Consider the following 72,089-nt stretch of genomic DNA (forward strand, 5'->3'; position numbering starts at 1 on the left):
CCCAAAAAGAGAAAGCAAACGTCTGTGAAAGACTTTTTCAGGTAAGCCTACACTGGCTACAGTACATTACTGTGCAATTGTATTTTGACAGGCGAATGCGAATGCAAAATGAGGTGCGTAACGGTATTATGAAGTGCGTATTCGCTCGTGCAAGGTGAAGTGAAAGCATTTCGCACCTGCGTGTTGGGTAAAATACAATAGCACAGTAGCCTAGGCTACTGCAGGGCTGCCAACATTGGAAACTAGTTGAGAGTGAGATTCCCATAGGCCAATGATATAATACAGGGATCAAAATGAGTGAGATCAACAGAAATGCATGCAAATGAAATACATGTTAGAGTGAGAAACTGGTCCAAAATGAGTGAGTCTCCTTCTTAGTGAGTGAGATTTGGCAGCCCTGTAGTTCTAACGTTACTCTACAAAACTATATATCCCAACCACTGACCTAAAAGTAAAAGCATGGACGGGAGGTGGCGTATGCGAAAGATGATGCCAATCACAGCAGCTTTTCAGCCACCGTAGGACCATGAACGCCGACAATGGGCGCATGCGTGCTGCGAAACGCATATTGTCATGGTCCTAACATGGCGGTGGCATCACTTTTGTTCGCAAATCAGCACGCACGCCCCCCGTCCATGGTTTTAGGTCAGTGAAGGCAGGGAATCGGGGCTGCCACTCAAAATTTTCATTTCCCCTACGCCACATGCGTATTTTCCCCTACGGACACCATTTTCCCCCTACGCCCTTGCCTAAAACCCCATTTTTCACCTACGAAACACAGTTTTCCCCTACAAAAAAGACTTTTCCCCTACGGAGCTAAGTTTTCCCCTACAAATAACCTTAAAGTAGTAAATGATAGTTGCCCCCGGGTAGTTGCCGAGGAATTTTCAATGTGTGTTCGCACTGGAGAATGCGAAAATTCTTTGAAACCCTTTGAGAATTGAGGGGTATTTTTTAAACTTGCCCACAAAATTGAAGAAAAGTTTCAGAAACATCAAATCCCCCTACTCTCCCCTACGGAAGATCATTTTCCCCGTAGGTATCCCCTACTACCTACGGAGGTCCATTTTCCCCTATGGTAAGGGAATTCCCTTACGAGTGGCTGCCTTGAACGAAGTAGTCGAAACTAAGCGATTCCCCGGCCGTTTTAAATTTTCCATTCACTTTGTATACAGTGGCGTAGATTTGTCTGGAGGAGTGGGGGGGATGACTGCGAGAGAGCGAAGTGACCAAGCGGGGGAGGAGGTAGGAGGGAGTGTCCCCCCTCCACGGTAGGAACTTTTGGCAAAAATTAGTCACTCATACACCATTTTAATCAGGTTTTACAGCTAAATCCCCCCCAAAAAAAATCAGCGTTTTATCATGAAAAGTGTGTGGGGGGGGGGGGTGATTGTACAGGCCATCCCCCTCTCTTCCAAATGTGGGGGATATTATATCCCACATCCCCCCCCCCCCCCGGATCTACGCCCGTGGTATACAAAAATGACAGAAATGTCATTTTCAGCTATGATAAAGTGAGACTTCCCTAAATCTTCTCTGAATAGATGTACTGTAGAATTATGTTAACTCCAATAGTCTGTTAAAAATTTGCACACGTAGAGTCCGATGTAAACTGTAAGAAGAGTAAAATATTTAAAAAATTTTTAATTTTTAATTCATTTTGCAAATTTATTCATAAAATCAAATTTTTGCTTGTAATATTTCTGATACAAAGTTATGGAAAGCTATTTTATGGTCAAAATATACTTTGTAACATTTCTATCAATTATCTCAGTTACAATAAAGTTGCCGCACTGAAATTATTTTTTAATGTTTTTTGTTTTGTGAATTTCGTACGTATTTCTTTGTTTTTTACCTTTTGTTTTTGTTGTTTTTTAGCAAAATTTATCACAAATAATTTTGAAGCATACATTATGCTAAAAAATTAATTACAGCCATTAAAACTGAAATATGAATTTTTATGAATTGTAAAAACAATTTACATTGAGTTTGTACTCAAAATCACATTTTTGAGCGATTTTCGGGTTAATGGATTTGTTTTGTGGTTTATGAACAGTATACGCGGGTGCGACAAATTTAGTTTCTAAAGATGCGAGATACTTTAACGAAAGAGTCATGAAACGTCCCGGCTGTGTCATGTCGCTTTGCGAACTACCACTACTACCTAGGGTTAAACCTGTTCTGGAGTTCCCCTTTAATAATATTCTTAAAATTTCTTAAATGCCTGATCTGTCTTCTGTTTATTTGTACTTTGCAGATGTGCGCCGACTGTAACTGAACTTAACCTGCACTCGGACATTCCTGGTGATGGGACCACCCCCACTGTTACTGATCACAGTAATACGCTTCAAGACAGTGGTTCAGTACCCCCGAGTGACCCAACCCAGGCTAGCAGCACTACAAGAACAGAGGTACCATACCACTGGGACATTGGGTTATTGGTGTCGGGGCAGTCGTCTGTTGTCACTGACAGTGATCGCTATCACTACTTAACACATAGCTACCAAGGACGAGAGTTTGCAACATATGAGGTCACAAAGAAGGGCAAGCGAGTCCCGCTCACCTTTCAAGAGTCATGGCTCAAAGACTATGAGTGGCTTTCATACTCCCATTCACAAGGTGGAGGCTACTGCAAGTACTGTGTCTTGTTCCAAGCCAAGTTGGCCAAAGGGGTGCTTGGAACCCTGGTGAAGACCCCATTCAAGAATTTCAGCAAGGCCAAAGGCAAAGATGGCATTCTCACACTACATGATGCATACAAATACCACCATGAGGCAATGGTGATGGGAAAGGCATTTCTGGCAACATACACCAACCCTGAAGCCAGAATTGACACCATTCTCGACAAAAAGGGCCAGGCGCTCTCCGATAAGAACATGCACATCCTCTCAGTGATTGTAAATACCGTCAAGCTGTGTGGCATGGAGGCCCTACCGTTACGTGGTCACAGAGATGACAGAACAGCAGACCCGCTCACCAACCGAGGAGTCTTCACTGCAATTCTAGAGCACGCTGCCAAATGTGATCCGATCCTCCGGGAACATTTGGAGGAGGGAAAGAAGAACCAACAGTACACATCAAAAACGATACAGAACGAGATCATTACTGTCATTGCGGACTGCCTGCGTGACAACATCTTGGCACCTCTGAAACACGTAAAATACTTCAGCGTCATTGCTGATGAGGTGACCGATCCACACGGAAATCAAGAAGTACTGTCACTATGCTTGAGGTTTGTGGATGTCACTGATACGAAGCCTCACGTCAGGGAGGTCTTCCTGGACTTTCTTCATCTACAGAGGGCGACTGGTAAGAGGATTGCAGAATCCATCTTAAGCCTCCTCGACAAGCATGGCCTTGATGTACAGGATATGCGTGGGCAGTCATATGATGGAGCGTCTGCAATGGCTAGTGACAAAAGAGGAGCTCAGGCCGTGATCAAAGAGAAGAACCCACTGGCGCTGTACACGCATTGCCGCTCACATGTTCTGAGCTTGGCCATTGGCAAAGCATGCAAAGTAGAAGTACTACGCAACATGATCGACGTGATTAATGAGATCCATCTCTTCTTCCATCTGTCTCCGAAATGACAACGCTTCCTGGAAACGATACTCGGCACCTATGCACCAGAAAGCCGCGTTCAAAAACTCAAAGGGCTCTGCAAAACGAGATGGACAGAGAGGCACGACTGTCTGGAAATATTCCGTTCTCTTTATGAGTACGTATTCACATGCGTACACGCCATGGTGCAACCAGGTGAATATGCAGAGATCGAGTCATCGTGGGATTGGGATGCTGAAACCCGTACCAGGGCTCAGGGATTCATGGCCTCTCTCAGGAATGGCCGCAACATCATAGCCCTGGTCATTCTGGTCAATGGTCTGGATACGGTGAAAGGCCTGAGCACCAAACTCCAGAAGAGAGATACTGATGTGGTTGCCGCCTACAACCTCATCGACACAGCTATTGAAGAGGTGAGAAGAATGAGAGCGGACTTCGACTCGATCTGGAGGAACTGGTGTACAGAGGCCGAGAGGATTGCTGCTGATGTTGGGGGAGAGATCGCGGTCCCTAGAAGAGCCAAGCACCAGACACACCGTGCAAATACTCCAGCTGACACAGCCAGGTTTGTATTACTTTATTGTATCTCCCGAACAGAGTTCGGAATCGGAGGGATACTATGGATTTGGCCTCGTCACACCGCCGAGTCCGCGGTAGATATATTTTATTGTGAGTGCTGTACTGGCCACATTTCTTCTCGGATTAACTTCAAATTTGGCATGGAGGTGCATTATGGTATGCTTTAGTTATAAAAAAAATACATTTAGTTAGTACATTAATGCTCGTTTAAAAGTCATATCATGGCATGAATGGGACGGGGCTATTTATGTAGCGTACAGTTTCCACACAGCTACCATTATACCTTTCTTGTAATGCGCCTTAAACAGAGACAATATTCTGATGGTGTCACCAGTGTCTCAAACCTTTGCAATGTTCGTATTTTGCAGTGAAGTACTACAAGAGAACTGTTGGGATTCCTTTCATGGACAGCTTTCTACAGGAGCTGGGCGACAGGTTCTCGGCTGACAACCGTGCACTGAAGTCAATCATGTCACTCGTCCCTCTGGTGATGGTAGGGCTCGCGGATGCCGAGTCACTGGCTGAGGATCAGCTCTTCTGGGAGAAGGATCTCTCTTTCCCCCTGGCCCTGAAGGTACGATATGACACTTTACATTTAACAGTGAAAAGGTGGTGGAGATTGTGCAGATATTGTATAAAATGAATCTTAAAGGCACTGTATAACAGTGTTTCCAGTTAAAAAATCTGAACTTCATGATTCCCCATGCTACCAGTGTCTTAGATGAGGTCTAAGAATGAAGCCCTGAAAAAATTGCAGTTCAAAATGATCATTAAGTGCATTTGAACAGTGAAAACCACTGAGAGACCATTCCAGTTTTCCCCATAGACTGCTGTGTGGTAGATTTTGAGTCCACCCCGGACGGGTAAATCATGTGCTCTCAATCGGTACACAATTTGTTAGTGACAGCTGAACTGTCTAAATTTATGTGTTCTAGGGTGATTCTTGGTCCAATTTAACACTAACATATGTGTCAGATAGCAAAGTTTGATACTTTTTTAAATGGGGATTCCACAATGTTATACAGTGGCTTTAATATACGTTTATTTCTGTTTTTTTTTAATTTTGTGCTTTCAGAGAGAGCTGGTACGCTGGAAGAGTTTCTGTACGGCACTCTGTCAGAAAGGTGACGTCCCTGACAATCTGGTCGACACCCTGCCACTAGCTGATGGTGACGTCTTCCCCAACATCACGGAACTGATCTTAGTTGGCTGCACGTCACCAATCGGATCCTGCGAAGCTGAGCGTTCATTCAGTGCCCTCAGACGTGTGAAGACATACCTCCGTTCCACCATGACAGAGGAGAGACTGGCGGGCCTCACCTTAATGGCAGTACACTTCAGACATGCAGCACAGCTAGACAGAGGTGGTCAAGCAGTTCGTCAGGGTTAACCCAAGGCGACTCCTGTGCAACTCCATCCTATTTGACTAGACCACATATTGTCGATGGGCTTATAAAACCTCGTATCTCAACATTTTGTGAAAATGACTTTTTTGCAGAAATATGAAGTTTAAAGGTAAATGATATGATTGGGAGAAATAAAAAATGCCTTGAGAACCAAACTTGCTGAAAGACGTACCAAAGATACACCAGCTGTAGTGTACCTCATGGCTGGAAGGATTAACATTTGTCTTGAAATTGTTTACATTAGGAGAATCGAGCATTAACATACACTGTTGGTCATAAAGGTGGAATATTTTTGTTAGTTTCAATCCTTCCACTTAAATCATTGTAATTTGAATACTTTCAGAGCATTAAAGATGATATTTGGACACAATGTTATTTAATAGTTTTTGCTGAGTTTAGATGAAACACCAATGGTGTAGATCATTTCATGCTTCACTGAGCACTGGTTTTATCCAGTCACAACAATGTGGATGATGGTGCAAAAGTTTTGTGCGCCCCGTTCTGCACACTTGCGAAAAATTTATAATTTTCAATGTTCCAATTTTTTTCTTTCTCTTTCCTTAACGTAAATCATAACTTGAATGATTTTTTTCATGCTTCGCTGAGCACGCAAAAATGGCTTATTGGAGATAGGACATTTACAAATCTGCCATTAATTTGTGATCAGTCACACGTAACAACTTGTGAAAGCCTTGTTTGACTCCAATATTTTTGCAAAATCTCCCGTTCTCCCGTTTGAGATTTAATTTCTCCCGCCCTGGCTCTGTGTCTCCCGTTTTTTTTTTTAGTTGACGGTCATTTACGCATGACTGAGCACAGCATAAAACGAAGTTGGTAAAATTCGGGTTTTGCCAAAAACACACCTTTTTTCGCGATGTGCTCAGTGAAGCGTGGTAAAATGCGTGATAGTCACGGATTACCTTATGGGATGAAGAACAAATTTTTTAAACTCATTACCCTGGTGAAAATTCTGCTTTTGTAGAATGGGGGGCGGGTTTTTTTTTCATTCACAATTATTCTGAATTTTTGACTGGATAAAACCATTGCTCAGTGAAGCATGAAATGATCTACACCATTGGTGTTTGATCTAAACTCAGCAAAAACTATTAAATAACATTGTGTCCAAATATCATCTTTAATGCTCTGAAAGTATTCAAATTACAATGATTTAAGTGGAAGGATTGAAACTAACAAAAATATTCAACCTTTATGACCAACAGTGTACCAACAACATTGAGAAAGTGTCATTCAATGACACAAAGAGATCCCATAAAAACGTACACAACTGTCGCAAGTATACTGATGATAATTCTTACCTAATGAGTTCACATCTGACCACAATTTTTTCACAGTAGAATCCTTGCATATAGTTTACTTGATTTTATGTGAAGATCGAAGATCGAAATAAATTGTATGATTGTAGCATAACAAGTGGCACCTGTGAAAAGTTTGTTTATTTGAGTCTCAAATTTTATGCACAACCTTCAATTGGCTGAATAAGCAACATTTAGTTCTACTTAATTTTCATTTCTACTTCATTGGCCTGAACTCCAGTATAATCAACATCGCAGAGTTTACTTTAATTTAAGAGTTGTGGTACTATACAATTCAACATACGTTACACTGTCTTAAATCTACCTTTTTATCACGTATCTTTCCCAGTTACTTTTCATTTGTATCTCATGTTGTTAGAGTTAGACCAAAAAGAAAGAACGCACACTAGAGGGAAAACAATTCAAGGGCAAATACTGTGTGAAGATATAATGATATTCAACTCATCTGGTAATTGATAACCAAACACATGATAACTCTGGATATAACTGTGTTCTAAACTGTTATTTGATCTTATTCTAATAAGACGTAATATCATGGACTGCTTTTTATGTTCTCCATTACGTTAGTAGATGCCAGGAAAACATCACTTACGGGGTTCAAATAGCTAAAAAAAAAAAAAAATTGGCGCGACGCCACGCAGCTCACAGACATCGCCTTGTGGACGATGCTCTGCATCGCCATTGGGACATCACAAACCCAGGGACCGCGGAGCCAGGGTCGGCAAAAAAGATAAAAAATAGAGCATGCAAGTATGCTTAAAATCGCAAGCTGGAACCCTAAAAATGAAAAATCTCCCTACTGTGGGAGGGGGGATACCCCCCTCCCACACCCTCCCCCCCCCCCTCGCTCGCTTCACTCGCTTGGGCTTGGTCGCTACGCTCCCTCGCAATACCCAGCTCAGCCCCTCAAACCCCCCCCCCCCCCTTGGAAAAAAGCTAGATCCGCCCCTGCAGCACAACGTGTATTATGGGAATTTGTGCATGTCTTGTACACAGTATAATACTGTAATACGTACTGTAGCATAGACGTTTGTTTGTTTGTTTGTAAGTTTATTTTCTGTATTGATTGCTTTTCTCTAACCAGGTATTTATAGTTTTGACTGCAGATATGGCTACTGAAGGTGCCAATTGGGCACCAGAGGACATGAGGTGACTGCTGCTTTTGTAGGCAGAACCCAAGGTTCAACATAAACTGAAATCGAAGGTCCGAAACAACTCGGAGCTTGCCCATGCTGGGTATACACCCAGGGATGGCCATTCTTGTAGAGACAAAATAAACAGAATACAAAGGGAATATAGGGCCATTCACGACGACTAGCCAAAAAAGCGCGCACCGTATATGACCCCTTCTCCTCGCGTCAAATGGCGCAATGCAGCTGCGCAGTGACAAGGCCAGTTTTCGAGTTGGCAATGAGTTTAGAAATGCAACTTCTTTTGAGGAAGGCGTTTGTAAAGGGTTTTGGAAACGACTTTTAAAAGAGGGTATAGAAAGCCGTTTCAAACTGGAGAAAGATGATAAATGCGGCCAGAGCCACAGGCAAATCAACATCCTAGGAAACTCAGAAGTATTTAACCGGAAGCCTTGTTGCTGGCCACAAATTTCATATGAAGTTTCAGGATAAATGCACTACTCAGATATTGGTACCTCGTTCATCTAATCAAAACCCTCTGGGCTGCTGGGCTACAACATATGACAGGATGAATTTTAACTACACTCAGTATCACACAGAATGTAACAAATTAGTCAACTGAAATGAAATTTTCAAAAGCCAGTACTGTTTTTTCTTTTAAGTACGACATGTGTATTTTCAACTGAATGTGAGCATGAATAACACAAATTTACTTTTCCACTGCCACGTAGTGCTTTATACCACACTCATGAATGTTTGACAAACTGGAGATGTTACCCAACTCACAGCAATAACACCCTGTAGATATAACGTAAAACAAAGTGCGTTTATCAAGTCGGTCAGGTCTCCATACAGTTCTGGATCTGTTGAATAATTACCCTCAATACACTAATCCCTGGCACAATTACTATAACTATATTATTCTCTTCCAGGGTATCGCATGTCTCGTCACTCCCACGTATGTCTGAAATAAAGCAAGTTACCGTTGTACACCCTGTTTTCCATTGAACTTATATTTTCACTCATTTAGACAGTGTGTCTGTCATCTTAAAAAATCTCAGCTCTTTGATGTATTAGCAAATCTAAATTGATTCGGTAATTTCATTCTTCTACTAGTGATTATAGACTTGATGTTTTCCTGTCATAAAATGAGCACACAATTCATGTCTTTAGAGCTGGTGCCCTGAATTGACATGATCCTCTGAATGAATTTACCTGATTTGGATACTGACTTGAAATGATAAAAAAAAAACCCACCAAAAACTCTGATAATTAGACTCACTATAGGTACTAGTATATGGTGTGTCCTTCTGTTATGTCCTTTAACTATTTACTGGTCGAACCCTCATCTGACAAAATAAAGGCCAAAAGAGTTTTTTAAAATAATGTGACTGGTCCATGAGTACTTCAAACCACAAAACTGTTTGGAAATATGGTTGCTCTGGATTTGCAGTGCCGAATATAATCCATGCACATCCTTCATCACTGCAGAAGAGCACATTTTCTCTTATTTTGAGAAGTTGCTCTGGACATACTGTTCGAGCTCTGCTGTATTTGCTATTACACCATGACAAATGCTAGTTGTAGCAAACTCTTGGCCACTTGTACTGATAACATTCTCACTGAGGCATGGACTGTCACTTAAGACAGGTCACATGACCTGTCAATCTATCGCACAAAACTCTACCAATTTGGCCATCTGTCTTCTTCATTTGGTGTAAAGTCACATAACCTTCCCTGGTGTCCTCATTGAATGTCCATCATTCGGTCCTTGTATTTTTGTACACTGTCCTGCAAATGCAAAGGTGAATTTGAGAAAGGGAGAGGCATTACTACTTGTGGACTAAACAACTGCTGGGTAGAATTGAAAAAGAAAAGAGAAAGAAAAAGACAGATGTAGTATGAAGAGACAATTCTGTCAAAGATGTATCAGATTTCGTGACATTGCTAAATGGTGCATGTCAACACAAATGGGTTTCTGTAATAACAATTACGACTTTTAATTTGCTGACATTAAACTCACTTGACAGCAGCATCAAATTAAAACCCGTTGAGAACAGACTGATTTTGCTACAACATACATTTACCACAGACACTTGCCCCAGTATACTTGGGACTCGTCCTCAATGGGTTAACCAAACCATCTATTAAATGGAGGATTCAAACCATTCTTCACAATCACCTGAAGTCTGCATAGACCTAGAATAGCACCCATCAGGTTTTCCAATATATTACCGAGTATAATCTCTTTGATTTACTAGGATAGTGAGTAAAGACATAACAAGTAGAACACACATTACACTCACACACACACACACACACACACTATACATTATTGCAGCGGACAAATTTCCAATTGTTTTACTTGTCTAAAAGTTGGATTTAATTTTCACTAGGTGGGCAATCATGCAAGTGCAAATGTATGTAGTACTTTGCTACAGCATTTAAAATCACCGTACCTTGAAAGTTTCCTGAATGTGATCACAGACATCTGACAGATTTGAGAGTCCTCTGGTGAAGGCAGCAGCAGCAGGTGAACCTAATATCAAGAAACAAAATGAATTGATAAGAAAGTATCACTAACTATAGTGGTTCATACAGGCCTGGAATAAAAAATAATGATGCTGAGGAATGAAGATGAACAAAAATCCCAATCTGCAAGAAATAGAGAGGTGAATGTTCAATCACTTTTAAAAACTACAACTGTTATGATGAGGAATGCTCTTTTTGTGTTGTTGATAACCCTGAAACGTGAAAATTTACTTAAACAATCAAGCTTGGCTAAGTCAAATTTATTTTGGACTGAATATACAGTAGATTCAACTCGGAGAAAATTCGACTTATGAGGGATTAACATCAATATATTAAAAAAACAGGAGGGCTTGAAAAGACCATCAGCTTTGGCAATTATTTGACTTATGCACAGTCGACTTAAGCAAGGTCGACTGTACGTGTATTTAGACAATGACTGGCTAGACAGAAGTATGTTCATAGACAGGCAGTTTGGGGGATTAAATGAATGGCTTTTGAAGTGCAAAATAATTGTAATACTTACTCCATTGTGTAGGAAATATTTCTAGGGATTTACACATGGCATATTATTAGTGTTGCAAAACTTGGTAGTTACAATGTAAACATGCTCAACAATGAAAGCAGTCACGATATAAAATAATTCTTTACATGGATTCTTCTTTGGCTTGGCTGATGGCGGGGGAAAATGGGAAGAGATGAGAATTTGAATATGCTGTGTGGCAAAATGAACAAACAAACACCAAATGCTAACTTTATATGCAGAAAACCTAATGAATTTATTTAGCACAAATTTCGTAAATTGTATGGAGCATTCTGAATGAATAGGTACAGCTGTATATGAACACACACACACACACACACACACACACACACAAACCCATTCGTGCTAGAGCAGACATTGACAGAAGATATCCTGTTGAGCCCGATGAGAGTTGCAACTCACCTTTTGTCTGTATTCTCAGGTTTATCCTGTTTTCTGTTGGGTGAGGCACACTGTAACCACAGAAGTCCACATCGGGGCTGACAGTGACAAAGGGAAACACACATAATCTGATAAAAAGGGACTTCAGCCACTGGAATGAGTAAAGTCATTATTCAAGGACCTTCCATTAGTCAAATTCCACAGAGGGCTCCATTAAAACCTTGCTAATCAAATTATCACTGAGTTCATGCCTGCTTTAATGTATTTAACTGGCTTAGATGCCTGATGAATGGGCTTCACTATCACATCATTACAGAATGGAGCGAAAGTAAGGAACTAAAATAAGCAATATCCCAATAAGACTTGGATACTAAACCAAAATAATCAAGATTCAGACACCTTGAAATGGTCCATATCACTAAGGGAACTTAATTTCTCTTAATGTTTAAGATAACATTCTGCAATCTAACACAAAAGGGTGACAAAGAAAATGCGTACCTGTAAAAGTACTTAGTTACCATGTAACATGTCAAATATAAATATCTTGATTGAATTTAATGCAAATGTAGCCCATAGCTAGCAGAAAAGAGAAATTATCATCTTAGACATTATTCACATACACTGTACTCTATTCTGACTCATTTCTAGAGTTGTAGATGCAAAAATAAGGGAAGGCAGCTTTGAATGCAACAAAGAAAGATATGAATGAAAGGAATATTTGTTGTGTACTGGTTTACTTACTCTTTCATGATAATATATCTCAGTGCATTTCCAAGTGTGTGGTCTTCACCGTGCATAACAAATGTCACAGATGTGGTCTTATCCAGGTTCTCTGTCATCTGTGCTGTTTGCACCTGTGATTCACGAATAATTGGATCAAAAGGACAATAGCAAAGAACTTTACATGTCTCTTAGAAACACACTAGGACATCTGTTACTACAATTCTTTCACAAGGGAGTGAAAGGATGGACTGAGAAAAAGGATAAGAGTGCACAAAGGATCATGAGTTTGCCATTAAAATGCTATCACTGTTAGCACTGAAAGATGGTTTCTCAAAGAAAGCTCCAACCACTGGGCTCAGCTGCATTATTTATGACACCACGCACAACCAAACAGACTATTAGCTAGCAAAATTGTAAAGCATGACAGCTCGAAGCACGTGCTGAAAGAGTTGATCTCGAACAGTTGGCCAGATGACACAAGCTTGGTGCTAAAGGTACAAGAAGGTACAATGTACACTGTAGTTTACTACATACGCATACGGTATACATTAGTCAACATGTAATAATTTACTTGTTGGGACATTGATTGAAGCATAATTCTGTAACAGTTCGACAGCATCACTGCAGCCATGCCATGGTTGTGGGTGTGATGCGAGTGCATCACTGTATAGTTTCATATCTTTATTTCTTTCCATTATATTGATCATTGACCAATGATACAATGTATTGGCCCATCTCATTGGCATCGGGCTCATCACAATTTTCTTGCAAATCGTTCTTCTACAGAGTTCTAGGCTACGTTATCTCAAGTGAAATACTTTGCTTGCATGTCCAGCCAGTAACTAGCGGTAAATGGAGATATAAACAACCCTCAGCAGGCTTCTCCTATTATCACTGGCCACTTAATTCAATCCAGTTTGGTGTCAACCCTCACTTGGATTGAAAAAAAGGCAGTGCTGGACTCAGATTCTCTGCTTAAGAGTTTGAACATGAGACACAATTTCATGGTCGTAAGCGACACAAAGCAGGATATAATTTATCAATTGGAAACGTCTACGTCTAGACATGATGTGATACTTATCAATATCATCAGACATTAAATCTAAAGTTTACAGCATCACTACATGGCAGAATGTTCTATCAATCTTCTGCTTTAAATATATAAAACTAAGACGTCAGATGTCTTAGATTTACGTGACACCGTGGTCATTGATCAACTGATCAATGGAGTACACTGGTGCAGTAATTATACACATGTCTAGATCAGATACAATGTACATATGAAGCTGTGCTAAAACACACACACACATTTAGCAGTACACGGGACTAACATGGGCTATCGACAATCATTTTATCGAGCTTCATCGGGAGTTACAGGTATGTCTGGACTTCAACAGTAATAAATAAAGTAAAGTTTACTTACAAATCCTAGTCTCCCACTCCCTTTGACCTCTGTACTCGCCATCTCTTGTAGTTAGTCCCGTAACCCCAGTGAAAATCGCTTGGCAGTCGAAGTGCAGGCGTCCTACCACACAACACGTGCAGCGCTATGCTCTAGCTGCTATACGCGATATACTGTAGCTCATCAACAATGAAGTGATCGCCCCCCCCCCCCCCTCCCCAGCCCCTGCGCACACTGATCTCTAGGAAAAAAGACAATGAAGGTTAGCCTAAAAACAACAACAACAACAACAAAAACAAACAAACAAACAAACAAACAAACAAACAAATACATACACACAACACCACCCCCACACACACATACACACACACAAAAGCAAAGCCAGAATTTTCATGGAGATGAGTGGTGCATGCATTTTTGTCACATCCGACTTGGAGGCTGTGTAGCTAGGAATAAAGAATCTGTTTTTCAAGATCGCCATATAAATCCCCAAAAACAATTAGGTCCTACAGTAAAATATTGCAAATAACAAATTGCAACATTACAAATTACCAATGGCAATAGCCTCTTGCAAACTGTTGTTCTCCACCACCTATACGCTCTTATTTCGGATTCTTCTGTACACGGATTCGAAATATAGTATAGAAACTAGATTACGAAAATTGGGATTCAACCATGTCTCTGTCAGACCCAGCGGCGGATCCAAAGGGGGGGGGGGGGGGGGGCGCAACCGGCGCACGTCCCCCTTTATTTTTTGTTAAAAACAATAGAAATAAAAAGAAAAAAATGAAATGAAACCCGGAAGTGGCACTAGAAATATTAGTTGCGCCCCCCCCCCCCCCTTTACAGAATTCCTGGATCCGCCCCTGCAGACCTATGACGGAACATATACATTTTTGATTTAGATCAGAGTTTTCTAAACATAAACGCAACCAATCAAAATTTCTACTTATATACCACGTATGTTCAAGTGAGCTAAAATCAACAAACAAACAAACAAACAAAAATGATATTATCAGCAGTATTCATGATAATTATCATAATTATCATTTTTATTTTTATTATTATTATTGTTATTATCATTATTATTATTATCATTATTATTATTTATGGTAATAAAACGTATGTATATTTCAATCAATGTTTTCTAGGAGTACTTTCATTAAGTATACTCGGGAGGTTATCTTCTGTTTCATTCATTATTCTAATGGTATATAATGTACACTGTAAACACTTTATACATAAACCTGTGCTTTGTAACATATACATGACTTGTTGTATATCCATAGTACGGTTCATGTGCCCTTGTAAATAGTGTATATATGGTGTTTTTGTTATTTCACTCAGCCTTATCCTTGATAATATTTTGTCTACAATCTGTAAGGGGACTACATCTAACAAGCAGTGCTTCTAAGTAGTCCCCTCCACATTTGTACATAGTGTTATTTTTATCTCAGAATATCACGATATTTTGTATAAACATGTAATATACTCTGTATAGTTTTGATATAATGTCCACTATGTGTTATACCCTGTATATTTTATCATATAATGTCCACTATGTGGAATATGAATAAATTTCATTTCATTTCATATCATATAGGCCTATTGTTTATATGGGCTTACAGTAAAAGCATGGTTGGCTCTGCGCAGGATCATTCGAATAAAAATTGTACTAGTATCAAACTTCTTGTGCAGAAGTAAGCCTAATAGGCCTATATTTATTCGATATGCTTCATAAGAACTGAGAATTTTGTTTACCTGATCGGATGCAACAAATGCCAGACTGTGTCATACAATTCATCATTATTCAATGAATTAAATACAAATGTTGGATTAGCCATATAGGTTTAAAAGAAAACACACTGGTGTTGGCGGACTTTCCACCTGGACCTGGAGACACCCGTTACCGTGGCCAGCAGCCCCATCTGAGTCATGACCATGACAATTGCTATTCCAGCCAGAGTTACTATCATATCAACTTTTTATGAAACGGGGCCAGGCCTAATTTCATAAAAGAAGTTAGGATAGCAACCACAGGACCGAGGTGGTTTCATGTAATGAGTCACTCCATGTTCGGGTTGACTTTCATCAGATAAAATAGAATAAAATCAAATGGAGTGGTAGACATACGGGAGACAATAAGTAGCAGATGAATAATCAGGTATATAAAAAGACAATTAGTTGGAAGCTTTACCTGTTGCACAGAATAGTTTATATGTGGTGTATACGTTGGTCGCATCACAAAAATGTGAATGATGTGATTATGGTCACCTCACAACTCTACTATTTGCTTCGCACAGAAACACACACTCAAACACACAGATACAGACATTTTTTTTCTTTCAAAATCTTTATTTTATTTCCTCCAAAATAATTCAGTAACAAATCAATCATTATATAACCAATTATAAGAATTGCCTTTTCGACGATATGAATTTACAACAGAACTAGTAACAATATTATGTCATAACAATAAAAAACAACAACACGTGAAACATGTCTCGCGTGGGATTAAAAAAAAGCAACCCACCTAATACTTGACCTATGATTCAATAACAAATCCATCATTTAAAGCCAATGCTCACAATATGATATTGCATTTTCTACAATGAAGATTCATAACAGAAATAATAACAATATTTGCACTCACACACACCCACACCCACACTCTTTTCTTTCGAAATCGAAATTTCTTTCGAAGTACCCAGTAACAAATTAATCATAAAACCAGTTTTTACATTTTCATTTTCTACGATACGAATTCATAACAGGATTAGTAATAATATATCATAACAGTGAAAAAAGCACATAAAAACCTGCCTCACTTGCATGGATTTACAAAAACAAACAAACCACAAAACAAAATAATGGAAACCATCTATTACTAACTTGACCTATGATTCAATAGCAAATCAGTCATGTTAAAAGCAATTCTTACAATAAAATAATGCAGTTTCTACAATAAAGATTCATAACAGAACTATAGTTAGAATATTTGACACACATACACACACACGCACACACACACACCACACCCACAACTATTCTAACAATAATGCTCTTGGTCAATGATAGCAACAACTTTCTCCAAAAAGTCATCAGTATTGTAGGTCATTACAATGAAACAGTAACTTGATACCAAAGATGCATTTTTTTTGCTTTGCTTTTTGTTTTTGTTTTCGTTCTTTCATTAAGAATACATTTAATGAATTTGTAGGTCAACGACAATGGGATTCATTAAGAATACATTTAATGAATTTGTAGGTCAACGACAATGGGATACCTGTGACATGGTGACATAAATGCTTCATTATGTTGTTCTGCCTATGTCGCGAATAATACTTTTTCAAAAAAAAATGTCAGTAAAACATTAAAATTCCGTAACAATTTCATCTGACTTGTTAGAGTCTGAGGAAACGTCTACCATACTACTTATCTGATGAATTTTGACGTTACCCTTTCCACCCAAGCCAACTTGAAAGATAGATTAAGCATTTATTCTAAGTTCTCATAAAAGGAGTAAGAATTGAGGAATAAAGCGCATTGCCCATACATTGAGCACTCCTGCTGCTTCCGGTATGAGAATCGAACCGTTGACCTCCAGACTAGCGTTGATGGTCTTATGACAGACTTACAAACAACTTGATCACAAAAATTTCGAGATATCATGCAACACATCAAGCTTTTTAAGGCCATAAACAGTGTGTCTGATCGGTATTTAAAAGAGCTGTTTACACACGCCATACAATCTTCGTGCCATCGGTACTCTCGTTTTCCCCAAACCCCAAACTTCAACATGGCGCAAATCTTTAGATCATTGTCTATATCAACAATAGCAAATTACCATTATATGTATTTCTTTGAAACGTAGATATTTGCTGAATATATTGAATTGTTATAATGGATGTCATTTTGATTCTGTATATCTTTTGATGTGATTTTGTATATTTTTATGTTACTGTTATGAATATGTATGTTAAAATCGAGTACACAGAGTTTGTTTTCTTCTTGTTTTCTCCATTGGTAGAACAGCTCCGAACTCCTGGCGCAGCTGAGTGGGACCATCCAGCCGCAGTTTAATGTACTTTCATGATAACTTCTTTGTATTATTCAATGTTAAGTAATGTGCATATTTTCATCTTGCGGGAGTAAAATCAATCAATCAATCAATCAATATAAATCAATCAATCAATAGTAATCAATCAATCAATCGATCAATCAATCAATCAAAGCGACCACGATCCATGTAGTCTTTCTCTTCAGAACTTCTCAATACTGCTCAATGTTCCTATAAAGTCCAGTACAGCATCAGGTGATTTTCGTTATTTCGAAGGTTTGTTAATCCGAAAATGAAACAAAGTTCGTGATTCCGAAGGTTCGGCAATCCGAAAATGAAATAAAGAAAGAAAGAAGACTTACGAACCGTATTTCATTTTCGAATTAGAGAACCTTCGGAATAACGAACCTTCGGAGCAATGAACGAACTATCGGAATATCGAACATTATTTAATTTTCGGGTCAACGAATTACCTTCGGAATGACGAATTAAATTCGGGATAACGAATTATTGTTATACCTTCTGAATAACGAATTAAGTGTAACCAACATTATCACTGCTAATGAGAACTATGCAACTCGTACTCTGTATTATTTCTTTCAGTTCAATCTAAATTTCCAGGGATTTGTTGTAATTTGTCTTGGTTTAGTCACAAATTCCATACTAGATCGACGAGAAAGGAACAAAGTGATTCTCACCTTTGTGATATAGATAAGGGGTAACAGTTAGCATTTGAAAGAAAGAGGCATTATGAAATAAAGGCAATTATTTCGAATTTTTCCTTTTTATTTTCGCGTGACTGAGGTCACAGTTTGGCAACATTGGGATGCCATTTATACTTATATATACAATTCATACTCCCAAGGTCTCTGGAGGTAAGGGCTAGGGGCTGGGGGAAGGATTTACATTTAGACATCTGTCTCTTTCTCTCTCTGTATTCCTGTCTATCTCTCTCACGCGCGTCTCGGCCGAGGCATGCATAGCTTCTCAGTAACACTATGGAAGAAGATGTTGAAGTAGCATGCGGGCCATGATTAACGGCATATGTCGCCCCTTACGGGCCTCCTCGCGGCAACAAGAGTTCGATAGGAACACAGCTTCATTATTATTGCGTCAAAATGTAACTCTTTCGTCATTATCCCGCAGGCAGTGCAGCAAACAGACGCCTATCTCACATGGTCCCCTTTCTCAGTTTCTTCCCCCTTCTCCCTCTCCTTTTCCTTTTCCATTTCTTTATTTCTTTCTCGTCTTTCTTTCAATTTTTCTATTTATTATTGTCATTATTTATTTTTCCTTTCACTTGTTGTCTCGTCTTATACTTTTGTCTCACGAATCCACTCTATTCTTTGCCGAAAATTGATTACAAAAACAACAGTTGTGACGTCAGTGTCAGGTTCAAAAAGGCACAAATTTAATTTCTGCTGACAATGACAATGGCTGTATGAAATTGCATGCAGCCAAAGAGATGAAGAAAGAGAGAGAGAGAATGATGAGAGGGAGAAGTATAGTAAGAAAGAAAGAAAAACAGAGAGGAGGATAGATAGATAGATAGATAGATAGATAGAAAAAGAAAATCTTACGGAAATTTACCGCAAGGCAAACCTATCGTAAACGACAAGTATAAAACTGGAAACAACAGACCAATGCAGCTTCTTCTTTCTTTTCTTCTCTTTTTTTTTCGCACATGACAGGTCTGTAACAACAAAACATATTCTAGAACAACGACAGCAACAAGAAAACAGTCCAAGGGTTTGCTCAAATTGAAGAACATTGTGCCTTTTCGTATTCTCTCTCTCTCTCTCTCTAGAGAGAGAGGATTTTGGTCCATTCTGTAAATCTTTCATAATGAATAATCAATCTCTGCCTCTTTGAAGTACGAGAGTGCGATGCAAGTGACGTCACAGCCATGTGAACAAGTTACGTACTCTTGGCCTAGGGTGTCTCCAAGGTACATTTTGGTTGAAGTTCAAATGGTTAACGTTTATCAATAACAGCTTACTTTCGCTTGCACTAGCTTTCATTCCTCATGTTTGCCCGTATACCAGTGAAAAAATAATATCAATTTTTCTCTTTCAAACTCTGTCCACGCTTGTCATAACACGGTGCATGTGCTTGATGCGATTACATGGGCGAACTGCCTCTATGTGTCACCTACAATCGCAATTCAATATTGCGATGACCCGTTGCTTTGCTGGCCTCTCAAGCCTCCCCGCAAAGCCGCAACTGATGCGCCCACTCTCCAGTGAGAACGTAACAGCTTTTGTGAGTATATCACCCTTTCCTGTGCCCCCTATCTAAATATCGCGGGAGAATTGGTATAGAGAAGTGTCCTTCTTGTGAGTGCGGGCTACAGTATTTTGAATCTCAATGGTACTCGGGGAAGGAGGCGCCAAAAGCTTTAAAAAAATCAGAACGTCTTAATGTCCGTCTGCGACTATTTTAGTAATCAGCGGCATTCGATTCATTGACATAGCAGTATTGCTTCTCGAGGGCAAGTCGAAAGGAAGATTCATTTTGGCAGTGCGGATCGCCATTGCGTTGAGATATTATACTTTCAGTGGGGAGGAGAATAATGATGATATAGAGGTCGACCTCCAGCGCTGAACTCTGGGCGTCTAGAGATTTGCCAGAGTAGCTCGATGGTGAGCGTGCAGAATTGTCGATGCTGCCATATTGTGGCGACCAGTTGTGAGCAGACCTGTAGGCACTGGTGACGGATATAGTACTCATGTCAGGTGTTTCTGGATGATTGACGGGTGCAACACTTCAGACAACGGTGAGTTGCGAAACAATTAAAACCAAAGAAATCAATCATCAGTATACAATATCAACAGCCAGAAGGAAAAATATAATCGTTTGTCTATTGATATTTGAAATATTCCCCTTATTTGCAATGATTTGAGCTCCTAGTATACATTATCATATTTTGCTGATTCGATTCGATTAAATTTCGTTTCATACTTATAGCCAAGGGACTTTAACGAAAATATCTAACAATGCGGGCAAACACAGATTACGTGATAAAAATAATTTGGCCAAAACTTTGTCTTAACTACCATCTTATTATCAGTGACAGCAGAATGAAATGCACACTATGTATGTCTAAGGTGAAAATGGGGTTGCACAGGAGATCATAATTTGCGTGTGACTTACATGATATTTTTCATTGTATACTCTCTGCAAAAGGAATATGTTTTTTTTCTCGATATTTTGATACTGACTTTTCGGGTCGAATGTCACTAGGAAGAGATAATTTCAGGACGATTACATTCATCAGTGATATTATACTGTGACAGTGGTACCCCCCCCATATTTTTTTTCTTTGTTCCATTTACAGGATATACAGTTAAATACATGCCATATAAAGAGGTTTACTGGCAATTGTAAGACTGAGTGTTGGAATAGGCTATACTCATAAGTACAGTGCATTACCCATGCATGGCAATGTCATTACGATGCGAGAATGTTGAGGCACATGTATACGGTAAACAATGTACAAGTGAATTGACTTTAGCTGATGAAAATTAGGCTGCTAGGTTCCATCATAGTAGAATGATTGTTTACAAATAATGTGAGTAGAAAGGGTCAAGGTCACCTTCACACACTAGCACGTGATTGATGCCGACGGCAAGGCCCCTGGGTACGCGCATCGCATACACACAGCATTGTTTAACACGTGCGTGATTTTCAGCCAGTTTCACACACGCATTGAGCTCATTTGCATATAGCTCACCCAGGAGAATTGGACTTGTACGCGTATAATCTTTGTATCACAATGCGTACGTAACATATATTTCTGTGTAGAGCGAGAATATATCTCTGGCAATTGCATGAAATGCACAGAATTGCAGATTGCATTACTGAAGTGGACGTAAAGTAGGTTCTTTTGTCGCAAATTGAACTTCAGAGGGATCCAAATGTCAATCCCTTCTTCAGAATCTGATTGGTTAACTAAGTCTCTTTTTGGCGGCATGCTACTTTACTACTAACCAATCGCTGCTCTGTCCGCAAAAACTCTCCGCCAATCACAGTTAATAGAGAAGGGATGAGTGACTTGAGGCAAGGGTGAGCCAAGGGGTACTGATGTTGGAACATAACCCTGCCCCCGTTAGAGCTCATTTGCATAGAGCGTACCCTGGATGTTTTGCCTTGTAGGCTTATAATCATTGCGACGGCAATGTTATGGAAGATGTTTTTGTTACGAGCATCAAGAATCCAGAAATGTCTAGTGAATGTGGTGTCAAATGAGGAAATTGATACGCTAGAAATGTTTTAAAATGTGTATTTTGAGGAGTGAAACGGCAATTGCAGGATCCACTGGATTGAATCTCCCACTTAATTATTGAACTCCTATTGGTCAGTTCTGCAGCTGAAGTGAAAGTGTACAAAATATTAACCAATCAAAGCTCATTATAGCAATGCATTTCAACCAATAAGCTTTCAGCATTAGTAAGGCTGACGGAAAGGAACTTGCCGTCGGGTAAGCTTGACAAAAGTGAAGGGTCAAAACTTTCACTTGCACTTTGACCTGATCCTTCTCAACAGCCATATATTGCAGTTTCAGCTCCTCTTCGATCCTAGCTTCTAGCTCCTAAATAGTTCAACGCATCTTCTCAGAGTGAGTAGACTTTAGGGATAGAATAGATGGTTATATTTTTGCAATTGTCAAAAGTGTCTGTGTAGACACTGCTCTCTTTCTCTTTCTCTCTCTTTGTCGGTGTTCAGAGATAATGTTGGTTGAGGTGAAATCTTTTTTTTTTAATGTTTCGGTGAAACCTTTTTTTTTAGCTTCTGGTTCAAATAAAGACTTGGTTTCGGTCGTGTCTGTAGCGCGACTTTAGATACTGCGGCCAAGTTTTCAGTCTAGCCTGCACCAATTTGTCTCTCCGACCAGTAGTGATATACGATGTGCTGATTTTCTTTTTTCTCTCTCTCTTTCTTTCTCTCTCTCTCTCAACCGCTGATAGATTAGATAGAGGTTAGAATATAGAATGAGATTTAAACTTTTATCTATTAGAAAGTGAGGGTAATAATATTTGGAGGGATGTTAAAATCATATGAGTATTCATATCACGTTCAGAATGTTTGATGCGATATGTTGTTAAGCAGAAATTCATGATTAGAATGCATACGGCAGAATAATTGATATGAAGTTGAAAGTGTTATGTCATTGGTTTGATATCATCTAATTGGATTACAAGGAAAAGTATGAGAACACAATGTATTTCATTTGTTTGTGTAACTTTTATTAAATACTTTACAGGCACCATGCAGCCCAGCAACGAGAAAATGACAAAACAAAATTACATTTGGGATCCAGGGATTTTGGTCTAATATTTTTGTAGGACTGACAAAATGAGGGAAAACGACTAGATTTGTTTGACTATTGGCTTACGAAATTGATCGATTACTTAAATGCGGGAAAAACATGAATGGCTATTTGTTTGACTATCGGTTTATGGTATGAATTTGGATGAAGTACATTCTGAGGAAAATGTTAAATTTGAACTTTGGATAGTTCACAGATTTATGGATTATGACATAGGTTGGTAAAACTTGTGGTTAAAATGTAAGCTGAAGGTATATTTTCAGGAGAATCAGAGTGTGTCTCACAAGCAACAAACAAAAGAGTGTGTCAAGGCTGGTTGATAGGGAAAATTTCTAAGTCAAGAAATATTGGCATTTACTTATTGATACTTTGTAGAAATAGCCTGACTAGGCTTGGTCCCCAGGTAATGGTGTACTCCAAGGTGATATTTATTGGTTGTTAGAGTGAATAGGGAATTCCCTAATATACAGAGTATAAGAGTGAGAATATTGAAAGTTATTATAATTCTGAATATCCAAGGATATTTTTTTTATTTGAGTCTCTAACCGTCGAAGGTAGAGATGTGCTGTGATAGTTAATAGACTTACAGACAGCAAGGGCCGAGGCTTGGGAATGTCGGCTACCCAAGACCTGAAGACAGTAGCTTATAAAGTTTACCTTGGTAGTGATACCTGGGAGTTTATGCTCGAGGCCAGAGTATGCACACAGACGTGGGTTGAGTAGGGGCCACAGTCACCGACACAGAGAGTGATGTGAGCAGCCTGGGGTGGTTCCGTATTTTGTTTGTTTCCCTGAGAGGAGGATAGTTTAGGAATTATAAGGAAGAAAGAGGAAAGTAACTTGGCCAGTTACTGGGTCGGTTGACGTGTATTTAAGAAGAGCGAGTAGGATAGGCAAAGGAGATGCCTGGTACGGGTCAATCTTTATAAAGCTGTAGGAAAGAAAAGGTCCATAAGCTTAGACTTATGTGGAATAGAAGTCTAACGAAACACACAAGTGAATCATTGCCCTATAATCTACTTTATCCCAATCCCTTACCCTTCCCTACCCCCCCCCCCCCACTCATCTTGTAAATCTATAGTGCAGTGAAGTTCTGAGGTTACTCAAGGAAGTGTGGTACAAATTGAAGCCACTTAGGATTCTGAGAGGGAAGTGACACTTAAGGTTGTACAGTACGAGTTGAAGGTACTCAGAATTCTGAGAGATAAGACACGAACAGTGTTGAATATTCCAAGACACTTTGTGTAACACCGATGAGTAGTACCATACATATAGAGCTGTACTAGGATATTTGAAACCTAATACATAGTGAGGTATAAATTTATCCAACTTAGAAGTTTTCTAGAGATGGGTGTATCAACACTCAGGAGTTGATACTGATAGTATGAGAATTGACACTTTGAAATTTGCAACATGGTAGTGCAGTACAAATTGCGCTGACTTAAACATTTTCAAGTCGTGAGTGAACCGACACTTAGAAACTGAACATTTGATAGTGAGGTACAAATTGCACCTGACTTAGATAGATATTTTATGATGTGAGTGTACTGACACTTAGAATTTGGGCATTTGATAGTGAGGTACAAGTTGCACCAACTTAGAAATTTTTGAGGGTCATGTGAAGTGATACTTAGGACTTCAATATTTTATAGTGAGGTGCAAGTTGCACCAACTTAGAAATTTTTGAGGGTCATGTGAAGCGATACTTAGGACTTTAATATTTTATAGTGAGGTACGAACTCCTACCACTTAGATGTTTTCTAGAGATGCATGTATTGACACTTAAGAAATTGGCTACCTGAGAGCGGGGTACAAATTCTCACAACTTAGACATTTCTTTTTGGGATATTTGAAGTGATACTTAGCAATTTGATATTTGATAGTGAAGTACAAACTGCACTGACTTAGAATTTTTGAGGGCAGTAGTACTGATAGATTGATATTCTAAAGTATGGGACAAATTGAGACAACTTAGTCATTCTGTGATATGAGTGACACTTAGAAATTCCCTACGTGGTAGTGTGGTCCAAATTGTGAGGACTTCAACTCAGAATCAGATATGGTGTGGACATTGCCAACAATGATTAGTATGAACATGGCAGTGTTGTATGAAGTGGTGATACTTAGTATTTTGTTGTGGGGTCACACACTGTCACAGACACACACTGTGACAGACACTGTCACAGACTTAGGCAATTTTCATGTTGATTGCTGATTTATGGCTTTCTTGGTGACGACCAAATTGTTCTAGTTATGTACATATTGTTGAGATCAGAGTCCGAGTTGGTACTCTGTTATTAAAGTTCCAGTTGAATGTTACATACTTGAGCAACTTAGAATTATTGTTAGTTTGTCTACACGAGTAACATGGTTGCAGGCTGATGGTTTTGCAAAGGCTAGCATGTGACTTGTGTATGTTGTTGAGCGAATGACAGCGATGTTATTGGACATGTTTGTGTCTGTGCTCATAGTGATGTTTGTTGGTGATACCACTGATTGATCTGAAAGTAGCACAAGAGGTAATGTAGACTACGGTAGTGTAACTTAATTCTAATTATTTCTAATAACAACATTTTACATTAGGTGTGGCAAGATGTCTAGGCGTAATCCAGACAGGCTCACGTCCATTGAAAACTCGGCTTAATATGAGAAGTGTAGTGTGCTACCAGTTTACATTAACGAGAACAGTTATTTGTAGGAGTGCAGGGCCAGTAGTGTGGAGGTTGTGTTGTGCATGTGCTAACGTTAGTGTGTGGAATGTTATGAAACTGACAGTTTGGCTATGACTGTTTACGTGACTGCGTGTGTGCAGGTATCGAGTTGAGCATGGCAATACTGGTACTTTACATACAGAATACATAGTTAGAGTCTTACTGTAAATAAACATGCTGTACAGCTAATATCACATCCATTACACAATCATTTGCACTTACAAAGCTTACCTCAATTCACACATAAAACTAGTCGAGGCCATGGCTCGCTCGTGATAAGTAGTGCACGTCACAGACAGTAGTGTATTGCAGAAACTCAAACACGTGCTTACAACAGACCGCTACAGCTCAAGTGCAAACTAGATCTGCGAATGAATAGGAAGTCGGTATCCCCCCCCCCCTCCTACTCTGTCTCGTAGCTGGTTAGTGTCGTTGGTGAATTAGGGCTGAATGACAAAGTTGGTCGTTTAGTCCTGGAGGTCATGTCTCCTTAAATCATGTGGTGGCAGCAGCCAAGATAGTGTGATGAGAGATTGGATGTATTTGTATATTTTATTTTGTTTTGATACACTCTCGCGCTACAATACCTTTGTGTGATATGTATATCAGTCGATGTCAAATAAAGCCTGCACATGTAAAGGATTATTCAGAGGAAATATTACAAGAATGTGTCTTTCAATGGAAGATTCGACAATTTTTCTCTTCTGTAATCCATGAAGTGCATGACTTCAACTTGCATTTTTGAAACCTTCGAAACTGTTTGTCCTTGCTTTGCGTTTGCAGTGAATAAATACGCGATGGCTTCGTCATCCGATGAAGTGATTGTATCTGGGCAACCACATGAGATGGCCTTTGATGCTCTCAACTGCTTGGAGGTGGTGAATCTCACTGATGAAGGTGACGAAGAAGCTTATGGGTACAGCCGAAGCGAGACAATTTTCGCCACCCTCTGTCTCCCGTTAATCCTTGCACTCGGCATTCTGGATAATTCTGCGTTTATCTATGTTGTGTACCGCGTCCCATGCATGCAGACGTCCATCAACTGTTACCTCGTGAATCTAGCAGTAGCGGATATTGTTTTCCTGTCGGCGGGAATAGGAGAGAAAATAGCGCGATATCGAGGATCTCCGATCCACGGTGACGATAACCCACTCGGCAAAGGAGGCTGCATCTGGGTATACCTCATCATGGACACGGCCTATTTTGCCTCACTTTGCTTTGTCAGCTTAGTGTCAATGGATCGCTATTTGGCGGTCTGCAAGCCGCGTCTCAAAAATAGACATCGAAAGTCAAAGACCGCCCTCTTGACGGCTGGGTCGTGGCTGGCTTCCCTATGTCTGTCGTCGACGCTGATTCCTTCATCAACTAAATTATTACAAGTGTGTTTTGTTTTCTCGACCGATTCATCATTCAGTAATTGGCCATCAACTTGGGGCATTTGCGCTCCAGCTCAACCCTGGATGAAGGCATATGCCAACGGAATGCAGACGATTCCCTTCTTTTTCGCACTCGTCGTTAACGTAATCATGTTTGTGCTGATCGTCCGAAGTTTAAACCAGTCAATAGAGCGTCTGCAGTCTCACACGGAGATCCGGCCCGACGTCGATACGCACGTCAGAGATCGGGTAGCTCGTATGCTAGTCATTAACGGGGTGGCATTCTTCGTGTGTCTCTCTCCCTTCGAAATCATCTCTTTGTCGGATATGATAGCGACTCTCCACGGTGACGAGTACCATCTTTCGAGCGACGCTCAAGCCAGACTCGTGTTCTTTAGTCGATCCCTTGCTTACATAAACTGTGTCATTAACCCCATCATATACACAGCCATGAGCCACCGTTACAGACATGCATTTAGACAGGCTTTCCGTATCGGTGCATCCGCTAGTCCTGTCGGACATTCTACGAATACCGCCACAAACGAGTTCATGCGTGTTACACTGGATACCAGAGTGTAAAGGTAAGGGAAATCTTCAGAGGTACGAGGCGACTCACTTAGTACCTCCTTGGTCAGACAGTGTTCTTCAAAGGGATATGACAAGGGATTTGCTCGCGGAACAAATGGCATTAGAACGTCTAAATATTTGAAGCCCAAAATCGCTGTGAACGATGAGATACGTTTTGGAGAACTATATTTATTGCCTGTCCGGATCAATGGTTAATATCTGTATTTGCTGACAATGTTATAATTGCAAATAGATAACACAGAATGTTACTGGGAAGTCAACGACAATGTAAATATCTTCGAAAGCACCGGCAGATCACTTCTCTCTAGAGCGCTTTCAGACTACAAACAAAAAAATAGTTTGTGATCCCGTTACAAAAATTTGTCTATAGTACTGACTGTTAATGCAAGCACTGACATGACATGCAAGAGTCTCCTCTCAATTTGCACATGCCACATTCATACCACAGCTGTGTCACAAACTCTATATCAAATTTTAGATCAAATAATTCGCAATACAACATGCAAAGAAAAGATGCAAATAATTCTTTAAAATCAGTCGGCAATATAAAGCTAGTAATACATATCCAAAATCTAATTAATTACTGTTTATAGCTTGAACTAAGGCAGTATCAGAGTCGAAATATGTTAACATTGCTCTATAATAGCAACGTAAGTAACAAACACATGAACTTTGTTCATTGTACTACATGTATATTGCACTTCGGTCACTTGCACCCTTTTGCCAGAGTAGTGCAGCAGGGCGGAAGTAAACACTCGGACGGCGATTGGCCAATCGTGACTTGGCAAGCGTGTTTGGGAAAAAGTGCGATTTAAGTTTCCACTGGGGATTTTGCAAAATAACTCGATTTGCACGAATCATTTTTTTTTTAACTCGTTACGATTGACTTCCTCTGTAAGTCTGAACCCCGTCAAAGGTAATCTATACATCGTATAGTAACGAAGATATATATGTTAGCTGTGACTATTGAAATTGTTGACTTTTTTGGCGCAACAAGAAAAATCAACCAACCTTTACCAACCTTTCTACAAGGACGGCACGTCTAAAAAGCCCCCATTTTCTCTCTTTTTCTCTCTTTTAAGGTGATAAGCTAGCAGCGACATTTCAAACCTCGCAGATCTTTCGTTTCAGTTTTGATTTGATTGCATTTCTGCATTTTCCGTGAAAATCATAACATGTACATAATTCAAATTATGATAATCATGAAAATTTCTAGTTTTTGAACAAATACAGTGAAATCAAAACGATACACTTATTTGAGGAAGAAAAGAAAGAATGAACGAGTCTGCCATCTTAAGCAGGTAGTAGTGATGGCTGCCTCGATAAAAAAAAGCAATAAGTTTGTTTAAAATGTATTTATCCGATGTCCTCAGCCTGAACCGTTCATTCGCCAAGATGATAACGAAAACTGGCGATAAAGCAATCATTTACATCAAACCAACATTCCTTCAGAGTCTTTCAAAACAACTTGAGCCTGACCTATCAATGAATGCAGCGCAATTAACTCAGATATAGCAAGTTCGCTAAAATAGACGCATTGCATCGCAATCTTGAACTCATCAAGTTATCTTCAAAACGGAAAGACATTTCTCTTACAAATTTCATTTTCAAATCAACATTTGACAAATTTACAATTTACAAATCTTTCATGAGAAAGCGCAGTATGAGATATAACGTGGAAACTATTTCGACTTTACTACTGCAGCCATTTGAAAGTAAGATATAATGCTCAAGCATTCTCTATCTTTATGCTTTTGTGACTGAAAAACAGAACGAGCACAGTTTATGACGCAGTTATAATTTACAGGTAAGCCCCAGTCTAATGAATTGAGATGTTGTTATTTTTTTTCATCAGACAAAACCATAAATTAAAGTATTACAAAAATGTAAACGAAATGATAAAGAGTCCGCGTTATTGTGTTCATTCTCCACCTCGAAACTAAATTTATCTTGTTTTCTAACTATTCTCTATTCTCTATTCTCTCAAACTTTCTATTCCCAAACTGCCATGTGATAAATATCCTGCCATCTCAAAAATGTATCAAATCAGAAAAGTTCTAGAATGTCAGAGAGAAAAAAAACTCAGCAATGTTGCGTATCTTTGAAAACAAAATATCCGTAGACGAAATCTGCATCTTACCAATCGATGTCAAGAAAAAAGATATTTTTAAACCAATTTAATCAGATATCATGGATCGTCATTACATTAACGATCCTTTGTTATGGTATCGTAATGTATCTCTTGACAGGAATTTGTTTTTGACGGTCTGATATATTTTACGAAATGATTTTCACTGCATCTACGCCAAATTAAAGAAAAGCTGCATGATTGTAAAACGAGAGGAATTCGATGAGAACATATAAGGGATGAAATAATGTAAATGGTTTGAATTGAACTACTAGTACTAATACATTGATGTGTGATTATCGATAGACTAAAATGAACTGTGGACATGAAAATATGACAGCAATCATCGCATAAAGTATTGTAATTATGTTGATTAAAGATGATTGATTAAGGTTATGTGGTACTTGTTTGTTTGTTTATTATAAAGATATTATGATTTTATTTTTGTTTTGTACAGTCTTCTGAGGATCGAGCATAAATCAAAATGAAATTTTGATTTACAATTAGCAGATATTGTATGCCATGATTTCATAGTAAGTAGTAGAACGTATTGTCCGATAAGAATAATTATCAACGTCTTTTCGGGTAAACAATGGATGTGACAATGACATAAGGAAACATAGACAATGATAGAACAAGAATTGCAATGCTATTCAGACGTTGCACAAATGCAAATTCTATGCATCGCAATTTCGAAGTTTGCAAAGCAGAAAACTATTCGGCTTGAAGGAAGAGGTTGTATATCGTTCAGTATATCGTTTGTTGTTAATTCATTCTACTTCATAATGGTTGCCACCTACGATTTATAAAGTATTATATATCATAAAAAGGTCAAATTCTCGTAAAAGCGTTTTTGAATGGGAACTTTTACATCAAATATTTGCCTAATAGTATGTCGATGAATAATTTGTGACATGACTTTTGTGAAATATGTTTAGGTACTATAGACTGAAATACACATGTATATATACAAGCATATGCTTTGTTTCCAAATAGAATTTCATAATGAATATTTGCCCTTGTGTGTGTATAAATTATGTGTGCATGTATGCGTGCATCTATGTTTGTGCGCTTATAATGATTAGTATATGAAGTACTCCCAACTGTACCACACCAATTTCTCATAATCTTTCAAAACAACTCGATACTGACATTATTATTCTCTCAATTAACACAGCGAATTGGACATGAATGATAGTAGAATGCTCTACATCTAGCTGCTTCACAATCTCTTATTATAGTCCCAAGCAGTAAAAGAAAAAAAAAAGTACCAAAGCGACTTTAGTTAAAATTTGCCATTGGTATTCTCACCAGCACTTAGACATATACAGTAATAAGGGTGCGTTCGAGCGCTCTCCTAAAGCGAACTGTACCGTACCGTACCCGCGCCAGAGGAGCGCTTGAACGCTCCTAAAGTGTACCGTACCGTCTACTGTACCGAGCCAAAAGTGGACCACTTCCCGATGTGCTCCAAAAGCATACCGAAAGCGTACCAGAAGTTCGCTGTAAAGCATGCGCGTATCATGCGCATACGTCACAATGCAAAGACATCATTCTCTTTGTTCGGGACAGGTGAAAGTAGTTCAAGCGCCAGGTGGATGAAATTCTTCCTAAAAAATGCGTGACCTTTTCTAAAAATAACTCGTGAGGTACGCTTTCTCGACAGAGCGCTCGAACGCTTCAAATCTGGCACAGTTCGGTACGGTACGCTTTGGTTCAGTTCGCTTTGGTTCGCTTTAGAGCGCTCGAACGCACCCTTTTAAAGTTTACAAAAATCATATAAGAAATTAGGTCTGGTCATTTCTTAAATGGATGCTTACAATCCATTATTCCGAAGGTTCGTTAATCCGATAATGAAATATCGCCCTTTTTTCAATTTCGGATTAACGAACCTTATTTCATTTTCGGATTAACGAATATTCAGAATAACGAACCTGTGGAATAACGCCACACATATTTGGTTTAACGAACCCTATTTCATTTTCGGATGAACGAACATCTCGGTACACGTAATTTGTGTGTTCGGAATACTAGTAACGAACTGTTTTCTATTTTCTAATTAACGAACGTTCAGAATAACGAACATCACCATAAATTGACGTCATGATTGTCGACTCCACCACGTGAGACTTTTGAAAGTATATGATATGTTTGTTTGTTTGTTTGTTTGTTTTGGCCTTTACGTTCTTTTTGTAATTTTATGTAATTTTTCGGTTGTTATGCTATTGAATTGTTGGTGAAGACTGAGGATGGATTTTTAGGCATGACAAAGGTGAACACATTCTAGGTTATCATGGATAAGGGGTAAGTCGAAAAGTTATTTGTCAAGATTGAAAGAGACGCTACAAGAAAATTGTTTTAAAACGTAAGAACACATATTCAAAATCGAAAATAATTTCCCTGTACTCCATCTCGAAAACATGTTAGTTCTCAATCTTTCGGTGTACTTCAAAATGTTCTATTTCTGGCATGTTTTGTCGAAAAATATCCCTCTAGCTCAAAATCGCGGCAAATCCCAGGAGATCACCCCTGTCAGAGAAAACCAATTCAGCAAGCTCCTGAAAATACGATATAAACATAATGTCACATGGCAACTCTACGACGTTTCCCATTTACTGTCAAGATCAAACCTTTTTGTACTTCAGTGGATATTACGGATCATCGTTGTTCAATAAACTTCAGTCGGTAATGATAACCTTATCTTCCGTGTATATAGAGGACTTTGTTTTTGACATACTGAGATATTGGTTTAGAATGAAGGGCGCTTAGTGTCTGCATGGTAATGCTAGGGTCTAAAATGAGCAGGATATAGAAGTAGCAAATAGACATAAACACAACGAATTTTTAGGACGAACAACAAGTAAACTTAGTTTGGGGCATTTTCAGTGGAATTATTCTATCCTGTCAGGTGTGTTAAACAGATAAGACGAATCGGGATATACAGTAAACAAACTTGCACCTTGGTGGAAATCATTCTTTCCTGAGTACAGACATGTTTAGCTTGGTGCAGTATCCTGATAGGTGATTTGTCATCAGGAAACCTAATAACCAACGTGAATATACATTTCCATGTGGCCTGTAAAAATAAAGCAAAGTAAATCGGTGATATTCGTTATTCCGACGGTTCGTTGTTCCGAAATACACAATTTCCTATACCATAAAACCCATTGAAGATGTTGTTTATCCGAACACTTGTGGCATTTATTCCGAAAATGATACAAGGTTTGTTAATCCGAAAATGAAAAGAAGGTGCGTACTAATGTTCTCTCGGAATTACAAGCTCTATTTAGTTATCGGATTAATAATCCTTCGGAATGACGAACCTTTCTTCATGTTCGGATTAAATGAACCATCAGAATAATTAACTTTTTTTTTCTTTTTCGAATCAACCAATCTTCGGAAAAAGCGAACCTTCGGAATGACGAACCTTCGGAATAACCAGTCTTCGTACTAATGAACTTTATATGCACGCACACATTTAAGCATAACATCGACTGGATAGTAATTCATCATACTTAGTTCAGAATTGAATGCAAAAAAAAGTGTTACGCCGACGTCTTATCACGATTACAACACTTCAATTATGCCAAATCTATGCGAAGTGGAAATTAATGAAATGAAAGGAAATAGAATGAAAAAAAAATATCTATTGTTGTCAAATAAACGACTTGGCGAGAAATCAAACTAACTAATTCGGTGAGACAATAAAGTGGTTATGTCAGACAAATCAGGAATGAATGTGTCCTTATAGATCTAAACCCACTGTTCCTAAAGAATCAGTTTGAGAGCCTTTCCCTTTTTTTCGAACAGATCATAACCTCTAACGACAAGACGTTGTTTAACATCGATTACCACTGATCGATAGCTCGAATCCGCGCCTTGTGACCAACTTCCATAACATTAGGGATGGACTGGGGAGAGGAAAAAACAAGCTACATCTAGGCCAAGAATGAATCGATAAGAGAAGCTAACACCATTTCAGTACGTCTCCTTTTAGACAGAGTGACGTGTGGAAAGATAGTGACGCCAAAAGCAGGTGCTAGTTTGCCTGTTTCGAAAGTTCGAACGTTGATGGAACTATAATACTGTAGGAAAAATATGGGGGTGGGGAATTAGGTGGGTAAACGTTATAAATATCCTGCAAATTACCAGCTGTAAGTGTATAATTGCTACTTTAAAGCGAACAAGTCTCAATCTTCGATTATTTCTGAAAGTGGGATGCTCGTATTGTTTGCTTTTGTTGTTGTGTTTCTGAATGGAAAATATCCTATGAGCGCTTTTACTGCAAATTACACGATCCATTTACTTGTTAAAACTTTATTTCGACAGGGGGACCAATACCATACGATGCTGCGTCGATGACCTCATTTGGCGCCATGCTTTGAATAATGCATTGGTTTTTCCCGAGCCTATGATTGATGTAGCCAAGAAAGAACCCTTTACAGGAGATGGCTCTCTGTTTGCGTAAGTGGCACAAAATTGTCGTCGGAAAGTGTCGCACCACGTTTGCACTGGTGACAAAGAGAGAGAGAGAAAAAAAAAGTGCGCCAAATTGGGTGGGGACCTTTCACGGAAAGCGACGACCCCAGCATGAAGTGGCTGGAGGACCGCATGCTCGTGTCATTCTTAATCTTCTCATCCTCCTTCTCTTTCTTTGTCTGTCTGCCTCATCTCCATGTCTCCTTCTCTTGCTTGATGTCAGTAACGATTGCGTCTTTGAATTTGCCTTATTTGCACTTTGCCAATGCTTGCAGTGAAGTGTTTTGGTGGACGGACAAAGACATTACGTTAACTAAATAGTGATCTACCCTTTTGCCTCTTTTGTTTGATGCATAGAGGATAAAAACAGGTTGAAAAGTGGGCCAGCACAGGCCAGATGTAGTTCATAAGGTATTTCTCCGCCATAGGTTTGTATCAAAACAATCGGACTCTTCTCACTTACAAGGAGAAAAATCACATCCATGATTGGTTTGAGGTTTAGGTAACAAAACACATGATTGGAAAAGAAATCAGTCTGTTTGCGGAATATTCATTTCATTTCATTTCATTTCATTTTATATCTAATTTAATTCAATTTCATTTAATTTGATTTCATTTCCTTTAATTCAATTTCATTTCATTTCATTTCATTTCATTTCATTCCATTTCATTTCATTTCATATCATTTCTTTTCATTTCATTTCATTTCATTTCATTTCATTTCATTTTATTTCATTTCATTCCATTTCATTTCATTTCATTTATTCAGTACCATAAAATGTAAAATCTTCATGAATCAAGTAGCATACATAATTACACATATATACAGAGCACGCATTCCAAAAAGAAACACAAAAGATTTCAAGACATCACACATTTTCATTAATTCATTATAAATAACACAGAAATCCTTACATCCAATAACAAAAAATACATCCACGACATAAAATGTTTCTTCCAAAACCCACATACATAAACTTAAATTAATGAAAAACAAATGTATCCAACTATATATTTACCTTTACATTTGTATAATTATTATATATTGTGATTATGTTTATAAAAATAGAAACTACTTGATATAAGTACATAATATACAAGTGTATAATAATACCAGGATCTTATACCACCATAAATAAATTCCAAAACACAAAGAAAGAAAAAAACACACCCTAAAACACTCAAAGGGGGAACCCGTTCGATGGAGATATATATGATGGGACTATTGGTTATTACTGCAGTTTGCGTGATAATATACTAGTAACACGTGAAGTTAATAAAAAACTAATAAAGAGATTATAAAAGTAATGGCGTATCAAGACATGATAGCTACGAAGACATTCCTTCGAATCATCAAATTTAATGCCATTTTGTTTTTTAATATCTCTTATGCTGTTATGGTATTTCTGATGAGTGAGTTCCATGATAATAATGTCTTTTTCTGACTTTTCATCTTATTTCCTTCATCCCTCCCCTGAAAAAAGAAAAATCTCAATCTATGTCTCTGTAAAGTTTGCTGGATAAGCATGTTGTGTCTATGAACACAGGACGGTGTCGGAAGGAGAATAATGAGAACAAACTCTGACCGACGTCGCGGTAACAAAATATCATCGTCCATGCGCCTGGCAATATGAAATTGAATTTGACTCCCCTAAACACTCTGTGGGCCAGGCAATGTTGACTTTTTATACATCCCTTCATTTTTCGGAGACAAGCTCTTACTTGTTAGAGTTTATAGGACGTGTTCTTTACAACGGGGAATTGAGGCGTCCTACTTGAGGACCCCTATCTAATTTATTGAAACCTTTGCGCCAATATGCCTTCGTCATGTATACCAAGCTTGTAGGTAAACTGTGGAATGCGATATGTCCATGTTGATAGAGTAACAAAGACCAACCGCTCAAAAAAGAGAAAAGGATAAAAATGATATTTGGAGTTCAAGGTGGGTGGGGTCAACACTGTGAAGCTTGCTCACCTGGCATCCGAGTAGACTGAAAGCCGGCGAGAGGCATCTAAGATTTACCCGCAGAAAACCTAATATGAAAGTCACGCCTTACCATAAATCTTGTCGACCTAAACTGTAGTGCAGAACCCGCCGTTCTGTATGTTTCATATTTGTATATATGAGGGGCTCGAAATTGAAACGGAAAGGTGGGTGCAACATGGAATTTCGTGCATTTCAGATGTCAATTGACGAAAACGTTATGCGGACAGAGGTATGCTAGATTAACTGACGTTTTCAGTAAATTAAAGCCTCTTTACTGGTCTTTGGGTAGGCAACACGGCAACCTAGAGCTACGAAGAAGCCTTCTACCTCGTGGACGTTTAGCAGATAATTATCCACTAATTATAGTAGGAAACATTGACACTGACAACATGTTTGTTTGTTTGTTTTGATTGTTTGTTTGTTTTCTGGATGTAAACGTTGTAGGTTCCAGATGCATGTGCGCGTGATTTCGAGCAGGATGTAGAGTTTAATTACCAATTTTAGGTTTATCACATATAATTACATGCACACACACACACACACACACACATCTATATATAGTATACGTGTGTATATGCACATAAATGTATAGATATATTTATGCATATATGCATATGCATGTATACTTATGCGTATGTGTGAGTGTGAGTGTGTGTGTGTGTGTTTTTGTGTGTGTGTGTGGCTATGTGTGAGTGTGTATGATAATATGTTAGTACAAGTATGCGTTGTTGGAAGTGGGGGGGGGGGGGGGGGTAAGGGGATTTTGCCCGTCGGGCAGGATATGACGACTGTTATTCGGATGAGTGCAGAGTGGCATCTGCCCTCCCTCTATGTTTGACTTGCATCTCGGCTGGATCAAGGCTAAAACGTTCACTCATCCATCTCCCAGCTTATCTGACAATATCACTGTGACAGGTGAAAGGTTTTGATAACGTCACAGCTGAAAATCCGTTGTCACTAATGCAGTATGCAACTTGGAGAAAGAAAGAGAGACGGGGGGGGGGGGGGAGGTACCGGTGTACGTGTGTGGTTGTGTGTGTGTTCAACTGCTTGGCGTTTGGGGACTAATCGGCGCCATTCTGAAGTTATAAGTACAGCTCGTGCAAGTTTTTGAGTATCTACCGAGTTTTTAGTAAGAATCATTTGAGGACAGCGATTAGTGTGTGTGTGTGTGTGTGTGTGTGTGTGTGATTATTCAGGATTTGGAAGTAAAAGCTTTGTTTCGATGGGGAGGGAGGGTGATTGGGTTTTTATGAAAGATTTAATTATTGAGCTGAATAATTATTGATTAATTTTTTGCACATAATATTCCTTACAAGTGGCTATTTGTGTATGTTTCCACATTCAAGTAAAATATGGTTTCAAATGTTAATACTGTTATAATCAAGTGAAAAATAATGCATAATGCATATCATGATAAGTATTGAATAATTTTTATTTTATTCATTTTTTTCCGTCATTGTTGAACAAAATGTTGCCATGGTATCAGTATGTTTTGGATGAGGATCATACTAAAATTTTGGTTTGGCTAACTCTCTCAGTTTTTTGAGTATTTGGTTTCGAATATGATATAATATGTGACCATTATATTACCTAGATGTGAAAGATTTTTTTGTTGTTACTGTTGTGAAATGTGTTCCATGGTAACTCCATATTTTGAATGATAATCATATGATAATGTGATTTCAGTTAATTTTCTCAGATATGGTAACTCCATATCTTGAATGATAATCATACGATAATGTGATTTCAGTTAATTTTCTCAGATTTTGGGCAATTGATTTGAAATTAGGCATATGTGACTGCTATGATATGTGGGTGTGCAAATTTCATCCTTGCTCATGTTGAACATTGAGTTGTTATGGTAACAGTATACAAATTAATTGTTAGCTGAGTTTACTTTCTCGGTGTTTGATGGGGTATTAATCACATTGAGTGATAGGTTTTGTTTTGATTTGTACGCATGTGCTTCATTTTCATTTTTATGCTGACGACAATGATGACTATGTTTTAAGAGGTTAAAGGTTTAGGGTTGGGGGGTCGGGCGGAAATCCAAGAATCTCCTATATTTATGTTGAAGTTGTATTTTTTTTCAGTTTTTGAAATTAATGTATGAATATATTTATAAATGAAGTCAATGGTTGGATGATTATATTGGAATTGTATTGTGTTTTTATGTTTTGAAGTTTGATATGGGCTATGGTGTTAAGGGATGGGGATCGGGGGTTGAGGGATAATTTTTTAGTGATTATTAAATGTTTCTTAGGGGCAACATGTGTGGGTTCACATGCCTATGGGCAATAGTAAATATATTTACTTTTGTGTGCCCTGACCCTCATGTAGTCTCCATTCATTTCATTTTCATTTTGTGTAACGTGTACAGTACAGTGTATCCTTTGTAATGTTCAGTCTGGTTTTTGTTTCATGTTTGTAATGTTTATGATATGTATCCTATATTCTTTACCTGGTCGAATAAATAATAATAATAATAACAATAATAATAGTTAGTATTATTTAGTAAGTTTATCATTCCATGTTAAAGAGAGATTATGACAGTAAATACTGCATTATACTGCAAAACGATGTTGACTGTGCAAAATGATTTTGATTTTGTCTCCAACTATATTTGTATGTTTTATTTTATATCCAGAACGGATTGTTTATTCATGTATGATTTAAGGATGAAATCAATAAAGATCAAGGAAAAACAAACTAAACTTGTGTGTGTGTGTGTGTGTGTGTGTGTGTGTGTGTGTGTCTAAGAAGAAATATGACGTTGGCTTATTTGTTAATGTTTCAATAGTTGTCTTGATGTTTTGCCACCAGCTTGCCTGGAGAGATAGAGATAGGCAGAGAGAAAGAGAAAGAGAGAGAGAGAGAGAGAGAGAGAGAGGGGGGGGGGGGGGAGGGGAGGGGAGAGGGAGATAGGAATATATTTTTGTTACATGCACATTACATGGCGACAGGATTATCCCAGATTAAATCCCCCTGAAATAAGAAAAGAAAAATAGATTGTACACAACCGATAAAACTTGTATCGTCAAAACAAATTTCTTTGTTATCTAGCAGACAAACACATTACACAGACTAATAGATTGGGAGACAGAGATACCACGCGCATTTTTCTGAGCCCACATTTTTTCCTTTGTTCTTTTTTTTTTAGCATTCAAGAATGTTGCAGAGAGTTCCATTACTGTTGCCTGTAACGCGGGATGCACTTTTCTCTGTTTTATTCTCGCTCAGCGCTCGATTTGGCATATCGATTCCAAAACTATCGATCGACGACGGTCATTCATTATATTGGCAAGATATTAAAAGTGGCTTTCACACACGGAAATTTTGCGCGGGAAAGGGAAACGCCGATTGGAACGCCACTCAAAGAAGAATCTGCCTAGAGAGACGGTATTAATCCTAATGTAAAGGGAGTCAATCCCATGTTTCAGCTGCCTTTCATATGAAAAATCGGATAGAGTAACAGTGAGAGTATCTGAGGAAATCATGTAATTTCAAAGCTTCCTGAAACAGTGACATTGCTCGTTATAGAGTATGCAAATTATGATTATTGGCCAATGATTTCATTATTTCACAACTCTCCTTTTGTTTTGAATATGATTACAAATTTAGAATGTGATTACAATATTTGTAACATTATTAAACATTTTTCATTTAATTATCAGAAACTTCCTCGGTAAGAGAAAAATTTTGTTTGATTTCTACAACTCTGAATACGTAAATGCAAAAAAAAAAAATAGTTACGAGCCAAAGGTATGGGATTTATTTATCTCCTTATATCATTTGCATAATTATGCATTGTCATATTATAATGAAAATATGTAAGAAATGGAAATAGCATGACTTCTTTCCTGTCTAGTTTAAGTTCACTTTGTTTTCAATTGTTTGTGTCTACTTTAACATATAAACACTTTTTCACGTAGATATTAACGCGTTTAAATAAGTAGCAGACTTTCACCGCGGTGTGCATTCAATTTCCTATTTCATTATGATATTACTGTATTATCGTAATACGTAAACTTGAGCATGGGGTGCCGTTTCCTACAAAACAGATGAAGTTGTAAACACATAGATTAGTGAGATTTTGAACGACATTTGAACGACCGTTATGCACGTCAGTAAATCATCAGAGATATAGGCCTACTTTAGGGATTTGAAATAGCCATTATATGGCTAGGTGACTATGACGCTATTCGCGTGGTACCTATCAGTTTTAATGGCTGGTGAATCTAAAACGGTAAAGAAGTGACGTGTCTTAGTTTAATGACACGTGACAAGATCGCTATAGGGCCATTTGCAGACCAGTAAATCATTTACGATGTCATGCTGCCAGCGTCTTTCGAGGGTCATCATGGGATCACGTGGTCGCGACGCCAATTGTGTGTCAGATTTCTATCCCTTTATTTTTTTCTTTTTTTTCTATCTCTGTCTCTTTCTTTGTACGCAGAATATAATATGAGTTAACTCTTCCTCTTTCAAGGTACATTGAGGAATGCGAGATGCCATATCAGATCATAGGCGGAGCCATCGAAAGAACGCTTCTATCGAAAAGAAAGGTGACAACATGCAACAAACGAAAGAGTAGGACTTCTTACAGTCAGGCGACGTATACTGTGAGTTCTGTATTCTTCCTACTGTACTTGTTCTCATTGTTATATCATATTGATTGCTATTGATATCATCATTGATATGTCAGCATCTTACTCATGCTATGTATTTTCTCCTATTTCATTGTCTGAATAACTACCAAGTGTATCACACAGATATGTATTATCAACTTGTGGTAATGTAATATCTTGACATACTGAATATTGCTTTGAAATAAGCCGTTTCAGGGCTCCGCTTTGCGCATGAGCAGAAAGAGATATGTGTACCAACAGGCAAGTTGGTTTTTAAATTCACTGAGAGATAAGCATCCGTGATACAGAGATTATTCGTGTGATCCTTGTAAATGGTGCCTGCCAGCACATCCACCTGACAGCAAGACTGGTATTTGGCAATATCAATAGAAAAAGTTGGTCAATACTGTACATTTATTTTAATGCCAGAAAATGAAATAGATATTCCCCGCAAGTGCTAATTGACGGACCATTCCGGTCACCTGGTTTACGCAAGTTCATTCGTTGTTTGAGTGTAACATGATTGATGAATTCCATACAGATTGTTACGTGTGGCGAGCTGGTCCATTATGACGTCACTTTGACGACGAGTAAAGTGCTTAAAATAGAGAAAAAAAGAAGAAGAAAGGTCATTTGGACCAATATGCACATGAGCCACGAGTAAAACCGAGCTGGCTTACATTATGCACATGCTTTTCTTCCGTATCATAGAAGTGGGATAATTTTCCTTCTATTAATTATACGTTAATCATTCATTATGTATTTCATACATGTACAGGGCCCTCTGGAAAATCATCTTGATTTCGGCGAATGAGTTACCGAGTATATTATTTTCAACTGATATAATTTGATTGTTTTTCTATATGGAATTGCTTTTTTTTCATATATATTGCACAGCTTGGTTATTTGGTACAATTTCAACAATTTCGTATACATATTACATCTGTATAACCAAAGAGCCAGCTCTTTCGTGTAACATAATGAATTTCAAGAATAACCACAAAGATATATAAAACTTCATCTTTCCTCCACCCTCTTATTACTGAGCGTGTATATGATTTCTATTTAATACTAGATACTTTTCAACGACATGTCAAGGCATATCTTTTTGCTCAATCATATGATTAGGTTTTTTTTTGTGTGTGTTTTTTTCTTCTGTTAGGCGTTGTCATTGTATTGTATTGTTTTGTATGGTATTGCACTGTATTGTAATGTATTATTTATTTGTACCTTTTCTATTTTCTTAAGAGAGAGCAGAAAGCGCTTTGAGTATAGTTTGTAACTGGACATAGCGCTTTATAAGAAATTACTTATATATATATATATATATATATATATATATATATATATATATATAATAGATGTATATACAATGTACTGAGTACGTACAATAAAACCACCTAGGACTGGAGGTAAACTATGAAGAGGTCTCTCAGTGAACACAATAAACATACTTGAATCATACGAAATAGGGACAACTCTTCATGGAAAGTTACGATACACTGAGTTATGATACACAACCTTACGTGGTCGCAGATCTCTGTTCCAGGCGATTTGGGTATTGTCACCTCCATAATCCGATACTTTACAAATCTTTACGAGACTACTCAATGAACATTATGAAATAATAACGTTTTTGACAGACTTTTTTTCTGCAATCGCGATACAAATCTATAGATAATACATTTCACTTTCGGCCTTTGTGACTATCCCAGCTGCGTTGTCTTTGTTGCAGTCTTTTCATTATACTGAAGATTTGTGACTGTACGATCGAATAAAGATCCTAAGAAATATTGCTTCTTTATTGAGTGGGAGTGTTTCGACTAGGTCCTTTTCATACCTAAGAAATTTATTCATTTTTTAAAAACTTGATTTCAAATGAATTCATTAGGAATTTTCTGCATGAAATATATATTACAAATGAAATTCAGTCATTTCTTTTTGTTTACAAGACAATATTACATACGTGTACAGAACTAAAGAAAGGAATAAGATAACACGTCATTATTGGGAACCACAAGGGATAAAGTGAATCAAATAATTATCAGGCTGAATTATGGTACAAGTATTGGGACTGTAAATGCAGAAGACTGTTGTCTAACAAGTCTAATAAGCATACAGCTTCAAGATACGACAGCCTTGAAAGAGAAGAAGAAGAAAAAAGATGAAAATGGGCAAAACATACATCTTGTATACTTGTCGGAAAGAAAATAAAAAACAAGAAAAAAAACCAGTAACATTCTGGCATCACAGTGCAACAACGAAAAATGTATATACACTAAAATATACAGAGAATGAGGTGAGTGAGGTGGGTGCTGGTACAAGTGGAAGAGCCCAACAGGGGCGCGATACTAGGTGACTTTTAAGATAATAAAACTTAAATACTATATTTATTGAATAGTTTGATGTAAGGAGACTAGGGAGGGGGTATCAGGGTAACAATTAAGGTCCACAGGCGCGCCATGAGTATCTTATTAGGTAGAATGAGCGCTTTAAAGTTTCTCCCTTATTATCAGGATATCAAAATTTTCATACATGGAGTCCTTGACGGATCTAGAGATGCCTTCACCTTCTAGAGTAATTTACATATTTTACAAGCTCTGCTTTTCTTGTTTATTTCTCTTTTCCATGCAGAGTTACTGTTTTATTTATCCAAACAAAAGTTGATATCATTATAATATTGTATTCATGTTTTGTTGAAACTTACGTGATTCAAAGTTCCTTGAAATATTATGTACTCATGTTAGCGTCATCTATATTACTTTGTAGTACTTCATATATGGAAATGAAATAATTTTGAATTGAATTAAATCGAATTATTATTATTATTATTATTATTATTATTATTATTATTATTACTACTACTACTACTACTACTACTACTCCTATATACTATAACTATTATAATGATTAATCATTATTGTTGTTGCTGTTTTTACTACAGCTACTACTACTACTATTCCTATTAGACTTGTTCACATGGATATGTTTTCATATGTATCTATATATGTTTATATGTGACCGTGCACCTCAAAACGAACAGAAAGTCGCACACACTGATTTTGCGTGAGGACTGAAAATATGTGAAATGGGTAAACCTAGCCGAACTTGACTTTTTCATATTTTCTGAAAGAGCGGGTCTTCTTTTACATTACACTAGTATGCTAAAATTTGGGATCATAAAACGGGCAGGAAAGTGTGTTTTTTAGCAGTTTATCTCGAACATTTTTTGTAGAATAGTGTGATTAGGTGTGTCTTTAGAATCCCTTTTTCATTTCTGAAAAACCTTGTCCACACTCTTCACCTTCAACTCTAATAACTTTTGAAAGGATAGTGCTACTGCTTTGAAAGTCGGCATTAATTATGGAAAGAATAGGTTAATGAGGCATGCTTAATTTCAGTTTAATCTGATAATCCCTTCATTGTTGTTACTCTGGTGCTTTACTTCCTGTTTTTTGTCCCATTCATTGCACAGCCAGCATGGTTTGGTAAAGATTAAGCGCTTGAATAGACACTGTACTTCAGAGCCTCTTTTCTCGGTTCACACTTTTCCTGAGTTTGTGCTTTCTTTCCAATATTTAGATAGGTTAGGAGAGTCCATTTGATTTGAGTTATACATCATTTTAAAGCTTAAAGTCTGCTCTTTCAGAATATGGTCTTAACTTAAAATTCATGTCTGGCGACTTTTTGTTTGTTTTGAGGTGCAGTGTCACATATACAGTGTGTCTCTAAAAAAAGTAAACCCAACTTCAACAGCAAATTTTCAGAAAACTATAAAATATTTGCACATTATTTTTTCATGGTTAGATAGTTCAATAAGTCTTCTATCCAATGATACCACATAGGTTATGTAACTCTCATGCATGACTGAGCATGATTCATTTTAGTGAATGGGTGCGAAATCATCACTGTGGCAAGTTATTTCTTGCTATTGTCATGCATTCAGGGCATATTTGAAGTTAAATTTTTGTCAGCAAAGGTTGTTCCTGACACAGGCACACTTCACATGCTTTCCAAACATGGTACAGTTGACAATTGAGCAGAGAGTATTCCTGGTAACTCGATACCAGGAAACAAGAAGTTGCGTGGAAGTTCAAGAGGATTTTCGGGTGCAGTTCCCCGACAGGCAGCCTCCAACACAAAGAGCCATTTGGTACAATGTGAGAAAGTATGCTGATCACGGAACTTTCCACAGTGATGATTTCACACCCATTCACTAAGTTGAATCATGCTCAGTCATGCATGGGAGATACATAATCTACGCGGTATCATTGGACAGAAGACTTATTGGACTATGTAACCATGAAAAAATAATGTGTAAATATTTTATAGTTTTCTGAAAATTTGCCGTTGAAGTTGGGTTTACTTTTTTTAGAGACACCCTGTGTATATATATATATATATATATATATATATATATATATGTATGTATACATGTAGCTCCAATAACGATCAAATCTTCAGATTGAAGTCTTCCATTAAGATATGGTAATACCTTCCAAATGTATTAAAATCCTTGGCCTACATCTGCATGAAAGTTGTTGTTGTTGTTTTTACAATTCCTGAGCTTCAGCTCGAGCCTGAGATACTTTTCACAATTAACAGACCGTAACAACCCTTCCCTCGGAGAATTTCGGGGAAGCCCTGTAAATGAAGTGCTTCATCAAGATCAAGAATTCACACCGGAAAAGCTCTAGGCTTTACATTCTGGATAATTTGATAGATTGACTCATTGGAAATTATTATTTCGACCTATACTGGATGCGGAAATATGTAACGTTACTGTAAAAAAAAAAAGAAGAAGAAGAAGAAGAAGAAGAAATGGGGTAAAAGGAGAAAGAAAAGAAAAAACACATGACATCAAAGAAGAAGACGCTCCTGTACAGCCGTTTCCACCATCACGTAATTCCCTAATCTCATAATTGACGGGAGTAATACTTTGCAATCATAACACTCCCAGAGCGATATGCTATCATTCTGGATTATTAGAAACCTACAGCCTTCGGGGCATTCATGCAAAATGTACGATGGTTCGAAAGAGAAAAGGGATTTTAGGGAGAGAAGGGTAAGAGTACCTTCAGAAAGGGAGAGAGAAAGAGGGGGAGGGGGGGGGGGGTAAGACGAAACAGAAAGGTTTGGAGATAAAATTGGAATGTTTGTGTTTCAATGGACTGATTGAGTAAACTATCTAACGCAACACATACAGCATATTTTTCTTCACATGAGGTTGATGATTTTTGGGTAGACGGAAATCGGACTTTGATCAGCCCCCACCTAAAAAAAAAGAGGAAAACAACAACAACAACAACAACAACAAATATTCTTCTCTTTTTGCAGTGATTTCAGAAGCTTTTAAACGTACTTTTTCTGGAACTTTCACAGAACAGTTCACCATGTAATGAAGGAACTGTTTCACATTTATTACTATTGAAACGTGAAAAGCATTGAATATTTCCTACCACATATTGGTTTTTCTTTTTCATCTATTGAAAGGACTTGACATCCTTTGCCATCCTTTGCACCTGCCTATAATATCTGCAGCATCTGATACTGCGTGCAGATGGTTCCAAACAAATTTATTGCTCAAATATGTATGATATTTGCACACATATATAGCAGGAGAGAGCCCTCATATCGAATTGTGCAGGACTGTTTGTCTCTCAATTTTGACAACCTATCTACACGCCGACGGCATATCCACCTGCCCGCACATTCGTTCCCTGTCCGCATAGTCGATTCGAAGTACCACTCCACCGCTGGGCAGGAATCGTCGAAAATCACAATAAGATAAAGGTGCTTTATCGCAAATTGCACTACGGACCGAAACAGTATCCATTTGGGAGACTCTGTTATAGTGTCCAGATAAAGGATGCGAAGTTTTGCCCGGGGAACATTTTGTACAGCTAATGCGTCCAGGAACACTTTACTCATAACATCCACTACGAAACTTAGCTGCTATATTATGAGTATAGTAAGAAAAAGGAAGCAAGCTAGGTTCTATTTTTTTTTCTGAGTCTGTAGGCTTTCTTTAGGGAGGACAATGTACATAAAGAATGAATTCTTGACGAAATTCGTTCAACATTCCACTGCAATTGTGTAAATGTCAATGACTGAAAGGGGGGGGGGGGGTTACCGACAAATAAAGCTAAGTGGAGTCTTACTGATGAAATGTAGATATTTGCATTTGAATTAAAGGAATTGTGCCATGGATACTATAAAATAGTTCATACAATGGGCTTTAAAATGGACTTTATTAAAGAGAGAAATTTCATTAACACGATTATTAATGCTGATGTACACACGGAAGGCTCTACATTGTCATAGAAATTTCTTGGAAAAATATCAAAAACAATTTCTTCCATTCTTTCTTCTTTATCATTACTATATTGATGTGTACCATGCGCATCCATCGAGCCGCAACATCAATGCCATGGGACCTGGGGGAATAAACCCATTTCATTTTCAGGATCCAATATCAACTCTTCCTTATTTCCTTATCTTTTCCCCTTTTCATTTTTTTTTTTGTGGATTTCGGGAATGTGCATCTCGATCAGGAAATGAAATGCACAACTCTTTTAAGCCATAAATTGTATGGAATTAACGCGTCATTTTGAACATTCATTAGTTAGAATGAATACGCCGAAAAATCTTATATATCAAAGTTGAAAAAAATCAACAAAACTATGCCAACGTTTTCACAACTCGGCATCATTGCTGTAATGTGACAATGGAGTCCTTTTATTGCTACTAGATGTATGTATGCATGGATCTGTACTTCTTAATAATATATTTATATAAACATGAAGAGAATGGAGGAGATTTCCTTAGATGGAACTTGGCTTATTTACTACATGGGAGTAGAAATTTAGGACCCACGGCCTGACATGTCAGCGGTTGAGAAGTTCTATTGATCATTAGAAGCCATAATGGCCACTTGTTGCATAATTCATGCGCCGCTCTTGTTTACAAGGAGCGGTGACACTATCGCAGACGGCAAGTACTAGTTTCGATCACTATTTACAGTTTGTTAAAGAGTAAAAAGGGGATAAATGGGCGTATACCACCCACAGGTGAACAAACGTGCACAAAACCTCATCGATGCAAGGCCGGCGGCAGGGGCCGACTGCCATAGATGCCTCCTTGCAATATCGATCACGAATACAAAAACGAATACATTCCTTTAAAATACCTCCTCATATATAATACTATGCATATCTCGAATACATCTCAGAAATCTTTACATACTTCTATGATAATCTCAACTCAATCTTTTAATTGATTCACTGTAGCTCACGTACATGTAGGCATAAATCGTGGGGGCTTTAAAGGGGATGGCTAGTAATCGATCAGTGGGAATCAGTGGGAATGCTGGAGGATGATTGTTCCAATCCTTGTGGGATTCATTTAAGAGTACATTATATATCTATTGTTGTGTGAAAATTATTTGCTTCAGAATGGTCTCATATTCAAGTAATGTGCAGTTTAATGTCTCCAGGTTAGCGTGCCTGGTCAGTGACGGGGCATTAATCTGCACATTACTTGAATATTAGACCGTTCTGAAGCAAATAATTTTCACACAACAGTAGTATATGTAATGCACTCTTAAATGAATCCCACAAGGATTGGAACAATCATCCTTCAGCATTCCCACTGATTCCCACTAATCGGTTACTAGCCATCCCCTTTAAGGTATCCTTGTAACGTTATAATAGCTACACTTTCTCTCAATCCATAGGAATGATAGCCATCGCTTAAATTTCTAGACTGGTCAGCAACATCCATTTTTAATAATAATTTATGATGAGAGATGTTTAAAACCCTATGTGTTAGCTTTTTTTTGGTCACACTGTTGATAAAGAAGTACTTTCAATCAAAAGGGAATACTTTCTTTGTCACAATATAGCAATTATATGACTCGCGCGTTCAAGCATGATATAAACTTGAGCCGAAAACCATGAAAACAGCACACATTGAAAGTGGAACCTATATGGAAATGGATAACACCCAAAGTACAGTTGCAAACAAGACAACAGATTATCACTTCAGAGTAATCAACCCAATAGATACAATTTGAACGTACATGACGTTCAATATGCCATAGTGATGTTAGGGAAAGAAACAAAAGCTTCCCATTCAATTCAACAAATTCATTAGTGGGAGGAATCTACTGAAAAGCTAATAAACTTGTATGAAATAAGTTCCTTGAAAGAAGCGAGGGAGTGAGAGAGAGAGAGGAAGAGAGAGAGAGAGAGAGAGAGAGAGAGTGGGAGAGAGAGAAATGGCGGTTGACACACAGAGAGAAATATAGGCCTATAATAATATATCAAAAGTAGAACATACAAACATAAACGCATCTTCAGAGGACACGCACGGACATAATGCATACGTCTAGACGGTGCAGTGCGAATTTATACAGTCTTTTACTAAACTTTTAACTTGTACATCGAAACTTTAAAAACAATAAACAATAAACACAAAAACCAGCGATTTTCAATTCAATTCAATTCAATACAATTCAAAAGAGATTTTATTTCCAATGGCATATTTTTCTTGATACAATTTTGAGGAGAAAATGTACAATGTATTACAATGCATATATATATATATATATGCATAAATATATATATATATATATATATATATATATATATATATATGATTATACATATATTTATAAATATATGTATGAATAAATAAATATATGTATATATGATTATATATAGGAATACATATGTGTATATATATATATATATATATATACACGTATGCATGTGAAACCTATTTTTTCAAAACACTTCACATTGTTCTTTAGATCAAACTCTGATATAGTGGTAGTTTTATACTTTTTTATTGAAACGTTTGAGAAATACCAGAGGGATTATTCAACAGTCAGTGTAGAGAATTATTATTAAGAAAGACACTCGGATTAAAGTTGTGTGCGCCCTCTGTCGTTCATGCCGGGTCTTCGATCATGCCGCCAGCGTCCTGAATGCTGGTTTCTCGTGCTGCCTTTATGACGTGCTTTTACAGCTTAACTTTCCCCGGCCGTTATCAGAAGGAGACGCATTTCACGTTATCAAGGAGGCGAGAGTGTCTCTCTATACCCTCAGTCCTCAATGTTATCGACATGACCATCAAATGGTTCACCACAGTCAGCCTCGGCACATTTTCGGCACTTTCACCTTCCTTCCTGGAGACGCGAAGCGTTTTCTTAAATGTTTCAAAACAGCTCTTTCCGCATGTCTTCCCCATCTGTTGCACCATGCCTGCAGCATTTTCCTCTCCTCAGTGCATTTTACAGCTCATCCTGTTGACATTCAGCCACCTTCGACAACTCTCTTGACTGTTCATCGCTACTCTGGCTTGGTGGCGCCCTAGCATTCTGCTATTATACAAGGGGCGCGCAACATTTTTATTGTATAATGTATGTGGAGAAGGGGCGGCTCTGACCAAGGGAAGGGTATGTGTGTGTGTGTGTGGGGGGGGGGGGGGTAGCTGGATAGGTCAAAGGTCGATCCCCTCCCCCGTCCATTCGATGTTTGGGCTGAATTGATTGGATTGATTTGTTTTCACGTGACCGCTAGGGAAACATTGAATGTTTACAAGCACGCAGCCATGAAGCCGACACGGTTTTTAAGTCCCCTCAGAAGGCCTGTCGGCAATGAGGATACAATATCTTGCTTAGGGAAACAACCGCTGCAGGTGATTCTAACCAGGAACATTGTGATTGATTGTCTCTATTCCTTTTCCAAGAAGCTACAACAGCTCCTGATGCAAGAAAGAATGTAAGGATATAACGCTGATACGTCATGCCTTTTTCTTATACTTTTTTCCTACATTGTGTTTACTTTGACAGCTAAAAGTGTAAGAAGGCAGGTTTGCTCCCCTCCCAACCCCGTTGAACAGAAAAGTTACTCCACAGAAGATGTATGCCCGGATGACATACGAGACATTCACTTTCAGTTTGTTTTATTTCTCCACAAATGAAATCATCATGACAAAGTCAACAATGTTAACATAAAAATTCAATTCAATTCAACTTATTTCCACTTAATCATTTCAAAAATAGAAACGATACATAAAATGTAGTACAATTGCGCATATTTCATGAATATTGGAAATGCAAAGTATGAAGAACAATATACCAGTCATGCATAAACACCAAAAATATGAATCGACAAACACAAATTGAAATGCAAGAATGTAATTGCAATGTTAACAGGACTAGCTTTTTGGGTCCTAGAAGACAAAGAGAAGGTTTCGTTTGCTCTGCCAATTGGATTAGGCAACCAAGGCGAGAAGGCGAGGTATCAAATTTCGTCTTCTCGATTTCCGGGGTCAGGGAAGACAGGAGGCAAGAACCCGAGAAGTCGTGATGACGAGATCTCACAACTCGTCTTCTCGCCTTTACGAAACCGAGAAGTTGTGATGACAAGATCACAAAACTCGTCTTCTCGCCTTCTCGAAACCTACATGACGACATGACGAGATTAAACAACTCGCCTTTTTGTCTTGTGATGACGAGATCTCACAACTCGTCTTCTCGCCTTCTCGAACCCGAGAAGTCGACCTGATGAGATCAAACAATTCGCCTTTTCGCCTCCTCGGACCAGAGAAATCGAGATGACGGGATCACACAACTCGTCATCTCGCCTTCTCGAACCCGAGAAAATCGTAATGACGGAACCTCACAAATCGTCTCTTTCGCCTTCTCGAACCCGAGAAGTCGATGAGACGATGTCATATAACTTTCATTGTTGTCTTCTCGGACCCGAGAATTCAAGATGAGATCTCGGATCTCACCTTCTCGCCTCTTGGCCCCGAATATGTTGAAAGCAGCATTATTTCGTCTTCTAGGCATTGCTGGATGGCACTTATAAGCTTCCGTAGATAATAATTTCAAATACTCACTACACGGTGTGATGGTGACACTTACAATATCCATGTCGTTGATATCAACTGAAGAAGCCATGTGTTAATGAGTAATGTGTAGTAAGGAAGCGTGAAATTACACTACTATATATTTTTTATTCAAACAGACTTCATGGTCAAGCTGTTTTGTTCTCCTCCTAAAGTGAGATGAATGTGGTGTTCAGAAAGGTTGGGTATGACTATGAGCCCCACATTCGTGCCGTAAAAACAGGGCAATTTCCGATGCTTGCAGTTACCTAGGCAACAGCTAGACAACAGCCACGGAGATGACTTCTCTTTCGTGTAGTAATTGGCAGCATCAATTGTCTTGTAGAGCAATTTCATTCCTATTTTCATTTCATTCTTATTTCTCTTTTCAAATAACATTATATATGTATATTACAAACGACGAAATAACAATACATTCCCTGTAACATGATACAAAGATAGAAACAAGTCTTGTTTCGTTGAAGACTAGAAACGAAAATGGAGGGGCTGCTGTAGAGAAAACCTGGATGATACAGTACCCTCACTTATATACAGTACATGATTACTACGATACTTTTTACAAAACTTGAAAAAAAAATAGAGTGAACTTGTACACGTTGTAGATAATGCAGACCTCTCACATTACTGTACAGTGAACTACTATACGACACATTTTACAAAACTTACAAAATGAGTGAACAAAAAGTTAATCAACCAGTGCAAAAATAAACTAATAAACTGACTATTTCATCACTGGTAACATGGTGCACGCACACACGCATGCACTCACACACACACACACACACACACACACACACACACACACACACACACACAAACAAACAAACACGGAAGCACACGCCCTCACACTAGCCCAGAACAACGGTAACAACATAAAGACACAAGTGTGCGGTCACCCAATAAAGAACAGCAAAGAATGTAAGGGGAAAAGCGAATAGAGAGAGGGAGGGAGAGAGGGAGAGAGGGGGAGAGGGGGGGGGGGGTAGAATGAGCGCAAGGCAGGTCAGCAGCAGTATACATCCTCTGTACAGGGCGAAATCAAATACATTCTTTGACAAACTATCATTATTATTCCAAAAATCAATAACTCGGGAGTATTATTGCCAGTGGCTACATAAACATGATTCAGGTCTTTGGTGAGTATCTAGTGTGACATGTTCACAAAACAAGGGTGGTGGAAGCGCTATTGATACAGAGAGAGAGAGAAAAATAATAGAATTAATTTGACAGAATTGCGATCGACAGAGGAAAGGGCAATGTCTCTGCTATACTCAATCTCGCTGAGATATTCTTTATAAAGCTATAGACTATGCCTGCATAGTCATATACATTATAGCAAGGCACTCGTATTGCTTATTTCTTGTTGTTGTTGTTCATCTTGCAACACCTCATTACCTTCATCTGATTAACTTCATGACACAAACATTCATCACCACACAAAATAGTATTGGTTCGTCTTACACAGAAACTTCGTGCAATTATCATGGACACCGCGATCACATTCAACGAGACGGTTCATTTGGTTAGACTTTAAAGGGTAGAAAAGTGGATGAAGTGGATCAAGTTCCTGTGCCTATAATTAAAGATTACATCATTGTCACTTAAATCATGAAACTATTGCGAATGATTCCGATTTGTGCATTTCTTTTTCACTTGAGCGCGTAGGTGTGCCTCGGCATGGATGTTGAAGAGGAATATGATGTTGTATACGAATTATGCGATCTCTTGCATATTTATATTCTGCTTTATGTACGATGATGATACAGAAATCCATCAATAAAAAATCGAAGCAAATCAAAGCAAAATGGCCAATCTTGATTCCTTGTCAAGAGGTGGAAGAGCAATTATAGTTCGCCAAAAAAAAAAACCCCGATATCTACCATATTATGGCAAATCTGCGTATCAAAATCAAGGTTTTAAAAACGTAACATTTCGCTCGAGCACTAAAAATCATCAGTCAACTTTCAAAAACATAATAATATGCAGTCACATTTGGCAGTAATCACTCACAAAAAACCCGATTCGAAGATTCGAAATGAAACTGCGAACTTCCTTAGTATAGGAATAGCGCCTTGTCATTAACTTCCCCTAAAAGCGTGCTTCAGATCTGCGACGCGAACGCTAGGACGACGCTAATAAGGCTAAAAATTATGTTCTATACATGACGAGATAGCTGTTTCCAATGTCTAGCCCTGGAGGCTGCGTCTTCTTCTCGTTCCCGTCGCAGATCTAAAGCGCGCTAATGACGAAGTGACACGTATTGCTTGAATTCTGCATCAAAGTTTCATAATCATAAATGGCATCACCGCATCGTACAGGTGTAATAATGTGCACAGATTACCAAGATTAATATCTAGTTAGCTGTGAAAATCATAGTCTTTTTACTTCAGCAACTACAATCAGTTTGACCTCAAATATTTGCAAAATATTTTCAGGGAACAAGATGCTAATTTTTGCATTTTCGCTTCCTAGCACACACACAAGTGATGTTGGTTTTTCAGTTTTCAGTTTCACATTCAGATAGGAATAGATAGACGCAAACATTATTCTGATGATAAACTGTTTACTGGGGGACATTTCATGAACCGTTTTGTCCCACAGATTTGTCCCAAAAATTTCCTCTCAGCCAATCAGACGCAAGGATTTCTGTAGCTTGCAACAGTTTGTCTGAAAAGAAAACTTGACAAAACGCTTCATGAAAATGAACCCCTATTCGATGAACGGTTTCGCCAGGCATGAGTGCCAGGGAACAGGTTGCCAGAAAGTTTAAAGTTCACAAACACGATGCGTATAATGGGTAAAAAAGAGATATCTTGGTGAGCACTATATCGACTTAAAGGAGAATGAAACCCAAATGATACAGCTCTACTACATCGATTGAGTGAATGCAGAAATATTAATAGAACACATAAGTGAAGTTTTAGGAGAATCGAACAATCCTCTCAGAAGCTTTGAAGTTTTGGTTCACCCATCGCTGAACATTGCTGAATAAGAACATTTTATCGATTCCTGGTGTCACACATGGAAATAAAGGAAATATCAGCCCAATTCAAAATGATCATTTTCATTTTCTTGCATAATCAAAGAACACGTGGCTTACCTCTTTTGGAGATTTGCAGACGGCAGAGGGAATAACATTATCCTCAACTTATGTCAGTGAAAAGTGATAAGAATGTGTACGAAATTGTGTGCAATTTTCTTTCTTCATATCGTTCTCTTGCTGTTATACCGAGAATTTATGGTTGCAGACTTTCATAATTACCGAGCGATTGCGGTGTCGAAACTTTCAAAATCCATAACTGTTGAAAGGATAATACATCGTTTTCGCAAACCTCGCTGATGTGTACTACACAGGGGTGGATCCAGGAATTCTGTAAAGGGGGGGGGGGGGCGTGACTAATATTTCTGGTGCCACTTCCGGTTTTCATTTCATTTTTTCTTTTTATTTTCTTTGTTTTTAACGAAAATTAAAAGGGGGGCCTGCGCCGGTTGCGCCCCCCCCCCCCTGGATCCGCCACTGCTACAAATATTTCTACATTCACTCAATTCATATCGTATCTGGATTTCATTCCCCACTAAGATGGATTACATGAATCTAATAAGTGTGCAGTTTATGATAGAACTTGATAATACAAAGCATAGGGCCTATATAATATATTGTGTGATGGTAATGGTACATGGAGTGTGTCTGTGAAGAGATACAAATGTAACAGGTTTATACACATTCGTTTTTGTAATAGGTTCATTTACATTTTATTTATTCCAATTCCAAATCAATTGATTTAATTTCAGTTGTAGTCATTTATGTGTAATTACTTTTGATGTAAAATTGTATTTTGAAATAGAATTGCATTTGTAAATATTTGTAGTTAATGTAGCAACGCCCATATATGTTCTTTCATATTCAATGTGTAGAATTAAAGTATTGTTTTGTATGTATTATTATGTATACACTAATAGATAGCATGACCATGCTATTAAGCCTCTGGGCTGCTACATACCATTTTTGTATGATGGAATAAACCAATACTTATCTAACTATCCATCTGTCTATCTAGGTATATAGACGCACGAGAATAGGCCCTAAGTGAGAAAAAGGGAAAATCACACGAATATGTTGAATTTGGAGAAAAAAGTCATGGCTATAGTTCTCCCGTTCGCCTTGTCACTTTTTGAAAATGATTATAACTTTCTGTTTTATCATGGTGTCTGCATGTCTGTGTTTGTTTGTTCGTGTATTCCTGTGTTTACCTGAATATGAGATGGCAAAGCCGCAAATTGCATTAGCATAGGTTGGGGAATTCTGTCATTCGACGGTGAAGGGATAGCCCCAAGCCAATCAAGTCATCTGGGTCCGCGGTATCTGCGGGGGTATCATTTTTCGAGGCTTCAAAAATGATTCAGAACATGTAAGAACAGGAAACCATCACAAGACTGTGACCAGGAAATTACAGCCGTCAATTTTTGAGAGCGGGGGGTATAACAATGGATTGATTTGACGTGTATATTTACGATGCGAGTGTAAGTCATATTAGTACGGAGGTCGTAGCGGGGAATGACGAGGCATACCAGCCATGAAGGGTCTAGATTTCATAAAAATGCGTAGCTCCCGTGGAGGGATCACCGAGAGAATGGCGTATAAAGTAAAGTGTTTTAGAAAATCATTTTAAGTAATCAGGCACGAGGGTGATCCTCGCGTCCTTAAGGTATAATTTGATCCGTCCTGCCATCACGGCATAATCCCTACTGTTATCATCTGGAAGCGTTTTAGGATCTTCAGCCATGGAGACGAAGCAGGCATCGGTGATGTGTATACTCTTCCCTATGAATTCCAAAGGTTCTCTCCCTGTCTTGAATGGAATAAGATGTCAATTATCCGTACCAGGAGAAAAAGGGAAAGTAAGTGACATGAAACGGTCGCAAGAGATGCCACTGTGCGTGACGCTTCCATTAAGTTGAGGAAGGAAGAGTTGCGATGAAATTGGCAATCATGCGCGCGTTGAGCAGGATGCCTCCACGATGACCCCTGTGCACATATCAGATTATAGCATTATAGCAGGACGAAGGCACTAAGCAGATATTCTTGCTTGTCGGGATCTCTGGCAGATGTACTTCAAAAAGAATCCTAGGGCTCGTTTGGTCCTCGCAGCAAAACAGCTTTACAGGACAAGTTTCCGGCAAGAGAGAATATTGAAGATGGATTTCATGTTATATGATTTATCTTTTCATTTCATAAACAATAAAAAGAAACAATGTTTGATTCTACCATCTGTTCATTGATTAGCTATGTGAGTACTCCGATCTTGTATCTTAAATTCAATATACTGACTAAAAAAAGAAATCAGGCAAAATTTTACCATTGATTTATTGACTCAATTTAGTAAATAAATATGTCCGCAATCGTGCATTAATGTCTGTCTTATAGGTTTTAAGTGCGGCAGCAGGTTGCACATGAGTGAAACAGCTCCTGCTATGGCGTTCATTACGTGTTCACCTTTACAATCCTGTCTGCAACCCTTTACAGTACCATCGGCGCTTTTTAATAGTAGGTTTTAGGGCATTTTTTTTTCGACAATTCACTCCTAAGCGAGTTCTACTGTTTTCTCATAAACATCCACAAGAAAAGTACACACACCATGTTAAAGCATGTTAGAAAGTGTACCATCCAACCTTGGTCAATTGAAATAGGAACATCAATATGAACACATTCAGCAGCCAATATACAGAATAAGACTTGTACAAAGTCATCGTTCTGACTTAAGGAGTGAACGTAGAACATAACCTTGTCACTTATCCTGCTTATTAGACCTTACAATGTCTATTGTGTTCTCAACATCTCTTTGTACCTCCCGATCAAAACTAAAACACGACCAGAGTTTTTTGTAATAAGACATGCCCTGCGTCGCTGCCTCATTCTGTTGGTGTACGCCTTTCCTTTCTCATAAAAAGAGAGAAATATTGATCACTTGATATTCGAAATAGAAACATTATGTTCCCATAGATATTATCTATTTTATGCAGTGCTGTCTGTGTGTGTGTATGTGGTGTGTGTGTGTGTTTGTGTGTGTGAGAGTGTGCGTTACTTTTGTCATTTTTCTTATACATGGTATGATTTGAAACAAAAACAAAAAACAAACCAAAATATATGTTGTAATTTATATTGAAAAAATATGATTTAGTAGCACAAGAGAGAAGAATACAGCTGCTCATTTCTGTTCATATTAATTTCATTGTTGACGTGGATCTGACATCGAATGAAATTCAAATAAACAATATCATAAAACAAAAAGTGTGTGTGTGTGTGCGTGTGTGTGTGTGTGTGTGTGTGTGTGTGTGTGTGTGTGTGTGGTATTCATGTTGGAATAAATGGAAAGGATATCAAAACCATTTATAGGTCGAAGTCCGGGGAGCTTTCCTCGTATACCTGTAGGAATATCATTTAAAGAAAAGTAGAATACCGCAATGAGGAAAATGCAACAGAGACGAGAAGACATAAGTTGCATAAACATTTATCAGAGTTGGAGAGTAGAGAACTACATATAAAGCTTTGTTTGGTGGCTAATTATTTTTGCTCTGGCTTTATTTGTGATATCACAACCGAACCATATGATGTTTATTGCTAATCTGCTCCACTGTAATAAGCATTTTTTGTTTTTCTCATATTGATTTTATGCACATTGCGACAATGATGTGAGTTGCTTTTGTGTGTGTAGGTACTTGTGTGTGGGAGGCACGGATGGTGTGTGCCCGTGGGGTGTGCATGTGGGTTGCAGTATATAAATGAGTTTTCTAGGTTAGGGAACGAGTCTAGGATGAGATAAGGAAGTAGGCAGGTTAAGGAGGAGGATAGGAGGAAAGGAAGGAGGTTATAGTACGGGGGCTTACAAAGGGCAGACCAAAGATTAAATGATAAGGAGAGAGAGATTTTTTATTGTTTTATTTCAGCGTGTTACAATACGGCATTCTTTACTGTTCTTTGTTCATTACTTATGAAGCTGTTAAAAGGAATATCTTATTTCCTGCCAAATATCATTAGTAAAATTATACAACCATTATGTGTGTTTTTTTAAGTAAATGCCAAAAACAAAATGCTGTTATATAAAAGTTATGATTATATGTTTATGTGGTAAAGGGAGGGATTTTTTTTTTATTATACACGATATAAATAGGCACTGAATTGATCAGTGTTTAACAAGCACTGAACTGATCAATTCAGTGCTTATTTACGTCTATGTAGGGCAATTTCTCAATCAGTTGCAATAAAAACATCTTGACGGAAGAATTTCATGAATTGAAAAAATACACGATATCATTCACATTATTTTGTTTGTGTACTCCCTGACAGGAGGTATCATACTTTGTAGATTTATTTTCTATATTCGAATATTTTTTTCATTGTTCGTGTTAACATTCAAGTGGAATATAAAGCAATTAATGGAAGCGAAATGAAAAACAATATTGGAAAAAAAGGTACATGTAACCATAGCCCCACACCCCTCCCCCCTTCTGTGACGCTTGTGATCTCTTGAAATCGATACGGAACACGAACTATTCGGTCGTGAACTGGTCCTAAATTATCTTTATTAATGAATCGTTCTGAAATATATGCTTCCATATATTTAAACTCCGATGGTTCTGTTTGTGTTCCAAAACTGCCTTGTCTAAAGCGAAAGTACGATGCGATATAGGTTGTTACATCTTCATCACGTTCATGCATTTGCGGAATGTAATTTTGCCTCTGAATCTTCAATTCAATTTAATTCAATTTAACTGTAACTCGAGACCATTGTCAAACATGTCGTTCCAAATTCCTTCTGGGCTTTATGAATGCAATAAGTATAATCAGGCAGTAATTTCTATCACGATGCATTTATCTTCAAGCGCTATCACTCTGCGTGGTGCCACGAAATCGCATAGAATTACAATAGTTCCGTTGCCCCATCAGCTCCTAGGAGCGATACACACACTGGAGAATTCGCTTGTATTTTTCGTTGTAAAACTGTATGAAAGTCAACGACTTAAAGGAAGACTCGAAAGCCTTCCAACGCGTCTTTGTCTTTGGTTGTTGTTGGTTTTCATTTGTTTGCTTTATCGGTATCCATGACTATATATGTTGCAAGATTCAAGATTCAGGAATATAATTTTACATGACAATAAATCATCTTGAATCTTGAAATGTAATTCGTGGGGGCAACCATTTCCAGTTCTTATGCTACGTGCCTCTGCATAATTGAAACCACTGTTTCATATCATTTATACTATCAAATTCTGTCTCCGTGCTTTACCTCACCCACTTCAAACCGGAGACCGAGCGAGATAATTGTGAATTTGGGAAGCTGCCAACGGATGTTTGTGGGACGGGAGTATTCCGAGTGATTTCATGACGTTATTTACAAAATATTTATGTCTGAATACGAGGGTTTACCGAAGTGACATGCTTATCTTTTCCTTGCTTAGGGACATTTTTGTCTTTTCAGCCTCCTGTGATTTTTTTTTAAAAGTAATAATACAAAGCAAGATATATCGCTAACTAATAATCATTCATGTATAGTTTATGAGTTCCGCACGTGATGTGTAGATCTTGACAGTATGAAGCAGTCTTTCAGAAATTCTCTTCGAATTACAGAAAAAAAAAGATAAATCAGTAAGGTTGGGGAGAGGTAAATCTAGTCAGAATGACGCCATTCGCATGCCACGAATCCACATCTAGAATCTTTATCATTTTTTTTTGAGAGTGGGTAATTCTTCAACAAAGCTAAACATCAAGTCTAGGAGATACATCTACATTGCATTTAAAAATCAATCTTCTCTGATTGACAGAGAGAGATTACCGTATTCATACAGTTAATTCTGTTCTTATAACATTTATATCGTAAGTCTTTCACAACGCATCTTTATAATATATACATATATATGATATATATCGATTATACATATATATAAACATATATTTATACATATACATGAGTTACACATAGATGCGTATATATTATGTCTGTATGTAACATAAACATAATAATATGTATATATGATGAGCAAGTTTAAACACCCTGAATGATCAAACAAAAGTAACATTTGCAAAACAGTGTGAAGATAAACTACAAATTCCTAACATTATTCTCGGTATCCCTATGGGTAGCAATCAAAAACTTGTTAATAGAAAGAGTGCATGTAGAACAATGTTGCAAATTGTAGAAATAATTCCTTGATTGTGGTTGCCATTGTGCTTATAGAATAAGAAAGTGTTACAGCGTACTGCAACAAATCTTGTATCGGTAACACTGTAAGGATTTTCATTTTAGTTATAGCGTGATCTGCAAGCCCCCTCCCCCATCCTTAAAAAAACCCCGACATTTAGGAACTAAGTAACAAAAATCACTCCAATTCTTTTAGAATTACATTTTCCTTTAGGCATTAACGGTGGTAATTGGAAAAAAATGGACGAAGGTTTCGCTAAACACTCGAAGAAAATACGATGAGTCAGAATGTGCGGAGAGGTCATAGTATAGAGCCTCATTCATCATAGTTTCTATGTTGTTTTTTTTTCAGTATTTCATTATGACAACATAATCGCTTTGAAAACGTTGAAGTAGAATTTGAAACAACATAACATCAACATTGATTTTGCAAGCACTGCGAATTCCCTCTCTTTTATAATGGAAATGACGTCATGACTTTATGAAAATTGAACGTCCGGACAATTTGTAAAAAAATTGGCCGCTCCCTTTCAGACCACCATTTTGATGAATAAGAACTTGATTTTTGACAAAGATTTTTACGAGCAGAAAACTTACGGTCGCCCTTGCCAACGCTTTTACGACAACTACTTCAAATACCTTGTCTACATCCGAAAGCAGTTATCTGTTTGGCTTTTACCAGGAGACTAGGGAGTGTCTCAACTATCTGTCTTTTCCTGAGAAAGGCACTTTTTTTTTGTGCCGTAAAGTGAAAATTTCAGGTCACGTCTGTTGATTAAACAACAGATTAAGATGTTGTCAGCATGTTGTGGTCACTCTATAGCAACAGAGTCTATCCATCTATTTCCATTCCCTGATCTGCTTTAGTCTCTTCCCATCATTCCTTCAACGCTTACATTATGATAATCTGTTTCTTTTGCAAGAGAGCTGCCTCGTGTTTGTTTTGCGTGTGCGTGTATGTGTGTGTATGTGTTTGTGTATTTCTGTTTTGTCTTTTTTTCTTTGTTTTTCTCTCAGGCAGTCTGGCTATTATAGTTTTGTTAGATTTGCTATTATCTTTTTTTAATGAATGAACTACAAACAACAGGCCCTGCTTTTTAACAGTCCCTTACATTTCCAACAACTTTGATTCGGTATTTGCATAAAAGTTACAACATTATTGCATCTCATTTCACAGCATTTTTTTTAGCACATTGCTGTACTGATCTTCTGTGATTATGTGTGTTCAAATGTTTCATTGTAATTACATTTTTGTTGATAATGAAATAGACGAAATGAAACGAAGCAGCGTCATGTGCTGACTTTGGTGAATAGGTACAAATCCCTGGTAGAAAAGGCAGGGGTCAGAGTGAGAGAATGACCTGAACCCAACTTTTTTTTTTCTTTCCGGCTCGGTGATGGAAGACAAGATTGGTCGACAATTAATGCTGAAAATGGCCCTTTCCGGAAAGCTGCTATAAGGTAATTCATTATCCTATTACCCCTGTCCTAACGATTCCATTTAGGGTAAGAGTGTCGAGAGCCACGGCCAGTTGACTGAAGACTCAAGTAAGTACAACAGACCTGCCCCAACCTCAATGACTGCAGTATATGGCCAACATGGATGATAAAGAAAAGACAAGACTTCCTCAATTTCCATTTATTACCCGGCGGTAATCATGTCTGCACATAATGGTGATTGCATTTGAACCTACTTCACGAGTCACATGGCTCAACAAGATCGGGGTAACTGTAGGAAAACTGGGTTAATTTGAAATCGACAGTCTACGTTGGCCCAGATTGCATTAAGCCCCGAGGTTCTGAAACTTTTGCTTTTAATTTAAACATCATCAAAAACGAAAACATGACTTTTGCCTCGATAATGGATGTAACCTTACGCCAATTGGTAAGTTCAGTGGGTATCATTGAACGGTTAAGTGCGTGTTTTAATTCATGCGAGCAGTCGCAAAATTGTGTAGAGTTCGCATATGATGGCAGAGTGGGACACCTCGGGATATAACACTTCGCTATTGGCAGGCTGCTATGAATACAAAATGACTTTGGGACAGGCTCTTGGGCACTGTTATAAGCCACTCTTTTGGTAGGTTGACGATGTGCCATTGACGTGTACGACTGCAGATATCGAGTAATCAGAATGTTAGGTGATCAATATATGATGAATATGAACACACAATAATTTCCTCGCTATCTGTGACTCATCGGGAGAGAACAGGTTAATGCTAGACTTGGTCTCGTCATACATGTAGGCCTGCTTGCATAGGTATTTTCAGGATTTGCTTCAGTTTAGTTCGGGACTTTGTATTATACAAAAGTAGCATAAAAGAAAATACCCAGAATGGAGAGATGAATTTACATCGTGGTTAACAAACGACAATAATATTTTACGAGAGGATGTTCAGCCGAAGAAGCAACAATAACAACATTACGGCTAGAAACGGTTGTGATAATCCCAGTTATAATAGTAGTGGCAGTGGCAGCAGTGATAGTAGTAGTAGTAGTAGTAGTAGTAGTAGTAGAAGTAGTAGTAGCAGAAGTATAAGTAGTATAGTAACAGTTGTAGTAGTAGTAGGTCCAATGACAGCTTGAAAAACAGTCTTAGCAAGGTTTATGATTTGTGTAGGTAAACAGTCCTGCGATACTATTCTTTTTATTTCGTCGATCAAGGGGTCAATCATATTCACAGACGAACCTCATCTACATTTCTTTAGCCTCGGTAGGGTTTTCTTACGAACGCCGTAAGAGCCTTCTGTGAACAATAAAGGTGTTCTTACAATCATCTAAATCATCTAAAAAATTTCTTCTAGAATTGTCTCGCGACCCTACGAAGTCTACAAAAATCTTGAGTGGTTCTGACGTTGTTCTTGCGACCTTCGTACGACTGCCTTACGAAACGGGGGGTTTCGTACGACGTGGAAAGAAATCTTGGACAAGACCATCGACCAGGCTGCGAACTTACGAACGGTTTAAGAAAGGTCTACGAACGCTGGTTTCGTATGGTCTTCGTAGTAAATAGGAAGATCTTACGAAATGGTCTAAAATCGTTCTTACGGCGTTCGTAGCAGTTCGCAAAGGCGTTTGTGACCGAGCCTTTAAAGGGTACCTCCAGAATTGCCAGATTATTTTACATTTGAACATCTATAAATTAGTTAAACTGACTATGGAGTTTCAGAATTTACAGTGATTGGGATGAGGAATGAGAATGTTTTCAAAATCTATAACAAACTGCAATAAACAAGGATGATGACATGGCAGCCTCGCCATAAGAATGCATGAGTTGGGGCTCAAGGAAACAGAGCAAAAGTAGAAGGCATGTATGGATTCTTCACAGGTGAACTTGTTAAGCAGGCGGTATTGTATTGGAATTACTCTGCTACATTTCTGAAATATGTGAGGCTCTGATGTCATCAACACTGTTCAGTGTAATTTGTGTAAGATTTTCAGTATTTTGGTATCTCTGCTCAAGGACAACAATAAATTCCACGAATCTAGACACGGAGCTGTCAATTTATGTACTACATGATGTGAAATCATGAAAATCATCTGGAATGCCCCTTTAAAAAAGAACGACATCAGATCTGTATTCCCCTCCTTTACTTAGGTGAGTGGGAGCCTTTTCAACACCGACATGAATTTCAAGCGACATCTTTCTTTCAAGAGCGTGGCTGATACACACCAGATATCAACACTCCAGTGGAAAGTCGAGTCTGGCTTCATTGATGCTCACCAAAGCAAATAACTTTATCAATGTTCACTGTAACACTCAATCTCGCAGCTTTTGAGAGCATACGGAGCAGCTGAATCTTATCACGTAACCACACAGAGGGTTGCTGAACTCCTCCATCTCTTTGATTATTAGGTGTTTAACGTAATATAACGGATCAAACAGGTATGAAGTATCATGGCTCAAGTGTATTAAATAGCCATATTATATCAAGCATTACCCGTGCGGATTACATAGATGGATACCTTAACTGCCCGGGGCGTTACAGCCGAGCACCCGACCCAAAAGAAGACCGTTGGTTTGAGCTCACTCCTCAGACAGTACGAAAACAAGAAAAAAAAAAAGAATAAAAGATGGTGTCTGTCCGCTAACTCACTTTAATCACAAGCAAAGAGGGAAAAATCACGTACTCTTCAGGACAACGCTTGCAGGATTTTAAGTTGAAAGTGCCTTCTTGGACTATTATTCCTCTTCGTAGTTTGTGTCTAATCTTAGTCTTTCGATTAACTTAACGATTGGTCTAATGAGAAAACGACAATCTTTTTTTTTTAAGAAAGAGAAAAGAAAATGTAATGATAATGGGTCATGGGATTGTGTTAAAGTCAAATTATTCAGGATTTTTACATTCATTTTAATGAATTTATGTTTGAAACATATGGATGTAATTTTGATTATAGTATATCGGAAATCGAAAATGTTGAACGGTAAATTGTTGATTAAAATCATTCGGCCAGAGAATCATACAGTCATATAAGCATGCAGGGAGAAGCGAACCCATGACGTTCGTAGCAAAGACCGTAGTTTTACTGGCCAAACCACATCCGTTTATCGTCTTTGTGCCGTCACTGTTATTGTTTTTGTGTCAATTGTTTCATCGTGAGCATATGTGCAGCCATGTTGACCTCTCATAGCTCCTACAAGATTTTTAGACAGTCTCGCTATAAGACCGATTAGACGGCGAAAATGGCGGTGTAGCGTGAGAGCAAACGAAGCGTGTCGCCAAATCGGTCTTCAGGATCGCTATGTAAGCAGATCAATACAATATTAGCCACAGTGAGGATGGGGTCTCTGAGATTTGCGGCGCACCATGGCGAGCTGCAGGCATCTCTATGGAAGAGACGTCACTGAGGAGCATCCTCACCGCAAACCCAAACCCTTGATGTCTTGTTTCCAATTGAGGCGCTCGGTCTAACGAGTCACACGTGGGTCTGCGGTGCAGGAATTTGCAGGAAGTGCAACAGTCCAAAAAGTGAAGGACTTCCAAGGAGAACATGCTTGCATAATTTGTTCCTACCCGCCTTGATAATCAGTTCTGATCCACCATAAGCGCTTGCGGGCAGCAAGCAACGACAAAACATGCAAACTGTTTGCCAAAGTGAAAAAAGGTGGATTTTTTCTTTTCCCCAACATTCATCTGGATGTGAAACATGTATGCTTTAAAAGCGGGGGAAAACAGTACTGCCCCAAACCGAAAGAGGTCTGTCTTATTATAGCGTCTAGTGCAGGCATGAAAAAGAAACCAAACAAACCAAACTTTAACGTGATCGCTTTCCTCCAAAGAGAGTGGCTCGATTAGAGAGACTCATCAGTTAACGGTATATGCCATGACCAGACTCGCTAGAAGCACGTAATCACTCATGCGACAGGGAGAGAAGTAGAGGCTGAGATTAGAGCCGACACGCCATGAATGCGAACATGGGCGCGACATGAATCTATAACGTAGCGTACTGCCTTCCTCTGCCCCGAACGTGGATCGGGTATGAACACAATACAAAGATTCTAACATTTATCATTCTCCACTTTGACGCTCATTATAAGTTCCAAAAGACGTATGATAGTTATCATGACATCAAGGATTCATGAATTATGCGTATTGAACATAAATAATGGCACGACACGTTCTTAATCCATAGATATCTTTGGAGAGCGGTGCTTGTTTTGATTTGAGTTAAGATGTATCGAAGAGATTACCCATATTTAAAGCGATATCCTAGATGGCATATAATATAAGTTCACTTGAAGAAAAGGATAACATCTGGCATATAAAATAAAAAGTGCTACTTCTTTGAAACAATATGAAAGCTTTTGATGTACAGAGCACAGAATCACCACTCGTGATGCATGTAGGCGTATATGATTTGCGTAATAGTGGGTAAAGTTCAGAAGGTACATAGAGATGACTTAATATAATTCGGGAGAAGATAGTACTTAAAGGTGTCTATGATACAATTATTGCCATAAACTCCCATCTGATACACTATTATTGTCTACGAGTGTAAAAAACATTTTGGAACGTACTTGCTGATACCTGAAGAGACAGAATCAGTATGTTTGACCATACGTTATACAATTGATGTCATCGAGGTAGCTTGAAACCGAAAGTTTTGCCAAAAGGATGGAAACTTTCGCCAGTCAGTTAAAGCAAAGACAAGTTTTTCAATTAACCTACATGACTTCCACAAGTGTTCATTTTCCTACTGTCAGCATTGCTAAGAATGTCTATCAATCACTTGGCGTCTAGCATATAGACGCAAGAAAAAACACCACAAAAAAAAAAACACCTATGCGTATAATTACATAATGGGAACCCCTTTTGGCAAGTGTATGGTCTGAGGGGGGCCCCCACTAGATTTGGCCTTCTCATCAGGAAGGGTTCAATCTCGACGGATTGAAAGAAAGCCGCAATCTTTCTGCCTTGTTGATTCGAGTGGATGCCAGGGTAAGTACGAGTGGGACACCAGGTCCCACAGGACTCGCCAGACAGCACCTCATCATGCAGAGCCATTTCGGGTCTGGATGAAACTGTGACGTCAAGAACAGTGACAGGATGAACATGGCCAGCGTCAAATTTCTGAAACGCGCGATGGATGGTGATGACCACAGTGAATATACCACTGGACCTTAATATGCTTTAACATAATTAGCCTACATAACCGAGTGTCCTTGTCGTTGTATGCATGTATCCTGTCTGTCTAAGTGTATTTTCTGTATTTGTTCTTTTTTTTCGTATAACTCGTGTTCGTATAACTCCTTTTTACATTTATTCACATTAAATAAAGTTTCCCTTGTACTATTCATCATCATTGGTATGTTGGAAAATGGCATAGATCATCGACAGCCCTTACGGAATTAACAAGGAGTAAAAGAAATCAAAAAATATATTGCTTTATGGAATTCGGAAGACATAGTGTCACACAGTACAACAACTCATATAATGAGATAAACGGGTTTATATCAATACCTTAATATGGACTTAAAATATGTTAATGCACTCGGATTTTACAAGACAGCTAACCATGGAAGAAATGTTTTACCGATTATGTTTTAGAGCTTCTTTGGAATCAAAGATGGCTATGACTGGATAGGCAGTGTCATCTCGGGCAACAATATTGTGATACTGCCGCAAGCGTCAGATTTGTCATATAATAATCTTATCGTCTGTCTTATCATATATACAACACAGTCATGTCATCACCTGATCAAAATAAAAACCAAAAAAAAAAAATAAAAATGTATGAATACTTTTCATCTCACAGATTCCTACTTGATAACAGACCTATGACATGTGAATGCAAGTTGACTTGTCTTGATTTGTGATTCCTGAGCTGATTCATCACTCTTTGTGACCGGAAAGAATATCTGAATCTGTGCCATTTATTTTTACAATAATTTTTCAGCTATTTATCTTCAGTTTACTTGGATCCGCCCACCAAAAAGTTTCCGAACCAAACTTTTGCCGACGACATCATTTGTCAATCAATGTCAAATTACTAATAGGATAAAAAAGACATTCTAATGCTCATTTCCCTAAATTGAGCATAACTTGCATGTGCCATCTGTAAGAAAAGAAATTGTGTGGAAACATGCAAGGTTTTTTTTAAAAATATTTTTAATGTATACAAAAAAAGAGAAAGATATGCGACGGTTCATTGAGTGCACATAACTGCTGCATGTTCATATATATCTTAAGGTTTGATTCTATTCTGTATTGGTGATTTTTTTTTTTCAATCTGTTTGCATTTTTTTTTCTGTAAAAAAATTGAAATACATGGACTTACGAATTGAAAAGAAAACACACACACACATATGCCAGTTAATTCTACCGAAACAAATCCATTGTTGTACGAACTGTCTAAAAGCAAATGAGCAATACGATTACTTGAAAAAAGGATATGTTTCACGTTACAGTTTGCACCTTGAACGGAGCGTTCCAGATCTTCACTGGCCGAAGTTGATAGCTAAAATCAAGTTTTACCATACAGTTGCAGACTATGCACTATACATTATCACATTTTCTCTATCGCGTCCAGCACTCTGAATCATTTATATGTTTATTAATACTGAATTCGCCGTTTGTAATGCAATAATTATCGTCCTAGTCATTAAAATCTAAGTGAGTGGAGAGAAAGAAGGGATCCTTAATTTGTAACCGTTAAGGTTTGCAGCTACTAAGTCATTCAAACGGAAGACACTGAAAATACAGTGTCTTGCCAAAACCCACTTTGCATAGAGTGTGCGAGTCCCCGTAGAGCATCGAGCATCAACCGTCTAGACCTTTCAGTGATCACAACTGTAACAATTTAGATACACATGACGAGAGCTCTATTCATTGCCTTTTTATGGCTGAGAAACATCGATAGAGGAAATCACTGTGAGTCTAATGCAGGCCAACTGGTGCGAGAAGAAATAGGCAGAATGTTAGACGTCATTCTTGCAGCAGAGTGGAAGAGATGTTTAATTGGCGTGGCATCCACGGTTTCCGGCAAACGCCATTAGAGTTTGGTAATTCAAGAAGGTGTCAGGACAAGCTCACGACACTCGGTTGTCTCCTGGTGACCATTTATTGACGACGCTCCGAGGTGGTTAAAGTTTTAAAGGTGGAGCACACCACGATTCCCGTGCAAGTAAATGTACTATGGTACCTTTGATTAGGTGCACATACTCCACATTCAGCATATTTCAACGAATTCTCGACCGAACCAGATCATTTTTAAAGATATGGGCCGACAGAGTTTGAATACTTCCCGCGATGATTAAAGCGCCAAAGTGTGATGTCATTGATACCGGCTCAAAACAACCTCACCTAGCCCGAGTGTTTACGCGCGCAACCTGGTTTCAACCCATGCAGGTTATAACAAAAGATTATTCGACATACTGTATGACATCATCACTTCGGTGCTGTATATATTAAGTAAGAACTTTTCCGTTTTTCCTTAAAAAAAAAAAAAGGGGGGGGGGCAAAACTTGGATCGGAAGATCTGTGCGAGAGAGTGAAGAGATCGAGTGGGGGGGGGGGGGGGGGGGAGAGAAAGTGGGGGATATCTACCCTCTCCACAAGAGGGAGATTTGGCATTTTCAGACCTGAACTTCAACGACCTAGTTCACACTTTTGAAGAAATTTTTGGGATTTCTTCCCAATCATAAAAAAAAAGTTGGAAAAATAAACATTCACAGAAATCGTGGTATCTCAGCTCTTGTTCACAATGAGTCATCATTGTGTACTAAGTGTATAAAAGTTCAATTGAATTCAATTTAAGTCAATTCAATTTTTCTTCAATTCAATTCAATTTTTCAATTCAATTTCAATTTTCAATTCTATTCAATTCAATTCAAGTCAATTCAATTTATTGATTTCATAAAAGCAATGCAGAAAATATTTTGTACGATAGTCAAATGTCGAGGAAACCACGAAAAAGCCAGTGTCTTGAAGATCGTGATTCCCTGTTGAGGGGGGAAGGAGTGGGAGAGGGTAGCCCCTCCCGCACGACGGCCCTTTTGCATTTTTTTTTTTTTTAGAATTGAAATAGAACGATCTGATGCAAACTTTTTTTGTGGAACATTCGGGAAATTGTTAATCCCCAAAGTGTACCGAGTGTATAATAATGGAGGTGGACCGAGCAAGAGACAGTAGAAGGGTTGTGGGGTATCCCACTCCTTTCGAGGGATTTTTTGCATTTTTGGAAATCAAATTCAACGATGTGGCGCACACTTTTGCTGAAAACCCCCCCCCCCCGGAAATTTGTATCAGAGAAGTTTAGTAAGTCTGTCAAGGAGAGAGACGGGGGGATGGGGTGGGAGGTGGGAGGAGGTATCGCACTCCCTTGTGAGGGAGCTTTTGCATCTTGAAGATTACAATTCAACTACATGCATTTGGCATGTCTGGTGCATAGTTTTGGTGGAATGTATAATGTAGTATAGTCATAATCAGTGCATGGAGGCTAATGTAGCAGGAGGAGGGAGTGTCCCCAACGACCCCTCCCATGCAGGGACCTGTTGCATTTTTAAGAATTGCTATGAAAATATTTGGAATACACATTTAAGATAAGATGGAATATCAGCGAAATTGTCGATGGGAAAAAATGAATATAAACAGGAACCGAGCGGGGGGGGGGGGGGGAGGGGAGGGGAGGAGTATATTGAAAGAGGATGCTCATCTCCCACATGAGGGAACATTTGAATTTGTTAGAATTGAAGTGACATATCTGGTGCACACGCTTTAAAGGGTGTGTACAGTTCTGGTCGAGGTGAAGATTTAGCTTTTAACGTTTTGCGAGATATTCAGAAACCACTCTATGAGATGTAAAGGAGCATGCGATTCTAAGGGGTATCAAAAGTTTATTTGATGAAAATCGGTTTTGAAATGGCGGAGATATCCAAAAACAAGGTGAAACAAAGAGATCCTAATAACAGGCGTGGCCTGTAGTCTTTTATTATTATCACTTTTTTTGGATATCTCAGTCATTTGAAAACCAATTTTCATCAAATAAACGTTAAATCCTTCTTAAAATTACATGCGTTTTCTCATTATCTCACTTAGGAATGCAAAAAACATGAACCCCACCTCAACCAGAACTGTACAGCCCCTGCAGTGAAATATTTGGAAATTTGTAAATCTCCCAAGTGAACTTAGTGTATGGAAGGGGGCCTAACAGGGGAAGATATTGAAGGGGGATACTCTCCCACGCGAGGGAGTTTTTGTATTTTCAGAATTGAAATTCGACGATCTGGTGCACACTATTATGGATGGAAGTTTGGGACATTTTTCGTTTTTTAATAAAAAACAAGAGAATGTTCTGCAACCTGAGAATTGTTTGGGGGCAAAATAACTATGTTTGCAACTACCCCAATATTTTCTTTTTTTTTTGGGGGGGGATGGGTGCAACTGCCTTGTTGACCTCCACTATCGACGAACCTGCATATGGGGGAGCTTTTTGCCTTTTTAGAATTCAAATAAAAATATCTCGTAAACACATTTTTTAATTTGGGACTTTGTCGATCACAAAAGTGTACTGAATCTATATGGAGAGGAACCAAATGGAGAAAGGGTTAAAAGGACTTTTGGCATTATTTGAACTAAAGTGACAAATCCGGTG

At 38.3% G+C, this 72,089-nt stretch overlaps 4 protein-coding genes across 4 annotated transcripts; 3 read left to right on the plus strand and 1 right to left on the minus strand.

The window, feature by feature from the left end:
* Window positions 1–2,257: 2,257 nt before the first annotated feature.
* Window positions 2,258–3,590, plus strand: LOC139726067 (52 kDa repressor of the inhibitor of the protein kinase-like; the record flags this gene model as incomplete). Its single annotated transcript, XM_071637149.1, has 1 exon — window positions 2,258–3,590. A coding segment is annotated over one exon (1,333 nt), but the record flags the coding sequence as incomplete, so codon positions are not given.
* Window positions 3,591–3,743: 153 nt separating this feature from the next.
* On the plus strand, window positions 3,744–5,530 carry LOC139726068 (52 kDa repressor of the inhibitor of the protein kinase-like). The gene is made up of 3 exons (XM_071637150.1): window positions 3,744–4,126; window positions 4,552–4,714; window positions 5,216–5,530. The coding sequence occupies exons 1-3, from the start codon at window positions 3,744–3,746 to the stop codon at window positions 5,528–5,530; spliced, it is 861 nt and encodes a 286-aa protein (XP_071493251.1).
* Window positions 5,531–8,905: 3,375 nt separating this feature from the next.
* LOC139726064 (DNA-directed RNA polymerases I and III subunit RPAC2-like) lies at window positions 8,906–13,734 on the minus strand. Its single transcript, XM_071637147.1, has 5 exons — window positions 13,611–13,734; window positions 12,206–12,318; window positions 11,486–11,562; window positions 10,470–10,549; window positions 8,906–9,801 (listed from the first exon to the last, which is right to left on the minus strand). Exons 1-5 carry the CDS (start codon window positions 13,650–13,652, stop codon window positions 9,757–9,759), a joined length of 357 nt encoding a protein of 118 aa, XP_071493248.1. The 5' UTR covers window positions 13,653–13,734; the 3' UTR covers window positions 8,906–9,756.
* Window positions 13,735–26,486: 12,752 nt separating this feature from the next.
* On the plus strand, window positions 26,487–27,644 carry LOC139726069 (somatostatin receptor type 5-like). Its single transcript, XM_071637152.1, has one exon. The coding sequence runs from the start codon at window positions 26,487–26,489 to the stop codon at window positions 27,642–27,644; it is 1,158 nt and encodes a 385-aa protein (XP_071493253.1).
* The last annotated feature ends 44,445 nt before the right edge of the window (window positions 27,645–72,089 follow it).

This window comes from Diadema antillarum, unplaced genomic scaffold (assembly GCF_040938485.1).
Source record: "Diadema antillarum isolate AM-2024a unplaced genomic scaffold, OU_Dant_1.0 seq00000078_RagTag, whole genome shotgun sequence".
NCBI classification, from domain to species: Eukaryota; Metazoa; Echinodermata; class Echinoidea; order Diadematoida; family Diadematidae; genus Diadema; species Diadema antillarum.

Bases quoted from the DNA above. Each gene is read 5' to 3' on its own strand.
- LOC139726068 (XM_071637150.1), top strand. From the start codon at position 3,744: ATGGTGCAACCAGGTGAATATGCAGAGATCGAGTCATCGTGGGATTGG. The intron at 4,127-4,551 runs GTTTGTATTACT...TTTCATGGACAG, and splicing joins ACTCCAGCTGACACAGCCAG to CTTTCTACAGGAGCTGGGCG. The intron at 4,715-5,215 runs GTACGATATGAC...TTGTGCTTTCAG, and splicing joins CTTTCCCCCTGGCCCTGAAG to AGAGAGCTGGTACGCTGGAA.
- LOC139726064 (XM_071637147.1), bottom strand. From the start codon at position 13,652: ATGGCGAGTACAGAGGTCAAAGGGAGTGGGAGACTAGGATTT. The intron at 11,563-12,205 runs GTAAGTAAACCA...TGTCACTGTCAG, and splicing joins AGATATATTATCATGAAAGA to CCCCGATGTGGACTTCTGTG. The intron at 10,550-11,485 runs GTGAGTTGCAAC...TCTTGATATTAG, and splicing joins CCTGAGAATACAGACAAAAG to GTTCACCTGCTGCTGCTGCC.
- LOC139726069 (XM_071637152.1), top strand. From the start codon at position 26,487: ATGGCTTCGTCATCCGATGAAGTGATTGTATCTGGGCAACCACATGAG.